This window comes from Somniosus microcephalus, unplaced genomic scaffold, assembly GCF_052327205.1.
Source record: "Somniosus microcephalus isolate GS21.2 unplaced genomic scaffold, FLI_Smic_1.0 unresolved_chr9, whole genome shotgun sequence".
NCBI classification, from domain to species: Eukaryota; Metazoa; Chordata; class Chondrichthyes; order Squaliformes; family Somniosidae; genus Somniosus; species Somniosus microcephalus.
In genome coordinates this window covers 39,558,543-39,630,631 of record NW_028225187.1, presented here as the reverse complement: position 1 = coordinate 39,630,631, position 72,089 = coordinate 39,558,543, and the positions used below count along the sequence as shown (strand labels likewise).

The 72,089-nt window shown below is 44.4% G+C and overlaps 1 protein-coding gene across 1 annotated transcript; it reads right to left on the bottom strand.

Annotated features, from left to right (window-relative positions):
• Positions 1–42,324: 42,324 nt before the first annotated feature.
• LOC147085100 (uncharacterized) lies at positions 42,325–66,186 on the bottom strand. Its single transcript, XM_085979434.1, has 5 exons — positions 66,111–66,186; positions 49,649–49,975; positions 48,173–48,471; positions 46,633–46,927; positions 42,325–42,401 (listed from the first exon to the last, which is right to left on the bottom strand). Exons 1-5 carry the CDS (start codon positions 66,184–66,186, stop codon positions 42,325–42,327), a joined length of 1,074 nt encoding a protein of 357 aa, XP_085835560.1.
• Positions 66,187–72,089: the final 5,903 nt, after the last annotated feature.

Below are 72,089 nucleotides of genomic sequence, written 5' to 3'. Positions count from 1 at the left end.
AGGCCAGAGGCTGGGAATTCTGCGGCGAGTGTCTCACCCCTTGACTCCCCAAAGATTTTCCACCATCTACAAGGCACAAGTCAGGAGTGTGATGGAATACTCTCCACTTGCCTGGATGAGTGCAGCTCCAACAACACTCAAGAAGCTCGACACCATTCAGGATAAAGCAGTCCGCTTGATTGGCACTCCATCCACCACCTTCAACATTCACTCCCTCTACCACCGGCGCACTGTGGCTCCAGTGTGTACCATCTACAAGATGCACTGCAGCAACTCGCCAAAGCTCCTTCAACAGCACCTTCCAAACCCGCGACCTCTAGCACTTAGAAGGACAAGGGCAGCAGACGCATGGGAACATCACCAGCGACAAGTTCCCCTCCAAGCCACACAGCATCCTGACTTGGACCTGTATCGCCGTTCCTTCACTGTCGCTGGGCAAAAATCCTGGAACTCCCTTCCTAACAGCATTGTGAGTGTACTTACACCACATGGGCTGCAGCGGTTCAAGAAGGCGGCTCACCACCATCTTCTCAAGGGCAATTAGGGATGGGCACTAAATGCAGGTCTAGCCAGCGACGCCCACATCCCATCAATGAATAAAAAAAGGTGATTATTAATGTTGCACACGATGATTGATTGGATGGGTTTCGTGTCTGCTGGAAGAGTGATGCAGCATCGTGTATCATTAGAACAATTGTTCCCATCAGAAGAGAAGCTGAATCACCTGGGCATGTTCAGTCTTCGTTTATTTTAATTTTAACAGTTAATAACAGGAAAACTTTTAACATAAGAATCACATCTGTGACGATACATAACACAGTGTATTATGGAGAATATATTACAGGAAGCATCGATTTGCAACTTTGCTTAAAATGTTGTACCAATATCGATGGATGCATAAAACATGTTGTGAGCTGTATTGCTTTCGCCGATAAATATTGTGTGGGAAACACTTCAGCTATTTCACTTATTTAAATAATTTTGCAATTGAATTCAGTGGATATTTTAACCCATTCTTTAACTCCTCTCTGAATTTATCCTGGGTCAACACATAAATACATGTGTTTGTGCAGCAATTGAGAACCTGAAGCATGAATCCCACCGATTCAATGTCATTAACATCATCATACACAATGACGGTAATACGGACAAATAGAAAATAAACAACCATGGTCGTCCATAACAAAATAAAACTGCCCGATATACTGAAGAGCAAAACGATGGATTTCCTGCGGTTCTCCATCTCGGGATCCTTGTGATTCTCTCCATTGCTGAGGCCCCGGAGTCCCCTGCGGACTCGACTGGACACTAAAATGTGTCTAGCGGTGAGAACATTGAGCAACAAAATCAGAACGAATGGGGCACAAGGGATTAAAGTAAGATTAAAGACGTCAAACGCTGCCCACACGGGTGAAGTAAGAAAGGTCGGTTTCCAGACACAACCCCGGGGTACATTCTCCATTATATATTCAGGGTCAAATACAAAGTACCAGGGAATGTTTATTAAACAGCCCAGCGCACTCACCACACCGATAACGACAGCCGCCGTTTTCTCGGTGCAATATTTTGTTTTCAGCTTCGGGCAACAAATGGCCACAAATCGATCGAAGGTGAAAACCACTGTGAACCAGACCGAGGCCGCTGTGGCTGCCCAAATGAGGACTATATTGAGACTGCACACGGGGGTAATGGTCAAGAATGAAACGGGGAAATAAATTTCAACAATGCAGCTTAATATTACATCCGTACAAACAACCAGGAGATCGGCCGTTGCCATGGCCACCAGGTAGCGAGTGATACATTTGGAGAGACCGCACTTTCCTTGGGACAGGATCACAATCGCCACCAAGTTAACTGCAAGAGAAACAAAGATTAGTGAGATTTGTTTCCACTCAGAGTCGCAGTAAAACCATCATTATTAAAGTTGTTTTGAGTGAACTTTCAAGTTATTATTGCACTGATTAATAGGAAATCATTCACGCACTGGTGGTTGCCATCTGCCATCTAATCTGAACTCGCATCGTTATCCAATTTCTCTCATAGCTCCCCTCATGCCCGCTACGAGCTCAACTTGCCTATGAGACCCACCTACTGCTCGCTCGATCCTATTCCAACCAAACTGCTGACCACCCAACTTCACTTCCTGGCCCCCATGTTAGCTGATATTGTTAACAGTTCTCTCTCCCCACATACTGTCCCCTCCCCTTCAAATCCGCCGTCATCAGCACCTGCTCAAAAAACAACCTTGAAGCCTCTGTCCTTGCCAACTACCGCCCAATCTCCAACCTCCCATTCCTTACCCCGTCCTTGATCGTGCTGTCTCCTCCCAAGACGCTGCCCATCTTTCACAGAATTCCATGTTTGAACCCCTGAAATCTGGTGTCACCCGCTGCCCCAGTACATAAACGGCCCTTAACAAAGTCACAAGTGGCATCCTATGCAACTGTGACTGTGGTAAGCTATCCCTCCTCTTCCTTCACGACCTGTCTGCATCCTTTGTCCAGACAATTCTCCTCCAATGCTTCTCCAGCCTCTGCCAGCTGCAGGGGACTGCACTCACTTGGTTCTAATCTTATCGATATAATCGGAGCCTGCAGCAGATTATCTGCCCACTCCCGCACCGTTACCTCTGGACTCCTCCTATTTATCATCTTCATGCTGCCCATCAGCGACATCATCCGATAACACAACGTCTGAATCAAAGGCATGCCGAAGACACCCAGCTCCATCTCAGCACCAGCTCACCCAACACGTCCCTTGCCCATAATTTTCACACTATTTGTCATGAACTATAATTTCCTCCAACTAAATATTGGGAAGACCGAAGCCATTGTATTCGGTCCCCGCTATAACCTTCATTCCCTCGCCACCGGCTCCATCCCTCCCTTGCAACTTTCTGAGGCTGGACCAGCCTTGCCCAAACTTGATGTTTTATTGAACCCGATATGAGCTTCCGACCAAATATCTGCTCCATCACAATGGCTGCCTGCTTCCACCTCTGTAACATCACCGACTCAGCCCCTGCCTCATCTCAACTGCTGGTGACCCCATCAACTCTGCCGCTGTGGCCTCTAGGATTGATTACCCCAACTCTCTTCTCTCCGGCCTACCATCTTCCAACCTTCATAAACTTGAGTCATCCAAATCTATGCTGCCCTTATCCCAACTCGCACCAAGTCCCGTTCACCCAGCACCCCCTGAGCTCGTGACCTTCATTGGCTTCCGGTCTGACAAAGCCTAAATTTTAATATTCTCATTCTTGTTTTCAAATCTCATCTGGACATTTAATGCCATCCCCAAACTTAGCATTACTGTTTGCGGGTCTGTATATAACTCCCACTAACTTTTTCTGTATCTTGGTATTTCTCAGCTCTACCTATACAGATTCCACATCACCAGAGCTAATATCCTTCCTAACAATTGTGTTAATCTCCTCTTTAACTAGCAATGCTGCCCCACATCCTTTTCCTTTTTGCCTGTCATTTCTGAATATTGAATATTGATGATGTTTTCCCTGCCTTGGTCAGCCTGGAACCATGTTTCTGTAATCCCATTCATATCATATCCGTTTACGTCTATTTGCGCAGCAAATTCATCCACCTGGTTACGAACGCTCCTCGCATTAAGACACAAAGCCTTCAGGCTTGTTTTTTAGCGCTCTTAGTCCTTTTAAAATTATCATTTACTGTGGCCATGTTTAATATAAACCCTTGATTTCTCTGATTGCCACTTTTGCTTTTCTCCTTCCTGTCTTTCGCCTTTGGTGCATTCCATGTTTCCCTTTCCTCTGTCTCCCTGCACTGGTTCCCAACCCCCTGCCCTTTTACTTTAAACCCTCCCCAACAGCACTAGCAAATACTCCCCCAAGGACATCGGTCCCGGTCCTGCCCATGTGCAAACCGTCCAGTTTGCCCTGGTCCCACCTCCGCAGAATCCATTCCAAAGTCCCAGGAATTTGAATCTCTCCCCCTTTCACCAGTCCTTTAGCCACGTATTCATCTGAAATATCCTTCTATTTCTACTTTGACTAGCACGTGGCACTGGTAGCAATCTTGAGATTACTACCTTTGAGGTCCTATTTTTAAATTTATCTCCTAACTGCCTGTATTAAACTTTTAGGACCTCATACCAGGTTTTAACCTATATCGTTGGTAACTTTATGCACCATGACAACTGGCTGCTCACCCCCCCCCACCCAGAATGCCCAGCAGCTGCTCCAAGGCATCCTTGACCCTTGCACCAGGGAGGCAACATACCATCCTGGAGTCTCATTTGCGGCCGCAGAAACGCCTATCTATTCCCCTTACAATAGAATCTTGAGATAAGGAGGAATTTCTTCACTCAGAGGGTTGTGAACCTTTGGAAATCTCTGCCGCAGTGGGCTGTGAATGCTGAGACTTTGAGTATATTCAAGGCTGTGATAGATAGATTTTTGGACTCTAGGGAGTCAAGGGATATGGAGGTCGGGCATGAAAGTAGAGTTGAGGTCGAAGATCAGCCATGATTTTTTTGATTGGCGGGGCAGGCAATAGGGGCAATGTGGCCTACACCTGATCTTATTTCTTATGTTCTTCTGTTCCTAAATGCATATAAACAATTAGGAAGTCAAAACAAAATACGAAATTAAATTAGCAACCAATATAGAAATAAATAGTTAAGTATTTGGTAAACACAGGAATAGGAAAATAGGGATATGGCTACCGAGGAATGCACAAGATAACCTCTAAAATAAAGGTAGTGAAATGAGAAATATTGAACAGTTATTTTACTGCAGTTTTTACCAGCGTCACAAACATGGTGCACGTGAAGTTAGCCAAAGAATTCAAAAAGGATACCACGGCTTCTAAGATAGACAGGAGCGAGATTTATAATGAACTAGACATTAATTAACTAGACGATAAAACCCGGGGTCTGCAAAGACAGTTACCACTCATACTCAAAGCTAAGGAAGAGATAGCAGAGGCACTATATATAGATATATTTATTTATTTATTTATTATATGTAAAACAAATTCTGTCATCCAGTTTGCTTAAAATCGGTGAGAGGAAAGGTATTGAAATCTTTGCTCAAACACAAAATAGAAAAAACTCTAAAATCCGAAAACATAATTGTCATAAATCGCAACTTCTACAAGAAGTAACTCAGGAAGTACTACTGAACGGCCAGCTGAGGGCGTCGCCCGAGGAGTATAAATACTAGGGTGTGAGCCCAGCTTGGCCAGAGACAGTCTGGAAACAGGAAGCTAATGGCTACTAACTAGACCTCCATGTTTTGTTACAAGTCGATTAAAGTGCATAGTGAGTCTTTATTACGTCAATAATAAAGACTTGTCGGCATGGATTTCAAAAGGGAAGGACAACTTTGACCAACATTATAGCATTATTTGACAAACTAGCAGAGAGAGTAGGTAAGGGTAAGTTAGTGAATGTAGTATACATAGACGTTCAAAGAGCTTCCACCGCCATAGTAGATTCGTGGCTAAGATCCGAGCATGTAGACTCAGTGGACAAGTAGCTGCATGGATAGCAAACTGGCTGCTAAATAGAAAACTGAGGGTAAAGATTAAAGGTAGTTGCTCAGATTGGCGGAAGGTGGGAAGTGTTGTTCCACAGGGGTCACGTTTGGTTACAATTTATAGTGGAGGTTTGGACTTGGGAATCAGAAGTATAACATCAAAATTTACGGATTACACCAAATTATGGTGTAAAGTTAACACTGAGGAAATCTGTGACAAAATTCAAGAAGATATTAACAGAATGGAATCAAGGAGAGTAAATGATAAATGGTTTTCAATAAATATATATGTGAGGTGGTGAATTTTGTTAGGTTGAATAAGGAGGCCACATGAGCCTTGGAAAATTAGAGTCCAAATGGGGGAGAGAAGAAAACGGATTTAGGGGGACAAATTCACAAATTATTAAAAGTAGCTAAGGAGGTTTAGGAAGCCATAAAACGTGCAGTCAAAGCAACGGAGTTTCTTTCTAGAGGAATGGGTTGCAATGACAGAGGAGGTATGTTAAACTTATATAGAACAGCGGAGAGACCACACTTAGAGTGCAGTGCACAGTCATGATCTGCTTAGTACAAGTATGCAGAAGCACTGGAGAAAGTGCAAAATGGGTTAGAATTTGAAACACGTTTGCATTCAATAAGATCATTGCTGATCTGATTTGGCCTCAACTCCACTTTTCTGCCTGCTCCTCATTACCCTTGACTCCTCCATATTTCAAAAATCAGTCTATCTCCATATTGAATATATTCAATGACACAGCCTCCACAGCTGTCTGAGATAGAGAATGTAAAAGATTCACGACCTGCTAAGAGAGAAGAAATTCCACCTCATCTCCGTTTTAAATCGGCGACCCCTTATTCTGAAACTATGACCGAGATCTGGATTCCACCCACGGGGAAATATCCTCTCCACATCAACCTAGTAAAGCAGCCTCAGAATCGTATATGTTACAATAAGTTTACATTTAATTCTTCTAAACTCCAATGAGTATTGGCACAACCTGCGCAACCTTTCTTCATAAAACAACCCCCAGGGGGAATGAGTCTGACTGGATTGCTCTACAGAGAGCCGGCATGGAGTCGGTGGGCCAATGGCCTCCTTCTGTGCCATTATGACGCTATGACTCTATGACATATTGGCCTAGAAATTCAGTTGGTTGCGCCAGCCGTTAGCACCTTAGGAGGAGTAGATTCCGGGTGCGAGGCGGCTTGCGCCCGGGAGAAGCGTGAACTGCGCCTCGCCCCAACTTCACTAGAGATTTAGCGGCGGCGCAAAGTCTTTGCGTGCGCTCAGCTGCGTGCGCAGATCATGACGTCATTTCCTCGTGCAACGCCCTTTGTGCGCACCCAACCAGAACTTCAGTCGCGCCGCCCCTTTGTGCACCTGGCGCCCCTAACGAATGTGAAGTGGAACGGTGCTCAGCCGATGCGGGGCGCGGGGGCGCAAATTAAAGGGCACTCATCCTGCAGTATAAAACACTGCCATTTTGCAGCACACCTTCTTGCGAAACGGATCTTTGGGGAGAGACCAAGGTAGATAGCTTTCTGCTTTGGCCCAACACTCGGACAGGTACTTCTGGCTTCAGGCCACAGCTTTCAAAAAGTTTTTGCCTTCATTGACATCTCATTGTTTGCCAGCATATTATGGGGGCTGCAATGGGTGTAAACGCTGGCTTTCTCAATTACATCCAAAGGGCTCAGAGAAGCCATGAGAGACTGGCAGCCCTGGCTAGACGGTAGAGGGGGCAACAGGCGTCGGCAAAGGAGGCCTTACCCACCCAGGGTATACCGCCAGCAGTTCTCCTATCTCCAGATGTCTGAGGAGCAGTGTGTTCAGAGGCTGCGATTCAGAAGGGAGGTGGTCACAGAGAACTGCCAGCTGCTTGCCGGTGATCTGCAGCCACAGCTGAGGTGCAGGACGTCTCTGTCGGTGGCAGTGAAGGCGACGGTGGCTCTCAACTTTTATGCCACCGGCCCCTTCCAAGCCGCTACTGGCGACATTGCCAACATCTCCCAATTCGCCGTGCATTGCTGCATCCGCCAGGTGACCAATGCCCTTTTCAAAAGGAGACGTCCGTTCAGCTCCTTCTCCATGGCCCTTGCCAAGCAGCAACAGCATGCAATGGGCTTTGCAGCATTCGCGGGCTTCCCCATGGTGCAGGGCACCATTGACTGTACGCATGTGGCTTTGCGGGTACCTCTGGAGAATGCCGAGGATTACCGCAACCGGAAGGGCTACCATTCGCTGAACGTACAGCTGGTGTGTGACCACAGGCAGCTCATCCTAGCTGTCAATGCCCGCTTTCCAGGCAGCAGCCACGATGCCTTCTTCCTCCGACAGACTTCTGTGGCAGACATGTTCCAGGCCCAGCCTCACCCACGAGGATGGCTTATCAGGGACAAAGGCTATCCTTTGTGTACCTGGCTGATGACCCCGCTCCGTGCGCCCAGCACCCCTGCTGAAGAGCGATATAACGAGAGCCATCAATCGACCAGGAACATCATCGAACAAACAATCGGCGTCCTGAAGCAATAGTTCCGCTGTCTCGATCATTCCGGGGGAGCACTGCAGTATTCGCCGGAGCGAGTCTCCCATTTCATCATCGTTTGCTGCATGCTGCACAACCTGGCTATCCGCAGGACTCAGCCACTGCCACCACACATTGGAGGACCACCTGAGGAGGAGGAGCAGGAGGAGGAGGAGGAGGACCAGCACAGGAGGGAGGCACAAAGTGCAAGGGCCGCCCGTCGCTGGCTTATTGAACGTCGGTTCTAGGCCCCCTCTCAGGGACCGGCTTGTGCCAATGTCAGCAGATGAATGTAGCCACTCCACAAGCCCTCAGCCGAGCAGGGCAACCAGGACTTAACCAAAAATCCATTCACACTGCAATTTAACAACAAAAATTTATTGAAAACCTCTGCCCTTCCCACATTACATGCTCATGTGGAGAAGCCCCCTCCAAAAACACAAAAATACCAGTCTCGGCCTTACAAAAAGAAAGAAAGACACCAGTCTCAGCCTTACACAAATAAAGAAAGACACCAGTCTCGGCCTTACACAAATAAAGATATACACCAGTCTCGGCCTTACACAAATAAAGATAGACATCAGTCTCGGCCTTACACAAATAAAGATAGACACCAGTCTCGGCCTTACACAAAAACAGATAGACACCAGTCTCGGCCTTACACCCAAACAACTGCACAAGTGTCGGCCTTCCAACAAGCACCAGGCATTTGTGCATACCTCTATTTTTTGCCCTGCGAGGGCGATGCCTTGCGCATCCTTGCCTGGCCCCTGCCCGCCCTGCTGCTCCTCCTCAATGGGAGCCCAGTGGCTGCAGCAAGGCTGGGGGAAGGCTGCTGAGGGGCAGGTGGCGAGACGGCAGATGCCCTTGGGGGTCGGCCTGCACCAGCTCTGGCCTTGGAGGGGCCGGCTGCTGACTGCTCCAACTGTGGCTGGGCGGCAGCAGTCTGTCCAGCAGCTCGTGGCAGCTGCAATGGTGGAGTGGCAGTGTCGGCTGCAGGGATGGTGGCAACCTGGCAGATCGCAGGTGCTCGCTGGTCACCTGACACATTGGCACTCGCACGGGCCAGCAGTGCAGCATGCGCAGCAACCAGATGAAGGACAGATTGCTGGGCTGCTGCTGCACGGCGAGTGCCCTGGCGAGGCCTCGCTGATCCAGCGAGGGTGGCAGCAGTTAGTGCCCGTGTGGCCCTGGTCTGTGTCCGCAATACACCAGCCAGTGAATGGACGGCACGACTGAGCACTTGCTAGAAGCCGACTGTGCTGCCGTGAAGCCCTGCAGACTCGTGGCCTGTGCTGCCGCGATGTCCTGCAGACTCCTGGCCTGTGCTGCATTGATGTCCTGCACACTCCTGGCCTGTGCTGCACTGAATTGTTGCAGACTCCTGGCCTGTGCTGACCCGAATTCCTGCACACTCCTTGCCAGTGACTCTATGGAGTCAGGCATGCGTGCCACTGCAGCCATGAGCTCAGTGTGCCTCCACTCAGCCTGGATGGCCATTTCCTCTAGGAGGCGCACCTCCTCTGCGCTGACCGTCGCAGGACTGGAGGCAGCACTCACCCTCTGGAGAGAAGTCCGCCGAGCTTCCCCACCCCTCCCGCATGGCTGCAGGCCGCTGGTCCCCGGAGCTTCACTCTCCTCCGACCCTTCCCCCGGCTCACCTCCAGGGAAGACGTGTCCCCTTCATCGGTATGGGCTGGCGCGGCTGAAGGTGGCACTGATGGGCCGGCTTCCTCTTCCTCCTCCTCGTCTTCTGAAGGGCTGACAGTGGCAGCTTGAGGGCCCGCCTCCTCACCTGGCGATTCACCATCTGAAAGCAGGAAGGCACAAGAGTAGCTTTAGAGTGAGGACAGGGCGGCAGCGAGGGAGGCATGAGTGGTGCCATTCACCACATTGGTCGGACAGTGGCAAAGGATGCTGATCTGATGCGCAAGTGGAATGAGAGAGGTCCAAAAGGTCATGCCCTTACCATTGGTGCCCAGAACAGGGTTGGCATCTCCAGTGGCGACGAGGCCAATCAGCCGGCCTCCCATAATGCGCTCCACACGCTGGTCGAGGTCGGAGAGCTCTTTGATGACAGGATGGCCTCCCCCGGTCTCAGTTTGGTTGCGCCGGTTGTGCGCAACCTTGGCCTGCAAGAGAAAGGATGGCCTCTAAGTACAGTGTGTAGGCCTGATCTTGTCTGCACTGCCTCCCATGGTCGAATAGCTTGTACAGTGTGTAGCCCTGATCTTGTCTGCACTGCCTCCCATGGTCGAATAGCTTGTACAGTGTGTAGCCCTGATCTTGTCTGCACTGCCTCCCATGGTCGAATAGCTTGTACAGTGTGTAGCCCTGATCTTGTCTGCACTGTCTCCCATGGTCGAATTGCTTGGACAGTGTGTAGGCCTGATCTTGTCTGCACTGCCTCCCATGGTCGAATAGCTTGTACAGCGTGTAGCCCTGATCTTGTCTGCACTGCCTCCCATGGTCGAATAGCTTGTACAGTGTGTAGCCCTGATCTTGTCTGCACTGTCTCCCATGGTCGAATTGCTTGGACAGTGTGTAGCCCTGATCTTGTCCGCACTGGCTCCCATGGTCGAATTGCTTGGACAGTGTGTAGGCCTGATCTTGTCTGCACTGCCTCCCATGGTCGAATAGCTTGGACAGTGTGTAGCCCTGATCTTGTCTGCACTGCCTCCCATGGTCGAATAGCTTGGACAGTTTGTAAAGTGCTGAATGTGCAAGTGATTTTCATGCCAGTCCCATAGCTGCTGGGTGAGGGCTGGCCATTAGGGCTTTCAGGTCCCTTTGCCCATAATGTGAGGTGCACATGCAAGGATGAGGAGGACACTGGAAAGGGTACTCACCCTGACAACCCGAGTGAGGTCATTGAACTTCTTCTGGCATTGCACAGCAGTCCTGGCAACCAAGCTGTGGGAAGAGACCCTGTTGGACACCTCCCTCCAGGCTTTCCGGTAGGCGCTGGGCAGCGGCCTCTTGCCACCTTCTGGGTACAAAACATGGCGCCTGCGCTCCACTCCGCCAACCAGCACCCTCAGGTCACCGTCGCTGAAGCGCTGCGCTCTCTCCCTGGCCTTCTCCATAGTCCTGGGCGTTGTACAGGTGAAGCTGAAGAGGTCAGGCCTAGGTTGAGGGCTGCAGTGTGCAGGGCGTGGCAGGTAAACAAATCGACCCTCCCCCTTTAAGAGCTGACCGGCGCCAGAGTGTCTGCCGTCAATCAAAAACTCGCCGCACCGGTGCTGCGCCCGGCCTCGGGGGTATCGCTCAGCACCGCTGGCTTAGCACCTAAAGATAGTCGTGCATCACCTGTTTTAGCGCAGCAGCAACCTCTTGGGGCGTTGCGACTGAATATCGGCGAAGGGGGCGCGTCTTTGCGCCGGGCGCAAACTTTCGCGGCCGCCCGACTTTACTGCCCCAAAAGTGGCTGTACTGAATTTCTAGGCCATAGAGGCTGCGGCGCTTAGCGTAGATGCACTTAAGTAGCAACTAGTTAAGTGCAGGAGGCAAACATGAATCGAAGGATATGTTGGTGGAGTGAGATGAAGAAAGGTGGGAGATGTCTCTCGTGGAACATAAACTCTGGCATAGATCAGTAGTGCAGAATGGCTGGTTTCTGTGATGTAAAATTGTTCATCATTCTATTCTATGTAATGGGAATCATGCGGGGTGAAGGTACAATGGAAACCGTGCAGGGCGAAAATGCAGAGGGGTTTGGGCAGGGGGAAGGTGCAGTGCGGTTTGAGCAGGGGGAAGGTGCAGTAGGGTTTGGGCAGGGGGAAGGTGCAGTGGGGTTTGGGCAGGGGGAAGGTGCAGTGAGGTTTGAGCAGGGGGAGGGTGCAGTGGGGTTTGTGCAGGGGGAAGGTGCAGTGGGGTTTGTGCAGGGAGAAGGTGTAGTGGGGTTTGGGCAGAGGGAAGGTGCAGTGGGGTTTGGGCAGGGTGAAGGTGGATTGGGGTTTGGGCAGGGTGAAGGTGCATTGGGGTTTGGGCAGGGAGAAGGTGCAGTGGGGTTTGGGCAGGGGGAAGGTGCATTGGGGTTTGGGCAGGGTGAAGGAGCAATGGTGTTTGGGCAGGCTGAAGGTGCAGTGGGGTTTGGGCAGGGGGAAGGTGCTGTGGGGTTTGGGCAGGGGGAAGGTGCAGTGGGGTTTGAGCAGGGGGAAGGTGCAGAGGGGTTTGGGCAGGGGGAAGGTGCAGTGGGATTTGAGCAGAGGGAAGGTGCAGTGGGGTTTGAGCAGGGGGAAGGTGCAGTGGGGTTTGGGCTAAGGGGAAGATGCATTGGGTTTTCCGCAGAGGCAAGGTGAAGTGGGGTTTGGGCAGGGGGAAGGTGCAGTGGGGATTGAGCAGGGTGAAGGTGCAGTGGGGTTTGAGCAGGGGGAAGGTGCAGTGGGGTTTGGGCAGGGGGAAGGCGCAGTGGGTTTTGGGCAAGGGGAAGGTGCAGTGGGGTTTGGGCAGTGGAAGGTGAAGTGGAGTTTGGGCAGGGGGAAGGTGCAGTGGGGTTTGAGCACGGGGAAGGTGCAGTGGGGTTTGAGCAGGGTGAAGGTGCAGTGGGTATTGGGCACAGGGATGGTGCAGTGGGGTTTGGGCAGAGGGAAGGTGCAGTGGGGTTTGGGCAGGGGGAAGGTGCAGTGGGGCTTTGGCAGGGGGAAGGTGCAGTGGGGTTTTAGCAGAGGGAAGGTGCAGCGGGGTTTGAGCATGGCAAAGGTGCAGTGGGGTTTGAGCAGGGGGAATGTGCAGTGGGGTTTGGGCAGGGAGAAGGTGCAGTGGTGTTTGGGCAGGGGGAAGGTGCAGTATGGTTTGGGCAGGGGGAAGGTGCAGTGGGGTTTGGGCAGGGGGAAGGTGCAGTGGGGTTTGGGCAGGGGGAAGGTGCAGTGGGATTTGGGCAGGGTGAAGGTGTAGTGGGGTTTCGGCAGGGTGAAGGTGCATTGGGGTTTGGGCAGGGTGAAGTTGCATTGGGGTTTGGGCAGGGTGAAGGTGCATTGGGGTTTTGGCAGGGTGAAGGTGCAGTGGGGTTTGGCCAGCGTGAAGGTGCATTGGGGTTTGGGAAGGGGGAAGGAGCAGTGGGGTTTGCGCAGGGGGAAGGTGCAGTGGGGTTTGGGCACGGGGAAGGTGCAGTGGTGTTTGGGCAGGGGGAAGGTGCAATGTGTTTTGGGCAGGGGGAAGGTGCAGTGGGGTTTGGGCAGGGGGAAGGTGCAGTGGGGTTTGAGCAGGGGGAAGGTGCAGTGGGGATTGGGCAAGGGGGAAGGTGCAGTGGGGTTTGGGCAGGGGGAAGGTGCAGTGGTGTTTGGGCAGGGGGAAGGTGCAGTGGGGTTTGAGCAGGGGGAAGGTGCAGTGGGGTTTGGGCAGGGGGAAGGTGCAGTGGGGTTTGTGCAGGGGGAAGGTGCAGTGGGGTATGGGCAGGGGGAAGGTGCAGTGGGGTTTGGGCAGGGGGAAGGTGCAGTGGGGTTTGGGCAGGGGGAAGGTGCAGTGGGGTATGGGCAGGGTGAAGGTGCAGTGGGGTTTGAGCAGGGGGAAGGTGCAGTGGGGTTTGGGCAGGGGGAAGGTGCAGTGGGGTTTGTGCAGGGGGAAGGTGCAGTGGGGTTTGAGCAGGGGGAAGGTGCAGTGGGGTTTGGGGAGGGGGAAGGTGTAGTGGGGTTTGGGCAGGGGGAAGGTGCAGCGGGGTTTGGGCAGGGGGAAGGTGCAGCAGGGTTTGGGCAGGGGGAAGGTGCAGTAGGGTTTGGGCAGGGGGAAGGTGCAGTGGGGTTTGGGCAGGGGGAAGGTGCAGTGGGGTTTGGGCAGGGGGAAGGTGCAGTGGGGTTTGGGCAGGGGGGAGGTGCAGTTGGGTTTGGGCAGGGTGAAGGTGCAGTGGGGTTTGGGCAGGGGAAAGGTGCAGGGGGGTTTGGGCAGGGTGAAGGTGCAGTGGGGTTTGGGCACGGGGGAAGGTGCAGCAGGGTTTGGGCAGGGGGAAGGTGCAGTGGGGTTTGAGCAGATGGAAGGTACAGTGGGGTTTGAGCAGGGGGAAGGTGCAGTGGTTTTTGGGCTGGTGGAAGGTGTAGTGGGATTTGGGCAGAGAGCAGTTGCAGTTGGGTGTGAGCAGCGGCAAGGTGCAGTGGTGTTTGGGCAGGGTGAAATTTCAATGGGGGCTCGGCCTGGTGATGGTTCAATGGGTACTGCGCCTGGCGAAGGAGAAATGGTGGGGATTGGAGCGGTTTAAACTGCAATGGGGACTTGGCAGGATGATAGAGAAGTGAAAAATAAGTAATGTGTTGTTGTAATTGCTGAAGCATTGCGATTTAGTTAGAGGTGGACCCATCCGTGATAGGAAGCCGCCAGAGCTCATGAATAGCGCCCTCTGGAGGGAAGCCAGGAGCAGATATTGGGCAGAAAGCGCAAGCACCGGATACGAGGATAGGTATATTTTCATACATAGATGCGGAGAAAGCTTCTACATTTACATGTTGGCAGCATCTGAAGATGGTTTGGGTGTAGGCTCCCCACTGCTGTCTGTCTGATATCAATTACGTTGCTGCTGTTGGCCACAGAGACTTTGCTTAGCAATGTTACAAACTGTGGATAAAACACTCGCTAATTCAAAGCAGAATTCCCTCCCTCCCCCCAGGCCTCGCCACTAGACCGAATGAAGAGATGAGTTTCATTTAATATGGATTAATTTGAAATATGAAAGTCAATATTATGATAATGAACAACAGATACATGGACAGAACTGTCATTGGATCTGCAATTTCGAGAAATTCATTCACATGGATTAAATATATATATAACCCATAAATTATACAATAATTATCCAAACACAAAAAACTGAAACAATCGAAGATTTGTCCTCTAAAACATCGACACAATTATCTACGAATTAAATACTAAAAAATCCAAAGAATTATCTAAACGATTATCAACGGAATTATCAAAATAATTATTTATTGAATTATTCAACGAATTTCAACAGAATTCCGAACTCAGTTATGCACTCAATTATCTAGTTAAAGAACTTGTGAAATATCCAAAGAATTATCCGCTCTATTATCAATCAAATTTAATACTGAAATATCCAGATAATTATCCTCTCAATTAACAATCAAATTAAACACTGAAATATCCAAAGAATTATCCTCTCAATTATCTGTAGAATTAGTAACTGAAAGATACGAAGAATTATCTTCACAATTATCTATAGAATTAAACACTGAAAAATACAAAGATTTATCCTCACAATTATATATCGTATTAAACACTGAAAAGAAGGAAGAGTTATCCTCTCAGTTATCCTTCGAATTAAACACTGAAATATCTGCACAATTATCCTCTCAATTAACCATCGAATTAAACTCTGAAATATACAAAGATTATCTTATCAATTATCCATCAAGTTAAACACTGAATTATTGTAATAATTATCCTCACAATTATCAACAGAATAAAACACAGAAATATACAAAGATGTATCCTCACAATTATCTATCGAATTAGACACTGAATATAAAAATAATAATCCTCTCAATTATCTATATAATTTATTATTGAAATATCCAAAGAATTAACCGCACTATTATCAATCAAATTAAACATTATAATATCCATCGAATTATTCTCTCAATTATATATAGAATTAAACACTGATATATACAATGAATTATCCACTCAATTATCTATAGAATTGAACATTGAAATATCCAAATATTTATACTCTCAATTATCCATCGAATTAAATACTGAAATATCCAAAGAAAGTTCCTCACAATTTTTTACAGAATTAAACACTGTTTTATTCAAAGAAATATCCTCACAGTTATCCACATAATGAAATACTGAAATATAGAGTCATAGTCATAGAGTTATACAGCACGGATAGAGGCCCTTCGGCCCATCGTGTCCACGCCGGCCATCAAGCCCTGTCTAATCTAATCCCATATTCCAGCATTTGGTCCGTAGCCTTGTATGCTATGGTATTTCAAGTGTTCATCCAAATGCTTCTTAAATGTTGTGAGGGTTTCTGCCTCCACAACCCTTTCAGGCAGTGAGTTCCAGACTCCAACCACCCTCTGGGTGAAAAAGTTCTTTCTCAAATCCCCTCTAAACCTCCCGCCCTTTACCTTGAATCTATGCCCCCTAGTTATTGACCCCTCTACTAAGGGAAAAAGCTCCTCAGCATCCATCCTATCTATGCCCCTCATAATTTTGTACACCTCAATCATGTCCCCCCTCAGCCTCCTCTGCTCCAAGGAAAACAAACCCAATCTGCCCAGTCTCTCTTCATAGCTGCAGTGCTCCAGCCCTGGTAACATCCTGGTGAACCTGCTCTGCACCCTCTCTAACGCGATCACATCCTTCCTGTAGTGTGGCGACCAGAACTGCACACAGTATTACAGCTGTGGCCTAACCAGTGTTTTATACAGCTCCATCATAACCTCCTTGCTCTTATATTCAATGCCTCGGCTAATGAAGGCAAGTATCCCATATGCCTTTTTTACCACATTTTCCACCTGTTCCGCCGCCTTCAGGGATCTGATCACTTGCATACCCAGATCCCTCTGACCCTCCGTCTTGCCTAGGGTCTTTCCATTCATTGTGTATTCCCTTGCCTTGTTAGTCCCCCCAAAGTGCATCACCTCGCACTTTTCCGGGTTGAATTCCATTTGCCACTGTTCCGCCCATCTGACCAACCCATCTATATCGTCCTGCAGACTGAGGCTACCCTCCTCGCTATTTACCACCCTACCAATTTTTGTATCATCCGCGAACTTACTGATCATACCTTTTACATTCATATCCAAGTCATTAATGTAGACCACAAACAGCAAGGGACCCAGCACCGATCCCTGTGGTACCCCACTGGCCACAGGCTTCCAGTCACAAAAACAACCTTCGACCATCACCCTCTGCCTTCTGCCACTAAGCCAGTTTTGTGTCCAATGTGCCAAGGCATCCTGGATTCCATGGGCTCTTACCTTCTTGACCAGTCTCCTGTGCGGGACTTTATCAAAGGCCTTACTGAAATCCATGTATACCACATCCACTGCGTTACCCTCATCCACACACCTAGTCACCCCCTCAAAAAATTCAATCAAATTAGTCAGACATGATCTTCCCTTGACAAAGCCATGTTGACTATCCCTGATTAATCCTTGCCTCTCCAAGTGGAGACAAATTTTGTCCCTCAGAATTTTTTCCAATAATTTTCCTACCACTGATGTTAGGCTGACTGGCCTGTAGTTCCCCGGTTTTTCCCTACTACCCTTCTTGAATAATGGTACTACATTAGCTGTTCTCCAGTCCTCTGGCACATCCCCTGTGGCTAGCGAGGTCCTGAATATATGTATTAGAGACCCCGCAATCTCTTCCTTTGCCTCACACAGCAGCCTGGGATACATTTCATCCAGGCCTGGGGATTTATCCATTTTTAGGCCAGCTAAAACCGCCAATACCTCCTCCCTCTCGATGTTAATATGTTCAAGCATATCACTGTCCCCCCGCCCTATTTCTATGTCTACATCGTCCTTCTCCATAGTGAAAACAGATGCAAAAAGTTAATTTAGAACCCCTCCTACATCTTCCGGCTCCACACACAGATTGCCACTTTTGTCCCTAATGGGCCCTATTTTTTCCCTAGTTATCCTCTTACCCTTAATATACTTATAAATCATCTTAGGATTTTCCTTTATTTTGCTCGCCAGTGTTATTTCATGGCCCCTCCTTGATCTTCTAATTTCTTTTTTAAGTATCCCCCTGCACTTTTTATACTCCTCTAGGGCTTCCTCCGTCTTTAGACTTTTGTATCTGCCAAAAGCCCTCCTTTTTTCCCTAATCCATTCTCGTATATCCCCTGACATCCAAGGTTCCCTGTGGTTTTTGGAACCACCCTTGACCTTTACGGGAACATGTTGCCATTGTACGATCTCAATCTCCCTTCTGAAAGCCTCCCATTGCTCCGATGCGGATTTTCCTACAAGTAGCTGATCCCAGTCCATTTTGGCCAGATCCTGCCTTATCCTATTAAAATCGGCCTTCCCCCCAATTTAGAACCTTTCTTTCCGGCCCATCCCTGTCCTTTTCCATGACCACCTTAAATCTTACCATATTATGGCCACTGTCACCAGAGTGCTCACCTACTAGCACTTTTTCCACTTGGCCGGTCACATTCCCTAGAATTAGGTCCAGTACCGCCCCCTCTCTTGTAGGACTTTCTACATGCTGGCTCAAAAAGCTCTCCTGGATGCACTTTAAGAATTCTGCACCCTCTGAGCCTTTCACATATCCAATTAATTATCCTCTCAATTATCCATCGAAGTAAACACTGAAATAAAGAAAGAATTATCCTCACAATTTTCTGTAGAATTATACACTGAAATATGCAAAGGTTTTTCCTCTCCATTATCCATCGAATTAAACACTGAAATACACAAATAATTATCCACTCAATTATCTAAACAATTAAACACTGAAATATACAAACATAGAGAAACATAGAAGTTAGGTGAAGGATTAGGCCATTCGGCCCCTCGAACATGGTCCGCCACTCAATGCGATCATGGCTGATCATACAAATTCAGTACCCGGTCCCTGCTTTCTCCCCATACCCCTTGATCCCTTTAGAATTAAAAAATATATCCAACTCCTTCTTGAATATATTTAATGAATTGGCCTCTATTGCCTTCTGTGGTAGAGAATTCCGCAGGTTCACCACTCTCTGGGTGAAGAAATTCCTCCTCATTTCTGTTCTAAATGGCCTACCCCTTATCCTTAGACTGTGACCCCTGGTTCTGGACTGCCTGACCATCGGGAACATCCTTCCTGCATCTAGTCTGTCCAATCCTGTCAGAATTGTATAAATTTCCATGAGATCCCCTTTCATTCTTCTAAACTCCAGTGAGTACAAGCCCAATCGACCCAATCTCTCCTCATACATCATTCCTGCCATCCCAGGTATCAGCCTGGTGAGTCTTCGCTGAACTCCTTCCATGGCAAGAACATCCTTCCTCAGATAAGGCGACTAAAACTGCACACAATACTCAACATGTGGTCTCATCAAGGCCCTGTACAACTGCAGCAAGACATCCTTATTCCTGTACTCAAACCCTCTCGCTACGAAGGCCAACATACCATTTGCCTTCTTAACCGCCTGCTGCACCTGCATGCTTACCTTCAGGTAAGGATGCAGGTGCAGCAGGCGGTTAAGAAGGACTATTATCTCAATAGTCGAAAGGATTATATCTCATTTTTCTATAGAATTAAAACCTGAAATATAAAAAGAATTATCCTCTCAATTATCCATCGAATAAAACACTGACATATCCAAAGAATTATCCTCTCAATTATCCATCAAGTTAAACACTGAAATATACAAAGAATTATCCTCTCAATTATCCATCGAATTAAACTTTGAAATATACAATGAATTATCCTCTTAATTATCTATCGAATTAAACTTTGAAATATACAAATAATAATCCTCTCAATTATCCTTCGTATTAAACATTGAAATTTCTTTTAAAAATATCCACACAACTATCGATATAATGGATCAATGAAATATCCAAAGAATTATTATTACAATATCTATAAATGTAGACATTGAAATATCGAAATAATTACCAACACAATTTTCCATCTAATTAAATACTGAATATCCAAATAATTATCCACTCAATTATCTATATAATTAAACACAAATATCTACAGAAATAAACACTGAAATGTACAAGGAATTATACTCTCAATTATGCACCGAATTAAACACTGAAGTATCCAAAGGATTATCTATGCAATTAACTATATAATTAAACACTGAAATATCCAAAGAATTATCCTCTCAATTTTTTATCGAAATGAACAGTGAAATATCCAAAGAATAATCCACGCAATTATTCATCGAATTTAATGCTGAAATCTACAAAGAAATATCCTCTCAATTATCTATAGAATTAAATACTGAAATATCTGAGGAATTATCCTCTCAATTATCTGTAGAAATAAACACTGAAATATCTGAGCAACTATCCTCTCAATTACCTATAGAATTAAACACTGAAATATCTGAAGAATTATCCTCACAATTATCGACAGAATTATGCACTGAAATATCTGAAGAATTATCCTCACAATTATCTACAGAATTATGCACTGAAATATCTGAAGCATTATCCTCTCAATTATCTATAGAATTAAACACTGAAATATCTGAAGAATTATCCTTTCAATTATATATAGAATTAATCACTGAAATATCTGAGGAATTATCCTCTCAATTATCTATAGAATTAAACACTGAAATATCTAAAGAATTACCAACACAAGTTTCCATCGAATTAGCACTGAATATCCAAATAATTATCCACTCAATTATCTATATAATTAAACATAATTCTCTGCAGAAATAAACACTGAAATGTACAATGAATTATACTCTCGATTCTGCATCGAATTAAACAGTGAAATATCCAAAGAATAATCCTCACAATATCTATATAATTAAACACTGAAATATACAAAGAATAATCCAAACAATTATACATCGAATTTAACACTGAAATCTACAAAGAATTATCCGCTCAATTATCCATCGAATTAAACTGAAATCTACAAAGAATTATCTTCACAATTGTCCGCAGATTAAATACTCAAATGTCCAAAGAATTATCCATACAATTATCTAAAGAATTAAACACTGTACTATGCAATGAATTATTATCTCAACTATCTATGGAATTAAACACTGAAATATCCATAGAATTATCCACTCAATTATCTATAGAATTAAACACTGAAACATGCAACGAATTATACTTTCAATTGTCCATCGAATTATTCACTGAAATATCTAAAGAATTATCCTTTCAATTGTCCATCGAATTAAACACTGAAATATCCAAAGAATTATCCTTTCAATTGTCCATCGAATTAAACACTGAAATATCCAAAGAATTATCCACACAATTATCTATAGAATTAAACACTGAAATATGCAAATAATTATCATCTCTATTATCCATTGAATTGAACACTGAAATATCCAAAGAATTATCCACACAATTATCAATCCAATTAAACACTGAAATATACAAAGAATTGTCCTCTCAAATATCCATCGAATTAAACACTGAAATATACAAAGAATAATCCACACAATTATACATTGAATTAAACACTAGAATCTACAAAGTATTCATCTCTCAATTACGTACAGAATTAAACACTGAATTAGCCAAAGAATTATCCTCACAATTATCTACCGAATCAAACACTGACTTACTCAAATTATTTTGTTCTGCATTATCCACTGATCTATCCAAATATAACTTCTTTCTGGGCTCCTATTCACTTACAGGATATTATTAAAATATTATCTTCAACAGACACATGGTTCGGTTCCCCTGCACTTCTTGCTGCAATGATCCTACTATAATGTAACCATTGAATGATTGGTATTTCTACAAACCTCTGACATTCAGCACTCCCTGAATGACATTTTAGTTTTGTTATAGTTTTAGGTACCAGAGAGATACTAGAACACACAACTTCCTGAAATAAATGCCGGAGCGCTGGCAACAAAGCCAAACCAACAAAAATATATATTGAAACGAAGCTTACTGGGAGAACCTGTAACTTCAGGGAGAGCCATTCCAATAAGCATTGAGCTTAATGTTAAAGGATTGAGTTATGCTCAATAATATGATGCACCACTTTCTAACTGGAGAGATATAGGAGTCCACCCAGAGCCGATTCTCATCTGTAATTAATGCGGTAACTTAGGTTTCCTAATGATACACAAGAACGTGACAATACATAATATCAAACAGCTCCACTTTCAAATGCATTTCGTTTATAGTTAGAAAAAAGATTTACAACAGAGCGCAACAACAGGAATGTAGGACAAAATTTGACTGAGCTGAATCATGAGATCAACGGAAGTGGTCAAGATGCAGACATGATTGAATCTTGCTTCCAAACATAAGTAAATTAGACATCGAAATTCCATTAACATTTACAACTTTGTCGTTTGGCCAACATTGCTGATGTGCTCACTGTGCACAGTTCAAAATAAATATCGCTGTAATAGAAAGTAAGTGATTAGTAGGACGTTCGTTGCAATACCGTAACACCCAGGAAACTCATTCAATTACATTGTTAATTATTTCAATGTGAATTTTGGAGAATGCGTCAAACCCGACATTAATCAGCTCTATGTAATTATTGCCATTTTACACACTTCACGTCCGGCGACACCATTTCACATTTGATGGAGTCCTTTGATCCGGAGCCCAGATTGCAAGACAATCAGTTCAGAAAAAGCACAATGATGTCACTAGAAACTAGAGCGTGAAAGAAGACACTGCATTAATTAAACAGGAACATTGAGGTTAAACTGACACTGCAGCTTACATAACTGCAAGAGAGGAACTCAGAAAAGCAGCTGCTTTGTCAGACACGCAGCACCAGAAGCCATGTACTTAACAGAGTTTATACGATTCGTATATTTTAATAACCTCTTACCAGGAACGCCAACAGCTGCGAGAATCGGGAAGTAAATGGCTCTTATCTGTTGAAGTATCGGGACTTCCATTTAATGTGAGAAGCGACTATTCCTGTTGTGATGGATACACCAGCCCCGGTGAAAACTGTGAAGTGATATATTGAAAGCAGCCCTCATTTATACAGCAGGGATATCTCCAGCGTACAGTTCTGTCCCCGGGCCACTGATATTAGTTACAGTCATTTGAACATACAGTTTGCATCAGCCACTTTACTCCCAGGTTAATACTGGATTGGGAATAAACCTTTCAATGTGACACGTCACACTTTGGAACTGGATAACAAAGACTTTGAAAGTTAGAAAACAATAGGTAAATGTTACAGGAGTTAGGGCACGGCAGGGCGGTGGAGAACTGTGTGGGCTTCGCGGGGATCGGTGTTGGGAAAAGTATTGTTGCTAATTTCCCTCTTTAAGAAAGTCTAGGAAACTCAATGTCAATTGATCAAATTTTACATATTGTCAAATCAGAGAGGGTGCTCTAGCTGAAGAACACAGCTCAGAAACAACACGACATTTTAGGCAAAATATTCAAGTGAGAACAATAATGGTCGGTGTAATTTAATGCGGGCCCATGTAAAATACTACACACAATTAGAGGAATTAGAATTCTATGCATTAAATGAAAAGTGCTCTTGGAGCTGAGGATAAGGTATAAAGAGCCCTGGGAATTTAAGTAGATTGGACAGTGAACAATCCAACAAAGGCAATGCAGCAATCAAAAATATCAATAAAATACTCATCTACAAACCCAAACAACAGAGTACAAGTCAGGGAAATCACCGTGCAACTGTGTGCGGCTCGGCTCCATCCAATGTTTAAGAAATCTGTTCACCTTTATTCACCGAAATACAGGGGAGACATTAAGTGCGGGGCACAGAGCAGGGAACGGCCAGGGGTCTGATCCCCAAAGCCAAAGCTCTGGTTTATGAGGAAAGAGTGGAGGAAATTTGACTTTTTAATCTCGAAAACAATCGACTGGGCTGATTTATTCTTTATTTGTTCATGGGATAAGGGCGTCGCTGGAAAGGCCAGCATTTATTTCCCATCCCTAGCCACCATTCAAGGCTGAATGTGGCAGGACTGCAGAGCTTTGATCTGATCCATTGTTTATGGGATCGGTTAGCTCTGTCAATTACACGATGCTTCCGCTGTTTCTGATGTATGGAGTCCAGACTTGTAGCTTCTCCAGATTGGCAGCTCATTATATCTAGGCCTGGTGAAGTTCATGGCATGTTCTTCCACGCTTCTCATTGAACAAGAGGTAGTCCGCTGGCTTGATAGTGCTAGTAGAGTGAGGGATATGCCGGCCATCCCATGAGGTTACAAGTTGTACAGATTACAGTTCTGCTGCTGCTGATGGCCCACAGCCCCTAATGGATACCCAGTTATAAAGGCTAGATTTGTTCTGAATCTACCCCATTTACCACGATGGTAGTGCCACACAACACGGAAAAGTGTGCCCTCAATGTGAAAACTGGATGTGGTCTCCACAAGGACTGTGTGGCGGTCAATTCTCCACAGTACTGTCATGGACAGATGCATCTGCGACAGGTGGATTGGCGTCGATGAGGTCAAGTTGTTTTCTTTTCTCCTCGTGTTCGTTGTATCATCACATGCGGCAAGCCTTTCCTGACTTTTATATCCTTCAGGACTCTGATAGCTTGGTCAGTACTGGTGCTGGCGAGTCACTCTTGGTGATGGACATTGAAGTCCCCCACCCAGAGTATATTTTGTACCGTTGCAACCTCAGTCCTTCTTCGAAGTTGTGTTAAACATGAAGGAATACAAATTCATCAGCTGAGGGAGGGCGATAGGTGACAATCAGCAGGAGGTTTCCTTGCCCATCTTTGACCTGTAGCCATGTGACTTCATGGGGTCCGGTGTCAATTTTGATGACTTAGAGTTGCATTCCCTCCTGACTATGCAGCAACCACTGGTGTGTCGGTTCTGCCGGTAAGACAGTACATATCCAGGGATGGTGATGGAGGATTCTGGGACGTTTGCTGAATGCTATGATGCTGAGAGTATGACTATGTCAGGCTATTGTTGACTAGTCTGTGGGACAAGTCTACCAATTTTGGGCAGATTCCCCAGGTTTTAGTGAGCAGCCATTTTCAAGGTCGACTGGGCTGGGTGTAACTTTGTCGTGTCCGAATCCAATGCCTTGTTCGATGCAGAGTTGTCCATTCAGTTTTATTCTTCTTAAAGTATGTCGTAGCAGTTTGGAACAACTGTGTGGCTTGCTCATCCAATTCTGAGGGGAGCTAAGATTCGACAACATTGCACGTGAGATATGGGCTCGTGAGGTTGGGGGTAATATAATAGCATGGCTATGGCATTGGCTAACAGACAGAAACAGATAGGGATAAACGGGGCATTTTCAGGTTGGCAGGCTGTAACTAGTGGGGTGTTGCAAGGATCATTGCTGGAGCCTCAGACATTTACAATCTATATTAATGAATTAGAAGAAGGAACAGCCATTTAAGTCTGAATGAGGATGAATTTCTTCACTCAGAAGGTTGTGAATCTTTGGAATTCTCTACCCCAAAGTACTGTGAATGCTGAGTCGTTGAATATATTCAAGGCTGAGATAGATTGATTTTTGGAGGAGACGTTAAACCAAGGACCCGTCTGCTGTCATGGTGGATGTAAAATCTCCCAGGACAATATTACAAAAAAGAGCAGGGGACTTATTCCCTGGGCCCAGGCCAATATTTATCCCACAATTAAGACAACTAAAAATATATTACCTGGTCATTATCACATTGTTGTTTGTAGGAGCTTATTTGCAAAAATTGGCTGCAGCGTTTCTGACAACACAATCAGTGATTTCAAAAGGCTGGATTTCGTAGTGGCAGAAAAATTAATTTTCTCTTTACTCAATTGGTCCCACAAATTGATCACAGATATTTCTTTAATTAGATTCAATATTATCAGAGAGACAATAATTTCAATATACTAATGAAGGAAATAACAACTGAAAATGCTGGAAACACTCAGGCCACATCCGTGGAGCGAGAAAGAGAATTAACTTTTCATTTCTGTGACACTTCGCCAGAACTGAATAAAGTTAGAGAGGTAGCAGTTTTTAAACAGGTGCAGAGGCAGAGAAAACAGGAGGCTCGGAAAGAACAAAAGGAAAGGTCTGTGATAGGGTGGAATCCAGGAGTGGTTGAATGCTGCAAATTGGGATGGCAGAATCATCAGAAATAGGGGCAGGGGTTATTGTCTGAAATTGTTGAACTTAATGTTGAGTCCAGAAAGCTTTAAAATGCCTTATCGAAAGACCAGGTGCAGTACCTCGAGCTTGCATTGAGTTTCTTTAAAACAGTGTAAGATGGTCAGAGTGGGAGTGGAGTGGAGAATTAAAGGGTAAAGCGACCAGAAGCTCCGGTTTACCCTTATGTACTGCACGGAGATGTTCCGCAAAGTGGTCACCCAATTTGCGTTTGGTCTACCAATGTAGAGGAGCCCGCATCGTGAGCAGCGAGTACAGTATACTAAATTGCAAGAAGTACAAGTAAATTGCCGTTTCACCTGGAAGAGGTGTTTGGGGCCCTAGACAGTGGGAATTAATGAGGTAAAAGGGCAGGTGCTGCATCTCCTGCTTGCAAGAGAAGGACCCGTGTGGAGGGGAGGGGATTATGTGGTGGTTGAGGAATGGACAAGGGTATTTCGGAGGGAGCAGTCCCTATGGAATGCTGAAAGCAGAGGGGAGGGGAAGATACCTTTGGTGGTGGGATCATGCTGGAGGAGGCGGAAATGGCAGGGGATGTTCAATTGACTGTGGAGTTGTGGGGTGAAAGGTGAGGTCATGAGGAACCCTATTATGGATTTGGGAGGGAGGGGAGCTGGCGAGATCAGAAGTGCGGGAGATAGAACGGACACGGTCCAGGGCCGTGTCAACCACACTAGAGGGGAATACTTATCTGAGATAAAAGGAAGACATATCAGAAGCACTTGTATAGAAGGGAGCATCGTCAGAGCAGATACCACGGAGAAACTGGGAGAATGGAATAGAGTCCTTACAGGAAGCGGTGTTGGAGGAAGTGTTGTCCAGGTAGCTGTGGGAGTCAGTGGGCTTATAATGGTTGTTTGTCGATAAATTTTCCCCAGAAATGGAGACAGAGAAGTCGAGGAAATAATGGGAAGAGTCGGAGATGGACCATGTGAAGGTGAGGGAAGGGTGGAAATTGAAAGCTAAGTGAATAAAATTTTCAAGTCCAGGGCGAGTACAGGAAATGGCACCAATGCAATCATCAATGTACCAGAATAATAGGTGAAGGAGGGGACCTGAGTAGAATTGGAACAAAGAATGTTCCATAATCCCACGGAAAGGTAGGTATAGCTACAACCCATCGGGTTCCCATATGAACAGCTTTAATTTGGAGGACGTGAGTCGAGTCAAAGGAAAAGTTGTTCCATGTGAGAACAAGTTCAGCCAGGCGGAGTATGGTGGTGATGGATGGGGGCTGGTTGGACCTCTGTTCAATGATGAAACATAGCGCCCTAAGGCAGTCCAGGTGTGGGATGGAGTTGTAGAGGGATTGTACATAAAGTCTGATTCAAAGTGGTGCTTCAAATGGCAATTGGCCAAATTGAGGCAATTCGACACCACGGACAGAATTCAAAACGGTTTTTCTCTTGTGTCCTGCTTTTTTTCCCATTTAGGCAGCAGTTTTCGATTCACAGAAAGTGGAAGAGAATAAATCTGCGGCTGCATTGCATTTCCTGCTGCGTGTCCACCCAGTTAAACATTGTTTTTTCTGTGGAGAAATGAAATCAGCACAATGTACAATGAAAGAATAGATAAATTCTTGCAGGGCTTGACAGGTCACATATTGAGAGGTCGTTTCCTTTGGCTGTGGAGTCCAGAACTAGGGATCAAAGATTCAGAATAAGCAGCCAGCCATGTCGGATTGAGAGGAAGAGAAGTTTCTTCAAAGTAATGGTTGTGAATCTTTGGAATTCTCTACCGCAGAGGCCTGTGAATGTTCAGTGTTTGAGTACATTCCTAACCAAGAAGGATTTGGACATTACCTAAAGGAAGGGATATGGGGCTAGGTCGGGAAGTTTCAGTTGAGGTAAAGGATCGGCCATGATCTTATTGAATGGCGGAGTAGGCTCGGCGGCCGCATGACCAAATCCTGCTCCTATTTCTTATGTTCTCATGTACCGATCTTGGATAAAGGAGAACTGGTGGATGTAGTTTATTTGGATTTCCAGTAGGCATTTGATAAAGTACCGCATAAATGGTTATTACACAATATTAGGGTTCACGGGGTTGGAGGTTATATAGTAGCATGGATAGAGGAATGGTTGATGAGCAGAAAACAGAGAGTAGTGCTAAACGGATCTTTTTCAGGTGGGCAGGCTGTAACTAGTGTGGTTCTGCAAGGATCAGTGTTGGGGCCTCAGCTATTTACAATCTATATTAATGACCTAGATGAAGGGAATGAGTGTCATGCATCCAAGTTTGCTGATGATACAATGCTAGGTGGGACAGTAAGCTGTGAGGAGAACACAAATAGTCTGCAAAGGGATATAGATAGACTAAGTGAGAGGGCAGTAAGGTGGCAGATGGAGTATAATGTAGGGAAATGTGAGGTTATTCACTTTGGTAGGAAGAATAGAAGAACAGAATTTTTTAAAACTTTGAGAATCTTTCAAATGTTGCTATTCAGAGAGAATTGCGTGTCATCGTGCAAGAAACACAGAAAGCTAGCATGCAGGTACAGCAAGCAGTAAAGAAGTCAAATGGTATCTTGGCTTTTATTGCAAGGGAGTTGGAATATAAGAGTAGGGAAGTCTTGCTACAATTGTACAGGGCCTTGTTGAGGCCACAACCAGAGTACTGTGCACAGATTTGATTTCCTTATCTAAGGAAGGATATACTTGTCTTGGAGGCGGTGCAACAAAGGGTCACTAGATTGATTCCTGGGATGAGAGGGCTGTCCTATGATGAGAGATTGAGTAGCATGCGCCAATACTCTCTGGAGTTTAGAAGAATGAGAGGTGATCTCATTGAAATATACAAGATTCTGAAGGGGATTGACTGGGTAGAGGCTGCATGTGTGTTTCCCCTGGCTGGAGTGTCTAGAACTAGGGGGCATCATCTCAGCATAAGGGGTAGGCAATTTAAGACTGAGATGAGTCAGAATTTCGTCACTCAGAGGGTTGTGAATCTTTGGGATTCTCTGCCCCAGAGGGCTGTACATGCTGAATCATTGAGTATATTCAAGACTGAGGTAGATAGATTTTTGGACTCTAGGGGAATCAAGGGGTATGCAGATCGGGCGGGAAAGTGGAGTTGAGGTCGATGATCAGCCATGATCTTATTGAATGGCGGAGCAGGCTCGAGGGGCCATATGCCCTAATCCTGCTCTAATTTCTTATGTTTTAAGAGTGTGCTGGCAGAAAGGGAATGGATGGCCGCCATACAGAATCGAAGGACCAGGCAGGTAGTGCAGGAGTCCCCTGAGTGCATCTCGCTCAATATTCAGTTCCGGATACTGGTTTGGGCGATGGTTCCTCTGGGATTGCAGCAAGAGCCAAGTTTGCGGCACCATGGGTGGCTCCACTGCCCAGGTTGGGAGGAGGAAGAGCGTAAGAGCAATAGTTGTAGGGTATTTAATAGTTAGGAGAAGAGACAGGCCTTTCTGCAGCTGCAGACGTGACTCCAGGATGATATGTTGCCTCCCTGCTGCCAGGGTCAAGGATGTCACTGAGCGGCTGCAGTGCATTCTGAGGGGGAAGGTGAAAATCCAGAGATCGTGGTCCCCATCGGTACCAACGACATAGGTAGAAAGAGAAATGAGGTCCTGCAGGCAGATTTCAGGGAGCTAGGAGAAAGATTAAAAAGCAGGACCTCAAAGGTAGTAATCTCCGGATTACCCCTGGTGCCACGTGCTAATGACTGCAGAAGCAGGAGGATAGAGCAGATGAATGCATGGCTGGAGTGATGGCGCATGCAGGAGGGATCTAGAATCCTGAGGCACTGGGACCGTTTCTGGGGGAGGTGGGACCTGTACAAGCCAGACTGGTAGGTTAAGAAGGCACATGGGATACGTGCATTTATTAGCCGAATCCTAGAATAAAAGAGCAGGGAGGTTATGCTTGGATAGAATAAAACACCAGTTAGGCCACAGGTAGAATATTGCATGCAGTTCTGGTCACCACATTAGAGGAAGGATGTGGTTGCACTAGAAGGAGTGCAGTGGAGATTTACGAGGATGTTGCTTGGGCTGGGGAACTTTAGCTATGAGGAAAAATTCGATAGGCTGGGGTTATTTTCTTTGCAATAGTGGAGGCTGAGGGGAGACCTAATTGAGGTGTATTAATTTATGAGGACCCAAGATAGAGTGGATAGGAATGACCAATTTCCCTTAGCGGTAGACTCAATAACCAGGGGGCATAGATTTAAAGGACTTGTTTGGAAGTTTAGAGGGGATTTGAGGAGAGTTTGTTTTCACCCAGAGGATGGTGGGGGTCTGGAACTCAGTGCCTGAAAGTGTAGTGGAGGCAGAGACCCTCAACACATTCAACATGTACTTGGATATACACTTGATGTGCCTTAAACTGCAAGGCTACAGACCAAGTGCTGGAAAGTGGGATTAGGCTGGAATAGCTCTTTGTTGTCCAGCATGGAAAAGATTGGCCGAAAGGACTCCTTCTGTGCTGTAAATTTCTATGATTCTGTGATAATTCTATGTAGCTTTGAATGTGCCTCTGCGCAGGAACTGAAAGGCAGCAGGAAAATTAAGTAAAACTGTATCACTTTGGATGACATCATCGACAGGATTCAAGGTTACGCGGGAAAATCCCAAAAGGTTTCGATTGACAATCGACTTAACCACTCGGTCACGACTACTCTGCCGTTCGCTCTGCCTCATGCAGCTTCTCATTTGCTGCAAAGCCGGTGCCTCCAGTCTGAACGCAGTTTCAGCCTTTTGTCCCATTAGTTTATCTTGTACATTTTCTCTAGTGACAGTGATTGTTTTAAGTCCCTCCCTTTTCCCACTTGATTTTCCACTAACATTGGGGGGCTTTTACATCTCTCTTGAAGCCAGATACAAAATATTTGTTGAAAGACTTTGCAATTTCCTTCTTTCCCATTATTAATTCCCCAGAATCATCCACTATGGACCAACGTTTCCTTTAGCTACTCTCTTCTTTTTTATACACTTGTAGAAGCTCTTACTGCCTGTTTTATATATTTCTTGCTTTTTTACTCTCATAATTTATTTTCATCCTCTTTATTTGTTTTCAATCATCCTTTGCAAGTTTCTAAATATTTCCCAATCTTCTGGCCTACCAATAATATCTGCAAAATTTCATGCCTTTTCGTTCAATTTGATACCATATTTAACTTCCTTAGTTAGCCATGGATTGTTCATCCTTCTCGTCGAGTCTTTCTTTCTCACTGGAATATACCTTTGTTCAGAGTTATGAAATATCTACTTAAAGTTCTGCCACTGCTTATTTACCATTTTACATTTCAATCTATTTTCCCAGTCCACTTTAGCCAACTCTGTCTTCATACCCTTGTAATTGCCTTTATTTAAGATTAAGACACTAGTTTCGCATCCAAGTTTCTCACCCTCAAACTGAATGGGAAATTCTATCATGTTATGATCACTCTTCCCTACAGGATCCTTTACTATGAGATATTTAATTAATTATGTCTCATTACAAAGTACCAGATCTAAAATAGCCTGTTCACTGCTTGGTTCCACAACGTATTGTTCTTTAGAAACTGTCCTGACTAAACTCTATAAACTCGTCCTCAAGGCTACCTTTGGCAATTTGATTTGTCTAATCTATATGAAGATATCGCCAACAAATATTGCAGTTCCTTTCTTGCAAGCCCCCATTAATTCCTGACTGATAATCTGTCCTAGAGTGTAACAAATGTTAGGGTGCCTATAGATTATTCCCACCAGTGACATAATTCCCTTATTATATCTTATCTCCGGCCAAACTGATTCTACATCTTGATTTCCCGTGCCAAGATAATTTCTCACTACTGTACTGATCACATCCTTTATTAAAAGAACAACCCCATCCTTTTCCTTTCTGGCTATCCTTATGAAATGACAAATATCACGGAATATTCAATTTCCAGCCTTGTTCACCTTACAACCACGTCTCTGTAATGGCTAGCATATCATAGAAACATATAAGATAGGAGCAGGAGTAGAATAAGAGGTAAGCCATTTAGGACAGAGCTGAGGATGATTTTCTTCACCCAGAGAGTGGTGAAGGTGTGGAATTCTCTACCACAGATGGCAGTTGAGGCCAATTCATTAAATATATTCAAGAAGGAGTTAGACATACTTCTTAAGGCTAAAGGGATCAAGGGATATGGGGAGAAGGCAGGGACAGAGTACTGAGTTTGGATGATCAGCCATGACCTCATTGAATGGCGGAGCAGCCTCGAGGGGCCGTATGGCCTATTTTTGCTCCTAATTGTATGTTCGTATGTTTGTGATTCCCTACAAATACTGATTTATTTCAGTTCCTCCCTCTCATTAGACCCTATGTTCCCCGACATCTCTGGGAGGTTATTTGTGTCCTCCTTTGTGAAGACAGAACCAAAGTATGTATTTTATTGGTCTGCCATCTCTTTGTTCCCATTATAAATTCATCTCATTCTGACTGCAAGGGACCTGCGCTTGAGTTCAACAATCGTTTTCTCTTCACATATCTATAAAACCTTTTACAGTCAGTTTTTATGTTCGCTACAAGCTTACTCTCATACTTTATTTTCCCCCTCTTAATAAATCCCTTTGTCCTCCTTTGTTGAATCCTAAACTGCTCCCAGTCCTCAGGTGTACTGCTTTTTCTGGCCAATTTATGTGTCCTCTTCTTGCATCTTATGATATCCCTAATTTCCCTTGTTAGCCACGGTTGAGTCAACATTTTTGTTCTATTTTTAATGCCAAGCAGAGATGAACAAATTTTATAGTTCATCCATGCGATCTTTAAATGTTTGCCATTGCCTATCCACCGTCAACCCTTTGAGTAACATTCCACAATCAATCCTACCCAGCTCGCACCTCATACCATCATAATTTCCTTTATTTAAGTTCAGGACCCTAGCCTGTGAGTCTAATATTTCACTCTCCATGTTAATGAAGAATTCTATCACATTATGATCGCTCCGCACCAAGCGGTCTCGAACAGCAAGATTGCTAATTAATCCTTTCTCATTACATAATACCCAGTCTAAGATGGCCTGATCTCTAGTTGGTTCCTCGACATATTGGTCCAGGAAACCATCCTGTATACACTCCAGGAATTCCTCCTACACATTATTGTTACGATCTTGGTTCGCCCAATCTATATGTAGATTAAAGACACCCATGATATCTATTGTGCCCTTATTGCACGCATCTTTATTTTCCCATTCAATGCCATCCCCAACCTCCACATGACTGTTGGGGGTCTGTATACAGCTCGCACTAACGTTTTCTGTCCCATGGTTTTTCTCAGCTATACCCATAGAGATTCTACATCATCAGAGCTAATTTCCTTCCTTACAATTATGTTAATCTCCTTTTACCCAGTAATGCTACCACACCTGCTTTTCCTTTTTGCCTGTCTTTCCTGAATATTGAATACCCCTCGATGTTGAGTTCCCAGCCCTGGTCACTCTGCAGCCATGTTTCCGTAATCCCAATCATATCTTATCTGTTTACATCTATTTGCACATCTAATTCATCCACCTTATTACGAATGCTCCTCACATTAAGACACAAAGCCTACATGCTTGTTTTTTAACATTCTCAGACCTAACTATTTATTTCTATTTCTGCTGTCAATTCATCTATCTTGTTCTGAATGTTGTGTGCATTCAGATAATGAGCCTTTAGTGTTGTCTTTTTGCTATTTTCCCTACTCTGACCCTGTTTGCTGGTGCGTTCTTATGTTTGTACCCTATGTCCCTTCCTGGCACACTCTGATTCTCATTACCCCTAAGCTACCTTGCAGTTTGGCCTTCTGCTTTCTATTTAACTTTCTAAGTTTCCTCTCACCTGAATGCCCCCCTCACCCCTGCCCCGCTATTTAGTTTAAAGCCCTATCTACATCACAGGTTATTCATTCGCCAGGACACTGGTCCCAGCATGGTTCAAGTGAAGTCCGTTACAAGGGAAGAAGCCCCTCGTTCCCCAGTACTGGTGCTTGTTCCCCATGAATCGAAACTCATTTCTCCCACACCAATCCTTGAGCCAGGCGTTCAAATCTCTGATCTGATTGACCCTATGCCAATTTGATCGTGTGTCAGGTAGTAATCCAGAGATAATTACCATTGTGGTTTTGCTTTTTAATTAGGATCCAGCTCCTGAAACTCACTTAGAAGAATCTCTTTCTTAGACCTACCTATGTCATTGGTACCTACGGGGCCACGGCAACTGGATCATTCCCCTCGCACTTCAAGTTCCTGTCCTGCCCCAATGAGATGTCCTTAAAATTGGCAACGGGCTTGCAACACAGCCTTCTGTAGTCACGCTCTCGGCTGCAGAGAACAGTGTCTATCCCCCTAACTATACTGTCCCCTACCACTACTTCATTCGTTTTTACTCCCCCAACATGAATATCCCCCTGTACAACCGTGCTGTGTTCAGTTTACTCAACCTTGCTGCAGTCCCTGCTCTCGTCCACACAGGCAGCAAGAACGTCGTACCGGTTCAACAACTGCAAGGGCTAAGACTTCTCCAATGCTATTCACAATCTATATTAATGATCTAGACAAGGGAACTAGATGTAATATCTCCAAATTTGCAGATGACACAAAACTGGTTGGGCGTGTGTGGATGCTGAGAAACTCCAGAATGATTTGTACAGGTTGGGAGATTGGGCAAAAGCATGGCAGATGCAATATAACGTGGATAAATGCGAGGTTATCCACTTTGGTGGCAAAAACAGGAAGGCAGATTATTATCTGAATGGCAATAGATTGGGAGAAGGGGAAGTGAAACGAGACCTGGGTGTCCTTGTGCGCCATTTGCTGAAGGTAAGCATGCAGATGCAGCAGGTGGTTAAGAAGGCAAATGGCATGGTTGCCTTTGCAGCGAGAGGGTTTGAGTAAAGGAACAAGGATGTCTTGCTGCAGTTGTACAGGGCCTTGGTGAGACCACATCTTGAGTACTGTGTTCAGTTTTCATCGCCTTATCTGAGGAAGGATGTTCTTGCCATGGAAGGAATTCAGCGAAGATTCACTAGGCTGATACCTGGGATGGCAGGAATGATGTATGAGGAGAGATTGGCTCGATTGGGCTTGTACTCGCTGGAGTTTAGAAGAGTGAGAGGGGATCTCATTGAAACTTATATAATTATGACAGGACTAGACAGGCTAGATGCTGGAAGGATGTTCCCGATCGTCGGGGAGCCCAGAACCAGGGGTCACAGTCTAAGGATAAGGGGTAGGCCATTTAGGACAGAATTGAGGAGGAATTTCTTCACCCAGAGAGTGGTGAACCTGTGGAATTCTCTACCAGAGAAGGCAGTTGAGGCCAATTCATTAAATATATTCAAGAAGGAGTTGTATATATTTCTTAAGGCTAAAGGGATCAAGGGGTATGGGGAGAAAGCAGGGACAGGGTACTGAATTTGGATGATCAGCCATGATCGCATTGAATGGCGGAGCTGGCTAGAGGGGCCAAATGGCCTACTCCTGCTCCTGTCTTCTATGTTTCTATGTTTCTATGTTTACCTTCTACATCCCTATACTTGCCTCAATCGTAGTCAGACCCTCCTGTCGTTGACCACGTACCAAATCTGAAATATTTAACATGAAGGTTGTGACTGCCTCCTGGAACAAAGCGTCCAAGTAACCTTCTCCGTCCCTGACGTATTGCAATGTCGAACGCTCGGACTCCAGCTCATCCATTCAGAGCTGAATTTCTTCGAGCTGCAGAAACTTACTGCAGACGTGGTTGCTCTGGCTCTCACTGGGGTCCACCATCTTCCACTTGCTACAGCTGCAACACCTCACCTGCCCTGCCAACTCTATTGTATTTTTTTAACAAATAAAATTGACAATTTTTTAAATACTCAGTTGAATATTAATATTTTCTAATGCAAGCAATAAACTTGGATGAGATAATGAGATATCTAGCTAGAACTGGTTACCTGGTAATTCCTGTCAGCAGGGGCTGAATCAGGGGTTGGAATTTCTGCTGGTATAATAACAATAGGCTTTTGCTAATGCCCGGAGGTAAGTAGCACCGAGTCCAGTTCTATGGATTACTGCTTCTACAGAGTAGTAAAGTCGGAAATTCATTAACTCATCCAAGGCTATTACTTGGATTAGAAAATATTAATATTCAATTGAGTATATTAAAATTAGTTATTTTTTAAAATTATTTTTATTCATTGATGAGATGTGGGCGTCGCTGGCTAGCCCTGCATTTAGTGCCCATCCATAATTGCCCTTGAGAAGATGGTGGTGAGCTGCCTTCTTGAACCGCTGCAGTCCATATGGTGTAGGTACACCCACAATGCTGTTAGGAAGGCAGTTCCAGGATTTTGGCCCAGCGACAGTGAAGGAACGGCAATACAGGTCCAAGTCAGGATGGTGTGTGGCTTGGAGGGGAACATGTAGGTGGTGATGTTCCCATGCGTCTGCTGCCCTTGTCCTTCTAAGTGGTATATGTCGCGGGTTTGGAAGGTGCTGTTGAAGGAGCGTTGGCGAGTTGCTGCAGTGCATCTTGTAGATGGTACACACTGCGTCGGTGCTGGAATGAGTGAATGTTGAAGGTGGTGGATTGAGTGCCAATCAAGCGGGCTGCTTTATCCTGAATGGTGTCGAGCTTCTTGAGTATTGTTGGAGCTGCACTCATCCAGGCAAGTGGAGAGTATTCCATCACACTCCTAACTAGTGCCTTGTAGATGGTGGAAAGGCTTTGGGGACTCAGGAGGTGAGACACTCGCCACAGAATTCCCAGTCTCTGGCCTGCTCTTGTAGCCACAGTATTTATATGGCTGGTCCAGTTCAGTTTCTGATCAATGGTAACCCCCAGGATGTTGATAGTGGATTAGGTCTTTACTGTAACTTAGCCCACAGTCATAATTTAACCTTGCTGTTTATTTTTGTTATGCATTAAGCAGAACCTTTAACCCCCACACCCCCAGCTCAGCTAATTCCCTCACTCAGCAAATTTCCGAGTTTATTACTCTGTAGAAGCAGTAATCCATAGACATGGACTGGGTGCTACTTACCTCCGTGCATTCTTACTCCAGCATAAATTCCAAACCCCTGATTCAGCCCCTGCTGACAGGAATTACCAGGTAACCAGTTCTAGCTAGATACCGCATTAACTGTGCAACTGGCACTAGCAGGCAATTTGTTTACCATTGTGAAATAAACTACAAGTTAAGATTAAAGTTAAGTTAAACACCAAATGTTAAATGCAAAATGTAATGACATTTTTCAAAGAGATCAACGCTTAACAACCCCTTCACTAGCCAAATTCCCGAGTATAGTACTCTGCAGATGTAGTACTCCGTAGAACTGTAATAAGTGCAACAAAAATAGTGCCTAACCCTGCTTAAAGCTGCACAATGTGTTCCTACACAACCATTACAATAGGTATGTGTATTGATTTCTTTGTGGGTTCAATGATGAGGCATTTATGAAAGAGAATGTCTTTTAATCTAAAGTATATTCAACTCAAAGTTAACAGCATTACAGGAGACATTAAGCTAGTGATGCATCTAGAACGAAACTGAAACTAAACTCAACTGCCTTGCTTTTCTCGGTCACATGACCTCTGCTGGTCAGGCATAAGTAATCAATACCTGCAATCATGCTGCTAAGGCATCATAATCAAACAGGCAAATAACATCACTATTTGCTGATATCATTACATTTCCTTTTTCTTAAAACAAAAGTATTTTACATTTAACTAACAACATGTTTTCTTTGTATTAATCTGCATTTTAACTGTAACACTTAATGAACTTACATTATCATTATCATGATCAAGGTTTTTTAACCTTGCTTTGTGTGTTCACATGAAATATGTAAATACACTAGAACTTGAAGAAAGAATAAGATAACATTACTTCCTTCTATAACAATAGTCCTTAAACTTGCTCAATGAGTCTCTCAGGAGGCTTCACGTGTCTTGAGGATTTTCTGATTGATTGTCCTTGAATCTGAGTTGTTGCCTCAGATGATTGGCTCTCAGCTGTGTGATCAGGTTGTTCAACAGTATCAGTCTCTTGACCTGCTGTGGCTGGTCCCATGAGAAGATCTCGACGATTTCTTCTCAGAACAGCACCCTCATCTGTCTGAATGGTGTATGATCTTGGTTGAACTTCACTCAGGACAGTTCCCTTCTGAGTCCGTGTGTTTGTTTTGTCTTTGAACCTTACTTGGTCACCAGTGTGGAGTTCAGGTAGGTTTTGTGTTCCTCTGTCATAGTAGTACTTTTGCTTTTCTTTCTGTTGCTCTTTGAACTTCCTCTCTTTCTCCCCCTCTTTTGTTTTCAGGAGGTTCTCCGGGATGGGTAGGTTTGACCTTAGCCGATGTCCCATCAGGAGTTGGGCTGGTGACATACCACACTCGAGCGGCGTTGTGCGGTATACAAGCATGATCTGGTAGAAGTCAGTTCCACTGTCTTTTGCCTTGTACATCAGTCTTTTCACTGTGTTTGCGGGCTCTCCTGGGTCAACAGCTCTGGACAACGTGTCTGCTGTATACATCAGCTTACCCAGTGTGTACGCAACATTCAGTTCATCATAGACTGTCTCTCCTTCGCTTTCCACAATGCGGACTCTCTTTACCAGGTTCAGTCTCTCACAGGCTTTTAAACCTAGTATGGCTTGCACATCCTTTGGCACCACGATTAATGCTAGAGTGTGCTCTCTGTTCTTGTGTGTTACTTTGACAATGCATCTTCCTTTCACTGGTATATCAGTACCTGTGTATCCTGTCACTTTCACTTTTATTCCATGTATCTTTGGTCTGGGCCTAATTTTCTTAAAATCAGTCTCTGATATCACATTAACTTGTGCTCCAGTATCCAATTTAAATGGAACATGTATGTCATTCACTTTTAGTGTGAACATCCAGTCTCTTTCTTCTTTGTTTTCAGACACAACGTCTACATTGAACTCCTCTATCTCGCTTTCATCTACTGCATGGACCTTGCTTTGTTGCATTTGCTTCTTACAGCAACGGGCATAATGGTTGTTCTTGTTGCAACTATTGCATTTTTTACCATATGCTGGACACTGTTTTGGTGTATGCTGTGTACCGCATCGACTACATGACTTTCGATTGTCCCTTTCATTTTCTTTTGCTGGCCACGCCTTTTTTTTCACATTGGCGCTCTTTTTGTTAAACGGTTTGTGTCCGTTCTTACTCACTGCATCCACGTTGCAGCTACTATCACTGAACAGCTCCTTTGCCTGCAACTTCACAGTCTCTGTAGCCCTACACAGTGCCATGGCTTTTCCCAGGTCTAGATCTTGCTCTCTTAGCAGTCTTTCCCTTAGACCATTATCTGGAATACCACACACCAGTCTGTCTTTAATCAGCGAGTCTGTCAGTCCCCCAAATGCACACGATTTGCTTCTGTTTCTCAGTTCAGTCACATACTGATCAATAGTCTCACCCGTTTTCTGTACACATCTGAAAAATCTGTGCCTCTCAAACGTCACGTTACGTTTAGGTATGCAGTAGGCCTCAAACTGTTCCATTATTTTATCTAGCTTCATTTTGTCTCCATCAACAGTGAATGTGAAGTTATTATACACCTCCAGCGCTTCATCACCCACGACATGTAAGAACAGTGACGATTTCCTTTTATTACTTTTCTCGTCAGCTCCGATTGCTGATAAATACAACCCCACACGTTGTTTGAATCTCCTCCAATTATCAGCCACATTACCTGTCAAATGAAGCATCGCCGGTGGGAGTAAACCTTCCATTTTTCACTTCATTAGCTATTCTCTAATGGTAAGCAACGATGTTCTCTTTTGGCTTGCTAATCTGTGGAGAGCTGATTTAACTTCAGAATTTTTCTCATCATCTCTTTCAGCCACTTCTGACACCATGTATTGATTTCTTTGTGGGTTCAATGATGAGACATTTATGAAAGAGAATGTATTTTAATCTAAAGTATATTCAACTCAAAGTTAACAGCATTACAGGAGACATTAAGCTAGTGATGCATCTAGAACGAAACTGAAACTAAACTCAAATGCCTTGCTTGTCTCGGTCACATGACCTCTGCTGGTCAGGCATAAGTAATCAATACCTGCAATCATGCTGCTAAGGCATCATAATCAAACAGGCAAATTACATCACTATTTGCTGATATCATTACAGTATGGACCTCAGATTGTCTGGATTTTATGCAGTCACCGCTGGCCTGGTGGCAGATGCGATTGTGCTTTTTCGCATATGAGTTGCCTGCAGCCCGCCCCCCGACTCCATTCCCCAAACCCGTGGTTGTGAGAGATGCGAAAAATATACATTCTGCATATAAAGCAATTCATGTGCGTGTGTGTGTGTCTTTATGTATATTTACAATCTATATTAATGATGTGACCGAGTGCAATATATCCAAGTTTGCTGATGATAAAAGCTAGGTGGGGAAGTAAGCTGTGAGGAGAACACAAAAAGCCTCCAAAGGGAAATAGAGAGGTTAAGTGAGTGGGCACTAATTTAGTAGATGGACTATAATGTGGAGAACTGTGAGTTTATCCACTTTAGTAGCAAGAATAGAAGAGCAGATTATTTTGAATGCTGAGAAATTTTTAAATGTTGGTGTTCAGAGAGATTTAGTTGCCCTCAGTCAGTAAACACAGAAAGTTAGCATGCAGGCACAGCAAGCAATGCAGAAGGCAAATGGCTTGTTGTCCTTTATTGTAACTGGGTTGGTGAATACGAGTATGGAAGTCTTACTACAATTGTACAGAGCTTTGGTGAGACCAAACCTGGAGTACTGAGCACAGCTTTGGCCTCCTTATCTAAAAAGGTGCATACATGCCTTAGAGGGAGTGCAGAGAAGGTTCACTAGAATGATTCCTTGGATGAGGGCTTTTTCCTATGCGAGTTTGAGTAGACTGAGCCTTTACTCTATGGAGTTAGAAAAATGAGAGGTGATCTCATTGAAACATGTAAGATTCTGAGAGGGATTAACAGGGTAGATGCTGAGAGGTTATTTCCCCTGGCTGGAGAGTAGAAACATAGGAGGCACAGTCTCAGGATAAGGGGTATAACACTGAGATGAGAAGGAATTTCTTCACTGAGAGGATTGTGAATCTTGGGAATTCTCTACTCCAGAGGGCTGTGGATGCTGATTCATTGATTGTATTCAAGGCGGAGAGCGAGAGATGTTTGGACTCTAGGAGAATCAAGGGATATGGAGATCGGACGGGGAAGTGGAGTTGCGGTCGATGATCAGTCATGTTGTTATTGAATGTCTGAGCAGGTTCGAAGGGCTGTGTGGCCGATTTCTGCTACTAATAATATATTTGTATATTTGTGATTGTGTGGGTGTGTGTGTGCTTATGTTTATTTGTGTGTGTGTGTTTTTGTGTGTGAATGCGTTGTATATGTGTATATATATATACATGTGTCTGTGGCCGTGTTTTGTGCGCATGTTTCGGTTTATGGGTATGCATTTGTGTCTGTGCACGACGTTATGTATAGGTGTATCTGTGTGTGTGTGTGCGTGTGTGCATGACATTATGTTTATCTGTTTGTGTGTGTATCTGTGTTTGTGTATCTCTGTGTGTGTGTCTTTGCATGGCGTTATGTGCATCTGAGTGTGTGTGTATCTCTGTGTGTCTGTGCATGACGTTATTTGTATCTGTGTGTGTATCTGTGTTTGTGTATCTGTGTGTGTCTGTGCATGACGTTATGCATATCTGTATCTGTGTGTGTGTGTATCTGTGTTTGTGTATCTGTGTGTGTGTCTGTGCATGACGTTATGTGTAGCTGTTTGTGTGTGTGTGTCTGTGTTTGTGTATCTGTGTGTGTCTGTGTGTCTGTGCATGCCATTATGTGTCTGTGTATCTGTGTGAGTGTGTGTGGTATCTTAAATCATGATGCTTTTGCATTGGCTGACAATCTTCAGCATTCTGAGTCATGACGAAATTTATACCAGTAATGGGATTTCAAAAATAAAGATTTATTAATCCAATACGTTAATCTCATATATTGATCACATCTATTAACCACATTTAACAAAAACAGAATGAAATCAGTTGATTGAAATTACAGAAGGAACACAAGTTGAATGCAACTGGACAACCTGCCAATTATTGCAAAAGTAACTTTGTTGATTCCGTTAGGAAGCCAGTAAAAATAACCATTAATATATTGTAATGAGTTAAGCACATTATATAAAACATGTTAAAACAATATTTGAATAAAACTTCATGTTACGTGTTTTGTCTTCTGTTTGATATTGTTGATAGAAGAGACTTCCATTCATATAAAAAAAGTGAGGGTGCTAATGATAGTCTGAAAATGCATTGTACAAAATAACGTCCCTGTTGCTATAAAGTCAAATAAACGATGGCTATTCCAAAAGCGAAATCGGAAACTTGGAGTTATCATTGATATGCGTTTTTCTCTGGGCCGAATTCATTATAAAAAACCTACACCAGGTTAGATGTGAGAGGAGAGAGGAATCCTTTATTATTATGGGGAGTGCTACCGATTTAGAAAGATAACCGTCTAAATAAGAAAACAGTATAAAGTATCACGTCATATGTTGCATCGTGGTGTCCTTATGTTCTCAAAACGTGGCCTCTGCGTTGAAGGTAGGATTCATTTCATTTAAGTTGGCGGCAGCTTTTACCAAACTGGCATGTCCTGCGAATTTCAGAACAAAAAGTGTTGTATTCCATGAGACAGGTTAGATAATGATGCTCAATTTACCAGTCTCTATCAGAGATTCATTTCAATGTAAGTTCTGTTAACCAATCATTACACAAACCGGGTACACAGAAGTCTCATTTGAGTCGAGGTTCAGCTTGGACGGTCGGCCTCCTGCTACACGCGCTGCTCAATATTCAATTCCATTAGTGTCAATGGAACTCAAAATCAGGCGGGGCATGGAATGAGCGACCAATCCAGTAACTCCCTCTACTGCTACCGTCCGGGACAGATTTCTACCCGGATAAACTTAGAATTCCACTTATTATGAATTTAGGATTCATCTTTATCTCTCTCCCTTTCTCTTTGTTTCATCCCTCTTTGTGATGCCGGATATGATTTTTTTGTATTCCTGATCTGAGGAAGGGTGATCTTGCCATGGAAGGAGTTCAGCGAAGTTTCACCAGGCTGATGCCTGGGATGGCAGGAATGCCATATGAGGAGAGATTAGATCGATTGAGCTTGTACTCGCTGGAGTTTAGAAGAATGAGAGGGGATCTCATCGAAACTTATAAAATTCTAACAGGACTAGACAGACTAAAAGCTGGAAGGATGTTCCCGATGGTCGGGGAGTCCAGAACCAGGGGTCACAGTCTAAGGATAAGGGGTAGTCCATTGAGGACAGAAATGAGGAGGAATTTCTTCACCCAGAAAGTGGTGAACCTGTGGAGTTCTCTACCACAGAAGGCAGTAGAGGCCAATTTATTAAATATTTCCAAGAAGGAGTTGGATATATTTCTTAAGGCTAAAGGGATCAAGGGATATGGGGAGATAGCAGGGACTGGGTACTGAATTTGGATGATCAGCCATAATCGCATCGAATGGCGGAGCAGGCTCGAGTGGCTGAATGTCCTACACCTGCTCCTATCTTCTATGTTTCTATGTTTGGGGCTTACTAGCAAGTTTACTGGAGTCGGCCGGGAGTTTATTATTCCCCATTGTAGTAATACATATATTCATGATTTAACTCAATGTGTGTATCAAACACATGTGGTTGTATCATCATAGCAATGAAACACTTGGTCCGTTTAAGTTGAAGATAGTTAAATGATGATAAATTCTTTATTTTACCTTTTCTTTTCTGGTTCCTAATGGCGGTCGCTACAGCGACTGCTCCAGCACCCCCACCGCAATCACACAGACATTGTGAACCATCATTTCAATCGTTGATTTGGCTGTGAAATAACAGGCAGCTGCATCAGGCAGATAGGTTCATGTCTGAATTTCACCACTAATTCATTTTACACTTAGTTTCTTTTCGCAATGCTTGAGATCTAACATGTCGTCGAAGATTGGTTGTGCAGTAAACGGCACTTAAAATAAACTCAACAGCAGCAAATTTGAAGCCCTCGAGTTTAAAGGGGATGGGCAGCATGGACTCGCTATTGGCTGAGAGGGAGGAGGCGGAGAGCAGTGGAGAACGGCTGTTTTTCAGAATGCAGGGATGTATAAATCGGTGTCCCCTGGAGTTGTCATTAGGACCATTGCTCTTTCTGATATATATTAATGAACTGCACGGTGTTTCGGCAGAATAATTGCCAAGTTCCCAAATGACACAAAGCATAGAAATATAGTGAGCAGTGAGGAGCATATTAGCAGACTTTAGGAGGAAAGAGAAAGAATGGTGAATTGGGCAGAACAATGGTAGATATATTTGATGGAGAGGTTTGTGAAGTGATGCATTTTGGCAGGGAAAAAAATGAGGAGCTGCAGAATAGACTCAATGGAAAACATTTACACAGGGTGCGGGAACAGAGAGAACTGTCGATTCACATATAAACATTTTTGATGGCCGCAGGACAAGTTGAGAAGGCTGCGAAAAATGAATCCGGGACACGTTGGTTTCAAAATAGAGGCAAAAACAAGGAAGTTATGGTAAGGCTTTATAAATCACTGCTTACGCCTCAGCTGGAGTCTTGTTTACTATTATGTTCACCACACTCTAGAGAGAATGTCACGGCCTTGGAGCAGGTACAGAAGAGATATACCAGAATTAGGGAATTCAGTCATGTGGAGAGACTAGAAAAGCTGGGATTGCTCTCCTTGGAGGAAAGATTAAGAAGAGATTTATTCAAAATTATGAGGGTTTTTTATACAGTACGTAGGGAGCAATTGTTTCCACTAGCAGGAGCGTTGTTAAGCAAAGGTCACAGATTTTAATTTATTTGTCAAAAAAACAGAGGAAGGGTGAGGGGATTTTTTTTTAACTCAGCGATTTATGATCTGGACTGCAATGCCTGAAAAAGTGTCGTAAGCATCTTCGACAGTAACTTGCAGGGCTAAGGGGAAGGAGTAGGGGAGTTGGACTATTTGGAGAGCTCATTCAGAGCGCTAGCACAGGCACCATGGGCCGAATAGCCTCCTTCTGGGCTGCATGATTCTATGAATATTAGCTGTGCTGAATTTTCTTCGATGTGAATAGTGTTTGTCAGAAACAACCTGATGGTTTTTATATTCTGTAATAGTTTTAAAAGGGCGTACAATGGTTCTTATTAATACACAAACCGCATTAGTCCAAAGATGTGCGGGTTAGGATGATTGGCTATGATAAATTGACCCTTAGTGTTAGGGGGATTAAATACGTGGGGTTACGGGGATAGGGTGGGATATGTGTTGGTGTAGGGATTACGGGGATCGGGTGGGATATGTGTCAGTGCAGGCTCGATGGGCCGAAATGGCCTCCACCTGCACTGTGGGGTTTCTGTGATTTCTGTGATTCTGTGATTAAACTATTTTTGGCTTTAACCAGCGCTCAGTTTTTGCGAATTCTTCACGGTCTATCAATATTTCCTCCTCGCAAGACGAAGGGTGAAAACCGAATTCATGAGATTTACCAAAAGGGGAGAGCGGATCGGCTGACCGTTATACACGCAGCTCATTTTATTTTCTATTTGGGATTAATTTGAACTCCAGGCACAGGTGAACAATGGGTGACATTGAATTATCCACTGAATGTGCAACTCTCCCGATTTTAAATTCCATCACCTTCAGTGGAAAGGGAAATCCGGTGTGGTTTATAATGGGGGTCTATGTCAATACTGCACATTCTGCGCCATCAGCCAACTGTAAGGTTCACCTATTAAATTCAATGGGAACTAAATTCGGGCTGGGTGTATAACAGGTGACATATCCGCACCTGCCCTCTTTTCACCCTTGCCATTGAATCCACCCTCTCCCAGTTGAGGCCTTGCTCAAATTGTTTACTGTCCAAGGAGCTCCCTCGTGTACTTCAAGAAATGTGTCTATTATTCTTGTTCCGGTTGTTAAAAGGGCAGTGACCAATGCTCAGTGCCTCATTGTTTGAACTCACTGAGCCACTGGGTAAAGAAGCACCCATTTGTGTTGTTCATTGTTTGATAACAATAAATTCCTGGACCTTACTCTTACCTTTTCTATATCAATGGTGGAATCACATTTGGGAAGTAAGAGCGAATATTAGACGTGCTGGGACAAACTTGCAACATAATTGTTTAGGAGGTAATTTGGTGTCACATATTGTCTGTACTTGAGAGAACCCATGGTGTGGAGATGCCGGTGTTGGACTGGGGAGGAAAAATGTAAGAAATAACACTACACCAGGTTATATCTGCAGAGAGATAATCACAGCAATCAAAGGTGTAAATGGTGTACAAACATGTCAGTCAGTCGAGGTGTGATAAATGGCAGTTAGAAAGATTACCTGTAAACATCTGACATTATTCTCTGACTATATAAGCTGTGTTTTTATGCATCTCTCCACTTCACCTGATGAAGGAGCAGCACTCCGAAAGCTTGTGATTTCAACTAAAGCTGTTGGACTATAACCTGGTGTTGTGTGATTTCTTACATTGATAGAGCCCAGCAACTTCCGTTCCAATGGGACTGAATTTCGAGAGGGTTTGTAACTGGAGGCAGATGCGATTCCACACATGTTCCATCCCCGCACAGGTGGGATTTCACCACCTCGAATCTAGGTCAAGGGTTACATTCAATGAAACTACATTTTACCCACAGATCTCTTGGGTCTAATGCAGCTTTCTTTCGTTCCATGTGTTATTTGTCTGTTTGTCAGGATGAATTGATTCATTTATACAGTGTGGCTCCAGAAATCTCACAATGCATTTACTGCCACGAGACCTGGAGTCATTCTTTACCTTTACCCACATGTCACTGTATAAATCGCACTCACCCTTTACAGTCACCTGCACAAGTTGACTGATAGCTGATGTTAACACTGTTCCATTGACCATTGCTTTACAGCGGCAGGAGTAGGCTCCTTCATCATCCTGAGTCACATTGGTGAAGGTGATGGTGACAGAATGATCCTCTGCTGACACAGTGCGGGAGGCAGAGAAATTGGCATCACTAGCGCTCTGCAAGAAGAATATGATGCTAGGATGGTCAGTCGATCTGGTGCAGGTAATAGAGACGTTTCCACCGATTTCAACATTTCCTGAATGTATTGTTATAACTGGTTTAAAAATCTCTGAAAAAAAAACGTATTGAGGGAAGTTGACTAAATTTCATATGCTGAAGCCATTGCCATCAATTCAGTGTAGAGTTGCGCTAAGTACAATTGAGCAAGTTGCTGATGATATGATGGAGTCCTTAGAAGTCAAAATTAATGGGCGAGAAATTGGACTCGGACGGTGGCGAAAACCGAACGGTGTCGGATCGGCCGCCCGCTCTATGTAGCAACTGATATTAAGTTCTATTGACAGCATATTACTCGGTGACTGAATTAAATATCGGGCACAGCATATACAAGGTCACTAATGTGCTACCGTCAGTTTTACAACCGCGCTCCCTACCCACTGCCCCGCCATGACCAATTCCACCACAATCATTCTTCACACTTTAACTTCACGTTTGTCTTTAATGTGCTAAATGTTAGATCCATTTCAGTTTCAGCGTGGTTCGGATCCTCATAGGTAGCAGATTCATTCCTGGACAATGAGCTTGTTGTTTATTTTGCTGGCTAAGTGTATTAATTGTCGTTAAGCATTGGCAGCTGGTAATAGAACCGTCTCCAGTTACATTTCCATTGTTTTCTGTAATGGCAACACTAGGGTTCTGCCCAAGCGGTAGGTAGAATATCTATCCCAATATGACTAATGTTTAACCAGATTGTTGTCACTATTCTTACTGCTGTGTCTTGCAGAACAGGAACACACTCTGAAATAGCACATTTAAAGTACTGGGGCTTCCACAGGGGAAGCTCTACAGATATGGAGAGACAGCCACATAATACCAGTTATGAGTAGAGTTACATGGCTTGTGCCAACATTGTTGAAGGTGAGCAGAGAAGTGGCAATGCAAAAGGTTTAAGAGGATAATTCACTAGAGCAGGAGTCAGTTATTCTAATGCTTTACCAATCACAACAATTGTCACGAATAGAAGTGAAAGACACTGGATATGATCGACCAGTAACTCCACAGAGTTTCTACCGCCAGGTGATTCACCGGCGGGTTCAGTCCCATTCATGTTAATTGGACTGAATATCCGGCGGGGCAAATAACACGCGGCCAATAAGATTCTGCCCGTTTGTCGCTTCTGCCAAAGATGAAATTCAGCTGTGTAACAGCCTCATCTCTTACCAGTTCAGAAAGAGTATGTTTTGCCAAAGGATGGGGGTGTATTGTTGTTGCACGAGTGAGGAAATCATAAACTCTTTCTAGGTGTAGGAATTGAGATTTTGTTAAGTAAAGCAAAAGGAGGAAGAGTTAACTTCTACAGTTAGTAACACAGAGTTACTGAGGTGTGATAATAATTGCCTTCCGAACACACTCATCTCGTACTTGCAGCTGTAAAATCCTGTGCATATATCGGAAAGGTTGCTGATAACGATCGAGGCAAAATGATGAGGGGAACCAATATCTAGGGAGCTCAGTAACAAATTGTCCCGATAGAAAGTGAAGTTGTTAACATTGTTCTGGTCGGAATCGGAACAGGTAATGGGAGCTGAATCTCCTTTCATATACACACCCGGCTGGTGGTATAAAGAAACACTGGTGATCATCTTTTGTCCTGGAACAGGAGATTAAAAATAATACATTTGAAAGAATTTATATTCGTATCACAACATAAATCACAGCTTTCTCTAAGGCGCGAGACTCTGAGGGTCAATTAAGTTTGCGATGTGGTATAAAATGGATGATAATCAATTGACATGTCATTATACATAAAGTCAATGGAGGGAAAAGCAGGCTTGCAAGTTTTACAGGTGGCCAATGGACATCACCCAATTTACACCACCGCAGAAATGTAAAACTAGCTCTGCTATCATGGGCCACAATTACAGAGATATGCGCCAGAACTCTCAACTTCCCTAGGGGCGTAAAACGAAGATTCCCAATCATCCTTCCGTCATACCCACCGCCCGCCCCACATTATTTTATATTCCATTGAAGACAATGCAAAGCAAAAGCGAGCGGGATATATAACGGGCCGCATTCCCATAATACCCATATTATCCAGCTGACGTTGAGGCAGCCACACACAGGCAGGCAACATCAGTAGAGACGCCAACGGCATCATTCAGATGCATTTCTATTGATTTCGTCAAGCAATTCCTTTATTACATTACTGGTTTTTAGCCTGCTGCCTTAGCTCGGGTTAATTCGTTATAAATTTCTTTCCTGAAGATGTTGCAGTATTAAATCATATTGGGCGTAACACAAAACGTGAGCAATGCAATCGGCCTCCAATTATACGCACCGGGCTGTGAAACAGGCAGAAGGAGCGATGCCGCCCATTATACCGTTGCTGCCCAGGAGGAAGTTCTACCCCATAAAGACGCAGCAGGAGAACAATTCTGGAGGTCGCTACAATTTAACATGGTAACTCAGTAAAAGCATATTTTTGCGGTGAAATGTGTGTTGTGCAGAAGCAACAAAATGCTGGGAATTAATCAGTCGCCCCTTTCGCATACTGCCCAGTTTCCGTTTCCACAGAGGGTTGAGCACACACAATGAGATTTTTACCAGTTATCAGAGACAAGTTTTATAGGTAGATATTCAGTTCCATTGCAGTCAATCGATGTCAACATCAGGCGGGACCAAAAACGTGCAGCAGATTGGATAGCGCCCATTTGTGCACCAGCCCAAGAGCAACATCTACTTTTCTTCAACTGAAGGTGTTGCTGATCTCTGGAAGCCTTTATACAAAATTGGAATGGCATAAAATATCAGAAAGTATAACTCACTTTGGACAGTCACAGCATCACTGGGAATAGAGTTAATCCGGCGTCCGGACACTTGTTTCTCATAAAGGCATTTGTAGCATCCGTCACTATTGTTATTTACAGTTATTATTGAGTTAGTAAACGATTGTTGTTCCTTGTATATTTCATTGGCTGTATTGCCAGCCGGCCACCTGAGTAACCAGTGAAGCTGACCAAAAGTGTAACCATTGGCAGCTTCGCAGATAATGATGAGTTCTTCTCTGGCCAGATATACCGGATAACTGGGCCCTGTTGGAGGAGATGGGGGACTGAAACGATAGAATTCATTGCTGATGTTACACTCAGGCTCTGAATGATGAATAAGCAAATTAACATTGCATTAACACATATGATCTGGTGCATGTTCAGTGTCACAATGTTGCTGCTGTGTTAGAACAAATGTACACTTCATTACATACAGGACCGAAAATAACAGGTTCCTGGCAAAGTTTTTTCTATAATAAACGGAGCAACACAATTATAATAATACACCAGTGAATATCACGCACTTATTGCACAAACGACCGTTGTATCCCGTGGTAGTTAGAAGATTAAGATGTGATTTTATCGAAGTTATCAAGATATTATGGGTAACATAGGGTCCTAAATTTAAATAAAGGAAACTATGATGGTCTGAGGCGCGAGATGGGTTGGATTGATTGGGGAATGTCACTCAAAGGATAGGCAATGGCAAACATTCAAAGACCACATTGATGAACTACAGAATTTGTTCATCACAGTTTGGCATTAAAAAAAAACAAAAAAAGTGACTCAACCGTGGCTAACAAGGGAAATTAGGGATTGCATAAGATCCAAGGAGAGCACATATAAATTGGCCAGAAAAAGCAGTAAACCTGAGGATTGGGAGCAGTTTAGGATTCAACAAAGGAGCACAAAGGGATTAATTAAGAAAGGGAAAATAGAATATGAGAGTAAGCTTGCAGGGAACATAAAAACTGACTGTAAAAGGTTTTATAGATATGTGAAGAGAAAAAGTTTGGTGAAGTCAAGCTAAGGTTCCTTGCAGTCAGAATCAGGGGAATTTATAATCGGGAACAAAGAAATGGGGTACCAATTAAATACATATTTTGGTTCGGTCTTCACAAAGGAGGACACAAATAACCTCCCAGAGATTTTGGGGAACATAGGGTCTGATGAAAGGGAGGAACTGAAATAAATCAGTATTTGTAGGGAAATGATGCTAGGGAAATTGATGGGATTGAAGGCTGATAAATCCCCAGTGCCTGATAATCTGCATCCTAGGGTACTTAAGGAAGTGGCCCTAGAAATAGTTGATGCTTTGCTGATCATCTTCCAGCATTTGGTGCAATCTGGAACAGTAGCCATGGTTTGGAGGGTTGCTAACGTTACCCCACTATTCAAAAAAGGTGGCAGGGAGAAAACGGGGAATTACAGACCAGTAAGCCTGACAGCGGTAGTCGGAAAAATGCTAGAGTCCATTACAAAAGATGTAATAGCAGAGTACTTGGAAAACAATGACAGGATCGGACAAAGTCAACATGGATTTACAAAAGGTAAATCGTGCTTGACCAATCTACTGGAATTTTGTGAGGATGTAACTGGTAAAATAGATCAGGGAGAATCAGTGGATGTGGTGTATTTGAACTTTCAGAAGGCTTTTGATAAGGTCCCGCATAAGCGATTAGCGTGTAAAGTAAAGGCACATGGGATTGGGGGCAAGGTATTGACTTGGATAGTGAACTGGTTGGCAGACAGAAAGCAAAGAGTTGGAATAAACGGGTCTTTTTCCGAGTGGCAGGCAGTGACTAGTGCGGAACCGCAGGGATCGGTCCGTGGACCCCAGCTATTCACAATATATATTAATGATCTAGACAAGTGAACTAGATGTAATATCTCCAAATTTGCAGACAACACAAAGCTGGGTGGGCGTGTGTGCTGTGAGGAGGATGCTGAGAAACTCCAGTATGATTTGGACTGGTTGGGTGATTGGGCAAAAGCATGGCAGGCGCAATATAACGTGGATAAATGCGAGTTTATCCAATTTGGTGGCAAAAACAGGAAGGCAGATTATTATCTGAATGGCAATAGATTGGGAGAAGGGGAAGTGCAACGAGATCTGGGTGTCCTTGTGCACCAGTCGCTGAAGATAAGCATGCAGGTGCAGCAGGCGGTTAAGAAGGCAAATGGCATGTTGGCCTTCGTAGCGAGAGGGTTTGAGTACAGGAACAAGGATGTCTTGCTGCAGTTGTACAGGGCCTTGGTCAGACCACATCTTGAATGACATATGAGTAGAGATTGGGTCGATTGGGCTTGTACTCGCTGGAGTTTAGAAGAATGAGAGGGGATCTCATTGAAACTTATAAAATTTGGACAGGACTGGACAGACTAGATGCAGGAAGGATGTTCCCGATGGTCGGGGAGTCCAGAACCACGGGTCACAGTCTAAGGATAAGGGGTAGGCCATTTAGGACAGAAATGAAGAGGAATTTCTACACCCAGAGAGTGGTGAACCTATGGAATTCTCTACCGCAGAAGGCAGTAGAGGCCAATATTTTAATTATATTCAAGAAGGAATTGGATATATTTCTTAAGGCTAAAGGGATCAAGGGGTATGGGGAGAAAGCAGGGACAGGGTACTGAATTTGGATGATCAGCCATGATCTCATTGAATGGCAGAGCATGCTCGAGGGGCCGAATGGCCTACTCCTGCTCCTATCTTCTATGTTTCTATATAAATAAACTATTTCACTAGTTGGGGAGTCCAGGACTAGGGGGCATAGCCTAGAAATTAGAGACAGACTTTTCAGGAATGAAATTAGGAAACACGTGTACACACAAAGAGTGGTAGAAATTTGGAACTCTCTTCAGCAAACGGCAATTGATGTTGGATCAATTGTTAGTTTTATATTCGAGATGTTATCTTTTTGTTACCCAATTGTATTAAGGGAAATGGGTGCATAAGTTAGGTCGCAGATCAGCTATGATCTCACTGAATGTGGGAACAGGCTCCAGGGGCTCAATGGCCTTTTCCTGCTCCTATGTTCCCATTGTAAATCTTATCGCAAAATTTCTGGAAGCTGAATCGATCCAGCTTCTTAAAAGCTCAAGTTCATACAGCGTTCTATTAAAACACTAATTGTGCAAATAAGGAATTAATGCTTTAGGTAGGGCCCTAACCCTCGCCCCATCTTAAACCGAAGAACTAAGTGACAAGAAAATTGAAACTGGCAGGAAGAACTGATTCTCTTAAGATATATGCTGGATCAACAAGCGTCAACAACATCAACAAACTGTATTTGTACAGATCCTCTAAACTTGAATGATGTCCCAAGGCGCTCCACAGGAGCGATTATCAATCAATATTTGACACCGAACCACTAAAGAGGATATTAGGACAGATAATCAAAAGCTTGATCAAAGAGACAGGTTCTAAGGAGCGTGTGAAAGAGTAGAGAGGTATACGGAGGTAATTCCAGAGAACAGGGCTTAGGCAGCTAAAGGCACGGCCGCCAATGTTGGAGCGTTTAAAATCAGGGTTGCAAAAGAGGCCAGAATTGGAGGAGCAGCGAGATCTCAGACGGTTGTAGATTTCTGAAGAGGTTACAGAGATCAGGAGGGGCGTGGGCAGAGGTGGTTATGAAAACAAGGATCAGAATTTTAAGATTAACCTGGAGCCAATGTAGGTCAACAATCACAAGGGTTGATAGGTGAAAGGGCCTTGGTGTGATTAACGATACGGGCAGCCGAGTATTGGCTGAGCGCAATTTATGTAGGTTGGAAGAGAGGAGGAATAGGAATGGTCAACCATAGAGCAATAGAGTCATAGTCATAGAGACATAAGGAGGCCATTCGGCCCATCGAGTCCATGCCGGCTCTCTGCAGAGCAATACAGTCAGTCCCATCTCCCCGCTCTATCCCCGTAGCCCTGCAAGTTTATTTCCCTCAAGTGCCTATCCAGGCTCCCCTTGAAAACATTGAGTGTGTCAGCTACCATCACTTCCGTCGGCAAAAAATTCCAGTTCATCACCACTCGCTGCGTAAAAAAGTTTTCCCTCATGTCCACCCTGCATCTCTTGCCCAGACCCTAAATCTGTATCACTTAGTCTTTGTACCATCAACTATTGGGAACAACCTTTCATCAGCGAGCCTATCCAACCCGTCATAAGCTTGTACACCTCTATCAATCACTCCTCAACCTCCTTTGCTCTAATGAAAACAAATCCAGCTTCTCCAACCTGTCCTTGTTGCTAATGTCCCCCATCCCCAGAACCATTCTGGTAAATCTCCTCTGCACCAGCTCAAGAGCTTTCACATCCTTCCTAAACTGTGGTGACCAGAACTGGATACAATACTCCAGTTGTGGGCTAACCAACCCTTTAAATCGGTTCAGCATAACCAAGGTAACAAAGGTATGGGTGAGTGTTTCAGCAAAAATATGCGTTGAGGTATGGGCAGCTGAGAGAGATGGGAATGGAGGAGGGTCGGCTGAAATGAACAAGCACATCATTAGTGAGGCAGAAAAGTATCTTCAAACACGGCTAAAAACAGTAATTTCAATCACTGGTTTGGATGCCATGACAATCTCGTCACCAATTATAAATTTATGGCAGTGCGATAAATATGGTATATTGTATTTGAGCTAAAATCTGTATATGTTACCATTCAATTCCCGTAGTATCTTTAGCTTTAAGAACAGCAGTGCTAAGCCAAGTATTTCAAGGAACACTGATTATTCATTATTGGAGATGGCCCTGAGATCTCGGAGGTGAGATGGAGGATAGAAGACTAGAACTATATCCAGATGTATGGGTGTCGAAGTACTTTGAAGGGGTTCCCATGTAGTAGAGCATGCAAGGGAATTCTTTGGGCATTGGTTGCAGAAGTCCTTGCGAGCACTGGGCGAATTCTGGGGTCTGGGATCACTGAAAGTGCAGCCACAATGTATGATATATGAGAGAGCGAGAGGGAGAGTGAGATTTCCCGGTCTGTCAGCATTGAGGATGTTCCTGGGATCAGGAAGAGTTAGTAATCAGGTTTTGTGGTTTCTGCAAACTGAGAACGAGGCTCACTATCGGAGATGGGTGAGGACTGATGAGTTTAGTAAAAATATAAAAGGACAATCTGCTTGGTGATTATTAGCAGGTTATTGCGAATTAGGATATTATAAATTTAATTGGTTGTTCTACACATCACATGTCCTTATGGAGCATTTCACTGTACATACTAAAGCCTTGGATTAGTAATAACTTGAATTAAAAATAATAATACGAAGTTCCCTTCGGAGCTCAGCGTTGTAAATGTTTACATGGAGAGTCTCAACCTTAAGTGTGGAGAAGCACCACTCAGAATAAATATAAAAACATAGAAGATAGGAGCAGTAGTAGGCCATTCGGCCTTTCGAGACTGCTCTGCCATTTAAAGAGATGATGGCTGATCATCCAAATTCAGTACCCTGTCCCTGCTTTCTCCACATATCCCTTGATCCCTTTAGCCTTAAGAAATATAACCAACTCCTTCTTGAATATATCTAATGCACTGTCCTCTAGTGCCTTCTGTGGTAGAGAATTCCACAGGATCACCACGCTCTGGGTGAAGATATTCCTCCTCATCTCTGTCCTAAATGGCTTACCCCTTATCTTTAGACTGTGACCCCTGGGTCTGGACTCCCCCGCCATCGGGAACATCCTTCCTGCATCCAGTCTGTCTGGTCCTGATAGAATTATATAACTTTCAATGAGATCCCCTCTCATTCTTCTAAACTGCAGCCCAATCGACCCAATGTCTCTTCATACTTCATTCCTGCCATCTCAGGTATCATTCTGTTGAATCTTCGCTGCACTCCCTCCATGGCAAGATCCTCCTTCCTCAGATAAGGCGACGAAAACTGCACACAATACTCAAGCTGATCTGATCAAGGCCCTGTACAACTGCAGCAAGACATCCTTTCTCCTGTACTCAAATCCTCTCGCTATGAAGCCCAACATACCCTTTGCCTTCTTAAGTGCCTGCTGCACCTGCATGCTTACCTTCAGTGACTGGTGCACAAGGACACCCAGGTCTCTTTGCACTACCCCTTTTTTTAATCTATTACTGTTCAAATAATAACCTGTCTTCCTGTTTTTGCCACCAAAGTGGATAACCTCGCACATATCCACATTATACTGCATCTGCCATGCATCTGCCCAATCACCCAAACTGTCCAAATCATACTGGATTGCCTCTGCATCCTCCTCACAGCACACACTCCCACCAGCTTTGTGTTGTCTGCAAACTTGGAGATATTACATCTAGTTCCCTCGTCTAGATCATTAATATATATTGTGAATAGCTTGGGTCCTAGCACTGATCCCTGCAGTAACCCACTAGTCTCTGCCTGCAACTAGGAAAAAGACCCATTTATTTCAACTCTTTGCTTCCTGTCTGCCGACCAGTTCTCTGTCCAAGTCAGTACCTTATCCCAATCCCATGTGCTTTGACTTTTCACATTAATCTCTTATGCGGGACCTTATCGAAAGCCTTCTGAAAGTCCAAATACACCACATCCACTGGTTCTCCCATATCTAGCCTACCAGCTACATCCTCAAAAAATTCCAGAAGATTATTCAAGCATGATTTACCTTTTGTAAATCCATGTTGAGTTTGTCTGATCCTGTCACTGTGTTCCAAGTGCTCTGCTATTACATCTTTTATAATGGACTCTAGCATTTTCCCCACTACCGATGTCAGGCTTACCAGTCTATAATTCCCTGTATTCTCTCTGCCACCTTTTTTTTAATAGTGGGATGACATTAGTTACCCTCCAATCCATGGGAACTGTTCCAGAATCTATAGAATGTTTTAATTTGACCAGCAATGCATCTACTATTTCTCGGGTCGCTTCCTTAAGTACACTAGGATGTAGATTATCAGGCCGTGGGGATTTATCAGCCTTTAATCCCGTCAATTTCCATAACACCATTTCCCTACAAATACTGATTTTATTCAATTCCTCCCTCTCCTTAAACCCAATGTTCCACAACATCCCTGGGAGGTTATTTGTGTCCTCCTTTGTGTAGACATAACCAAAGTATGTATTTAATTGGTCTGCCATTTCTTTGTTCCACATTATAAAATCTCCTGATACGGATTGCAAGGGACCTACGCTTGACTTCGCCAATCTTTTTCTCTTCAGATATATATATAGAAGTTTTTACAGTCAGTTTTATGTTCCCTGCAAGCTTACAATCATACTCTATTTTCCCCCTCTTAATTAATCCCTTTGTCCTTCTTTGCTGAACCCTAAACTGCTCCAAATCGTCAGGGTTGCTGCTTTTGCTGGCCAATTTATATGTCCACTCCTTGGATCTTATGCTATCCCTAATTTCCCTTGTTAACCACGGTTAAATCACTATTTTGTTTTATTTTTATGCCAAACAGGGAGGAACAAATTCTGTAATTCATCCATGCGATCTTTAAATGTTTGCCATTGCCTATCCACCATCAACCATTTAAGTAACGCTCCCCAATCCATCCTAGCCAACTCGCTCCTCATACCAGCATAGTCTCCTTTATTTAAATTCAGGAACATAGTCTCTGTGTCAACTACTTCACTCTCCACCTTAATGACGAATTCCATCATAATATGATCGCTCCTCCCTAAGGGATCTCACCCAAAATTTTGCTAATTAATCCTTTCTCATTACATAATACCAAGTCTAAGATGGCCTGATCTCTCGTTGGTTCCTCGACATATTGGTCCAGGAAACCATCCCGTATACACTCTAGGAATTCCTCCTCCAAAGTATTGTTACTAATTTGGTTTGCCAATCTACATGTAGATTAAAGTCACCCATGATAACTGCTGTGCCCTTATTGCACGCATCTCTAATTTCTAATTACTGTGATTCCCAACCTCAGCATTAATGTTTGGTGTCTGTATACAACACTCACTAACGTTTCCTGCCCCTTGGTATTTCTCAACCCTACCCATACATATTCCACTTTATTCAGAGCTAATATCCTTCCTTACTATTGTGTTAATCTCCTCTTTAACCAACAATTCTACCCCACCTCCTTTTCATTTTTGCCTGTCCTTCCTGAATATTGAATACCACTGGATGTTGAATCACAGAATCACAGGAACCCCACAGTGCAGATAGAGGCCATTTCGGCCCATCGAGCCTGCACCGACACATATTCACCCGATCCCCGTAACCCCTACATCAACACATATCCCTCCCTATCCTCGTAACCCCACGTATTTAATCCCCCTAACACTAAGGGTCAATTTATCATAGCCAATCAACCTAACCCGCACATCTTTGGACTCCCAGTCTTGGGCACCCTGGAGCCATATCTCCCTATTCCCAATGACATCATATCCATTTATACCTATTTGTGCAGCTAATTCATCATCCTTATTAAGAATGCTCCTTGTATTAAGACACAAAGCCTTCCGGCTTGATTTTTTAACACTCTTAATGCTTTTAGCATTATTATTTAACGTAGCCCTGCTTGATTTACACCCTTGATTTCTCTGCCTTCCACTTCTGCTTTTCTCCTTCCTGTCTTTCGTTTCTATCCTGGCTTCCCTTTCCACTGTCTCCCTGCACAGTTTCCCAACCTGCTGCTATTTTAGTTTAACCCTCCCCAATAGCACTAGCAACCACTCCCCCGAAGACATCGGTCCCAGTCCCGCCCAGGTGCAAACGGTCCAGTCTGTACTGGTCCCACCTCCTCCAGAACCCGTTCCAATGTCCCAGGAATTTGAATCCCTCCCCCTTGCACCATTCCTCTAGCCACATATTCATCTGAAATATCTATCCATTTCTACTCTGACTAGCATGTGGCACTGGTAGCAATCCTGAGATTACTACATTTGAGGTCTTATTTTTAAATTTAGCTCCTAACTCCCTATATTCAGCTTTTAGGACCTCATCGCAATTTTTACCTATATCTTTGGTACCTATATGCACCACGACAACTGGCTGTTCACCCTCCCCCTCCCCCTCCAGAATGCTTTGCAGCCGCCCTTGACCCCTGCATCAGGGAGGCAACATGCCATTCTGAAGTCTCATTTGCAGCCGCAGAAACGTCTATCTATTCCCCTTACAATGGAATCCCCATCCCTATAGCTCTCCCAATCATGTTCCTCCCGTCCTGTGCTGCAGAACTAGACATTGTGCCAGGAAGTTGGCTGCTGCTGCCTTCCCCCGATAAGCCATCTTCCTCCACAATATCCATAGTGGTATATCTGTTTGAGAGGGGGATGGCCACAGGGGACCACTGTACTACCTGCCTGTGCCTACTACTCTGCCTGGTGGACACCCCTTCGTTTCCTGCCTGTGCAGCCTTTACCTGCTGTGTGACCAAATCCCTAAATGTGCTATCCACGATGTCCTCTGCATCACGAATGCTCCAGTATGTACCCATTCGTAGCTCCAGTGCTGCAATTCGGTCTGCCAGTAGCTGCAGCTGGATACACTTCCCGCACACATGGTTGTCAGGGACACAGGAAGTGTCCCTGATTTCCCACATAATGCAGGAGGCGCATGCCACTGGGCCCAGCTGTGCTGCCATAACTTACCCTTTAATTAATTAAATTTAATTAAATCAAATCAATACCACTAATTACACTACAATTAAATGATATACTCAATTGCCCTTGTTTATTAGCACTCCCCACTACACAACAGAGACCTTAGAAACAATAACCACAAAAATTATGATCTTCTAACCTTTATAAACTATTAATCTTCACTGTCAAAATATAGAGTAGTATAAATACTCACCTGGCCGTACCCAACCAATCAGCTGCTTCCTCTTGGCCGCGTCACTTTTTGAATCGTGACGTGGCTCTGGAATGCTGCCACCGGCATTCTACATTAATGACTTGGATGAAGGGACCGAGTATAATGTAGCTAGGTTTGCGCATGATACAACGATGGGTGGGAAAGAAAGTTGTGCAGAGGACTCAACGGATCTGCAAAGGGATATAGACAGGCTATGTGAGTGGGCAAATGTTTGGCGCATGAAGTATAATGTGGGAAAGTGTGAGGTTGTCAACTTTGGCAGGAAAAATAAAAAAGCAAATTATTATTGAGATTACAAAATGCTACAGTTCAGAGTTTGCTTGGGGTCATTGTGCATGAAACACAAAAAGTTAGTCTGCAGGAAAAGCAAGTAATCAAAAAGGCAAATGGTATGTTGGCATTTATTTCAATGGGGGTTGGAGTATAAAAGCGGGGAAGTCCAGCTACTACTGGGGAGATTATTGGTGAGAACACACCTGGAGTACTGCGTACTGTTTCGCTCTCCTTATTTAAGGAAGGATATACTTGCATTGTAGGCAGTTCAGAGTCGATTCACTAGGTTAATTCCAGAGATGAGGAGTATGACTTATGAGGAAAGGTTTATAATTTTCGGCCTATAATTATTGGAATTTAGATGAATGGGAGGTGAACATATTGAAACATATAAGATGCTGGGGGGCTCGAGAAGTCAATGGGGAGTGGATGTTTCTCCTCGTGGGGAAATCTAGAAATCGGGGGCGTAGTTTCAGAATAAAGGGTCGCCCGTTTAGAACTGAGATGAGGAGGAATTTCTTCTCTCAGAGGGTCGTAAACCTGTGCAATTCCCTGTCCCAGAGAGCCGAGGAGGCTGGGTCATTAAATACATTTAAGGTGGAGATAGCCAGATTTCTGCAAGATATGGGAGTGAAGGGTTATGGGGAGCAGGCTGGGAAGTGGCTTTGAGCCCTAGATCAGCCATGATCTTATTGAATGGCAGGGAAGACTCGAGGGGCCCAGTGCCCTATTCCTGCTCCTATTTCTTATGTTCTTATGTACTTATGACTCAGGCAGCTGCTACACAGACCCAGAGAGCTTCTAAACAGACAAAGGCACCTCTACACAGACTCAGGCAGCCTCTACAAATAAATAGACAGCATCTAAACAGACCCAGAGAGCTTCTGAACAGACACAGACAGCTCCAACACAGGCCCAGACAGCATCTAGACCGTCATAGACAGCTTCTACACAGGCCCAGACACCTTCTAACCAGACCCAGACAGCTCATACACAGACCCAAACAGCTTCTAAGCAGACCCTGACATCTTCTTCACAGACCCAGACAGCAACTACACAGAACCAGACAGTTTCTACACAGACGCAGACAGCTACCAAACAAACACTGGCCGCTTCTAAACAGACACAGACAGCTCCTACATAGAACCAGACAGCTTCTAAACAGACACAGGCAGGTGCTAAATAGAACAGACAGCACCTGACAGAAGCAGATAACTTCTACGCAGACACGGACAGCTAGTACACAGGCACAGACAGCTTCTAAACAGACAAAGACAGCTTCTACACCGACCCATACAGCTTCTACACAGACCCAAACATCTTCATCACAGACACAGACAGCTTCTGCACAGACCTAGACAGCACGTACACAGACCCAGACAGATTACACACAGACACATACAGCTTCTAAACAGAAAAAGACAGCTCCTAAACAGAGACAGACAGCTGCTACATAGAACGAGACAGCGTCAACACAGACCCAAACAACTTCTAACAAGACCAAGACAACTCCTACACAGACCCAGACAGCTTCAAAACAGACACAAAGAAAGCTCCTAAATTGAACCAGAGAGCTCCTACGCAGACCAGGACAGCTTCTACAAAGGCCCAAACAGCTTCTACACTGACCCAGACAGCTCAAACACGGACCCAGCCCACTTCCAGACCGACACAGACCACTTCTTAACCTACATCGACCAAGACAGCTTCTACACAGTACGAGACAGGCTCAAAACAGAGCCAGACAACTACTACACAGACCAAGACAGCTTCTAAATTGACCGAGAGAGCTTCTACACAGAAGCAGATTGCTCCTACGGAGACACAGGCAGCTCCGAAACAGACCGATACAGTTTCCACACAGACAGCTCCTACACAGACAGAGACAGCTCCTACACAGACACACAGATCTTCTAAACAGACACAAAGAAAGCTCCTAAAATGAACCAGACAGCTCCTACACAGACATAGACGTATTCTGCACAGACACAGAGAGCTTCTACACAGACACAGACAGCTCTACACAGACCCAGACAGCATTTACAAATACATAGACAGCTTTTAAAGAGACCCAGAGAGCTTCTAAGCAGACCCAGACAGCTCCGACACAGGCCCAGACAACGTATATACAGTCATATACAGCTTCTACACGGAGACATACACCTTCTAACCAGACCCAGACAGCTCCTACACAGACCCAAACAACTTCTATGCAGAACCAGACATCGTCTTAACAGACACAGACTACCGCTACACAGACCCAGACTGCACCTACACAGACCCCGACAGATTCTACACACACTCAGACAGCTTCAAAACAGACACAGACAGCTTCTAAACAGGCACAGACAGCTCCTACATAGAACCAGACAGCTTCTGAACAGATATGAACAGGTCCTAAATAGAACAGTCAGCACCTAGAAAGGTGCACACAAAACATAGAAACATATAAGATAGGAGCAGGAGAAGGCCATTCGGCCCCTCGAGCCTGCTCCGCCATTCAATGTGATCATGGCTGATCATCCAAATTCAGAACCCTGTCCCTGCTTTCTCCCCATGTCCCTTGATCGCTTTAGCTTTAAGAAATATATCCAACACCTTCTTGAATATACTTAATGAATTGGCATCCATTGCCTTCTGTGGTAGAGTATTCCACAGGTTCACCACTCTCTAGGTGAAGAAATTCCTCCTCATCTCTGTGCTAAATGGCTTACCCCTTATCCTTAGATTGTGGCCCCTGGTTCTGGACTCCCCGGCCATCGGGAACATTCTTCCTGCATCCAGCCTGTCCAGTCCTGTTAGGATTGTATAGGTTTCAATGAGATCCCCTCTCATTCTACTAAACTCCAGCGAGTATAAGCCCAATCGACCCTATCTCTCCTCATACGTCATTGCTGCCATCCCAGGTATCAGCCTGGTGAATCCTCGCTGCACTCCTTCCATGGCAAGAACATCCTTCCTCAGGTAAGGTGACCAAACCTGCACACAATACTCAAGGTGTGGTCTCACCAAGGCCCTGTACAACTGCAGCAAGACATCCTTGATCTTGTACTCGAACCCTCTCGCTACGAAGGCCAACATACCATTTGCCTTTGTAACCGCCTGCTGCACCTGCATGCTTACCTTCAGCGACTGGTGCACAAGGACACCCAGGTCTCATTGCACTACCCTTTTCTCGATCTATTGCCGTTCAGATAATAATCTGTCCCCCTGTTTTTGCCACCAAGATGGATAACCTCGCAATTATCCACATTATACTGCATCTGCCATGCATCTGCCCAATCACCCAACCTGTCGAAATCATACTAGAGTTTCTCGGCATCCTCCTCACAGCACACTTGCCCACCCAGCTTTGTGTCGTCTGCAATCTTGGAGATATTACATCTAGTTCCCTCGTCCACATCATTTATATATATTGTGAATAGCTGGGGTCCTAGGACCGATCGCTGTGGTACCCCAGTAGTCACTGCCTGCCACTCGGGAAAAGAGCCGCTTATTCCAACTCTTTGCTTCCTGCCTGCCAAACAGTTCTCTATCCAATTCAATACCTTGCCCCCCAGTCCCATGTGCCTTAAATTTACACGGTAATCTCTTATGCAGGACCTTATCGAAAGCCTTCTTAAAGTCCAAATATGCCACATCCACTGGTTCGCCCTTATCTATTCTACCAGTTGCATCCTCAAAACATTCCAGTAGATTAGTCAATCAAGATTAACCTTTTGTAACTCCATGTTGACTTTGTCCGATCCTGTCATCGTTTTCCAAGTGCTCTACTCTTACATCTTTTATAATGGACTCTAGCATTTCCCCCACTGCCGATGTCAGACTTACCGGTTTATAATGTCCCGTTTTCACTCTACCACCTTTTTTGAATAGTGGGGTAACATTAGCTGCCCTCCAATCCATGGTAACTGTTCCAGAGTCTATCGAATTTTGGAAGATGACCAGTAATGCATCGACTATTTCTAGGGCCACTTCCTTAAGTACCCTAGGATGTAGATTATCAGGCCCTGGGGCTTTATCGGCCTTCAATCCCGTCAAATTCCCTGACACCATTTCCCTACAGATACTGATTTCTTTCAGCTCTTCCCTCTCATTAGACCCTATGTTCCCTGGCATCTCTGGGAGGCTATTTGTGCCCTCCTTTTTGAAGACAGAACCAAAGTATGTAGTTAATTTGTTAGCCATTTCTTTGTTCTCCGTTATAAATTCCCCAGATTCTAACTGCAAGGGACCTACACATCACTTCACCAATCTTTTCCTCTTCACATATCCATAAAAGCTATTACAGTCAGTTTTTATGTGCCCGGCAAGCTTACTCTCATATTCTATTGTCCCCCTTTTAATTAATACATTTGTTCTCCTTTGCTTAATCCTAAACTATTCCCATACCTCGGGTTTAATGCTTTTTCTGGCCAATTTATATGTCTTCTCCTTGGATCTTATGCTATCCATAATTTCCCTTGTTACCCACGGTTGAGTCACAATTTTTGTTTTATTTTTATGCCAAACAGGGATGAACAAACTCTCTAGTTCATCCATGTGATCCTTGAAAGTTTGCCATTGGCTATCCACCGTCAACACTTTGAGTAACATTCCCCAATCAATCCTACCCAACTCACGCCTCATACCATCGTAGTTTCCTTTATTTAAATTCAGGACCCTAGTCTCTGAGTCAACTACTTCACTCTCCATCTTAATGAAGAATTCTAACATATTATGATCGCTCCAAACCAAGGGGCCTCTCCCAACAAGTTTGCTAATTAATCCTTTCTCATTACATAATACCCAGTCTAAGATGGCCTGATCTCAAGTTGGTTCCTCGACATATTGGTCCAGGAAACCATCTCGTACACATTCCATGAATTCCTCCTCCACAGTATTGTTACTAATTTGGTTAGCCCCATTTATATGTAAATTAAAGTCACCCATGATAATTGTTGAGACGGTATTCCACGTGTCTCTAATTTCCCATTTGGCTGGAGTGATTAAGTTTCGTAACAGCCCGTATGTCCTTGCGCCCATTGGATTTAGAAGTGCCGCTGCCTTTTTATCATCCTCTATTCAATTCGCTGTGCAATATACCTCCACTCTTTCCACATATATGGTCCAATCCTCTACATCACTATCGAAAGCAGTAATATTGCCAGTCTTAGGCATCCTGAAAAAAAAATGGCGCCTCCCGCGCTTTCCTTTCTTCCCTGCCGAGAAAAAATGGCGCCTCCCGCACTTTCCCACCGCTGCCGCTGCTGACAATGCTGTTCTCCGTGGTTTATATTTATACAGATATTTTTAATAGTTGGAGACTCATTCCCGCCGGACTCTCTGGGACTTTTCCCTCCCTCTGCTTGGTCCGAACGCCGACCTGCTTTGCAGCGCTGGCCGTCTCCTGAGTGATCCACCCTCCGTCTCTGTCTGCCTCCGCCTTCGCTGCTCAGCCCCGCTGCAGAGCCAGCCGATTGAGCCTCAGCCCGCCGCCCAGGAAGGATTATTGCAGTACCTGCCAGCAGCCCGGCTAGCTGGTGAAACCAGAGTTTTTTCATTTCTTTTTCGTCGACCTTCGTCTGAGGAATCGATCTCCTTGAGGTGCTGCCGAATTGCAGGTAAGTCCGTTTCCAATTCGTCGCCACTGTTGTATCTGTGTGTTAATGGAGACACGTAATGCAGGAGTTGGTTTAACAGGTGTTTACTGAACAGCGTCTGGAGGTGAACTGACAGATACAAGACACTATACAGGCTTATATAGCCCGAGTGGCCACTACCGGCATTACAGTACACAGGGGCTCTTAAAGGCACATACACCACAGTGATCACCCATTCTCTTCTTCCCTGTGCAGCCTTTACCTGCTGTGCGACCAACTCCCTAAACGTGTTATCCACGATGTCCTCAGCATCGCGAATGCTACAGTATGTAGCCACTCACAGCTCCAGCACTGCAATGCGGTCTGTCAGTGGATGCAGCTGGATACACTTCCTGCACACATGGTCGTCAGGGACACAGGTAGTGTCCCTGATTTCCCACATTGCGCCGGAGGTGCATACCACGGGGCCGAGCTCTCCTGCCATGACTTACCCTTTAATTAATTCAAATTCAATTAAATCAAATCAATCCCACCAATTACACTACAATTAAATGATATAATCAAGGGCCCTGGTTTACCAGCAGTCCCTGCTAAACCACAGAAACCCTGTAAACTATAAACCACAAAATTTACGTTTGGAAAAAAGGAGAAAGAGAGAAATACTCACCAACCAACCACTTACCTGCTTTCTGGTGATGTCACACATCGATTACTTGTTACTTCTCGCTTTCCCTCCGTCTGAGCTCGGAGATTCGTACTCCTACCTGCTCCTCGCTTCACTACTCCAAACAATTCCGCTGCCACTGTGGGACCTACCTGCTCCTCGCCTCTTTGTATCACCGCTGCCACCTTGCTCCACACAGGTCCGCTGCCCCGAGTCTGGTGGCAGCATTTTCTGAGAATAGGGAATCCCGCCGCTGATCAATGTCTGTGTCTGAATGCTTCGGCTTTCTCAGTAACCAGATGTCAGTTTCCCCAGTCCCGGAAAACCCAACACCAACTCCGTCAGCCCCAGGATATCAGTTCACTCAACAACTCTGCAAGCAAAGAACATAAGAGAATTGGAACAAAATCACTGGGCAAGGCAAATCGGACAGTAATTCTGTTACTAGCAACAACCATGTACAGTAACGCCGGAAGTGCCATATAACACACTGGCCTAGAAATTCACTTGGGCGCGGGCAGCTCGCTCGCTCCCAAAAGTTAGCGCTGGGCGGGGAGACATTAGCGCACGCCGTATATTCGTCTTCTGCGCCCCAATTCGGAAGCGGGCGCTATACCAGGGTGTGCCCGCCTCTGTTTTGGGCGCTGCAACTGAATATCGGCGCGCTAGTTGCCGCAGCACCACCCGATGCGGTGCGGCAAGCTGCGGTACTGCAGGCCTCCTCCTTCTCTTAAGGGGGAGGTGCCTGCAACGACCGGAGCCCCGATTGCGAGTGCCGGCAAAAGAGCCCGGCACAACGGAGAAGTGATGGGCTCCACGGAAACCAGCTGGCAATGCTGCGGGGGGGGGGGGTGGAGGAGGCTGGGGAAGGAGGTGCGGGCAGGCGGCCGCCGAAAAAGCGGCCGGCCGCACCTTCCGCTTTAAAGCGCCCCACTATGGCAGCAGGACGGCCCCGTTTTCTGGTCGCTGTTTGCGCCCGCTTCGGAGGAGGTGGCCACAAAAAGATATGGGGATCGGCGCGGTTTCAGGGCGTTACGGGCCACCGCGCACACCGATGACGTCATCGGTCCCGGCGCAGCGCTAACGGCTACCGCCGCCAATACCGCTGCACTCAATTTCCGCGCTACCACCCCGCCGGTGCAAAAGACCTCTTTAGCCGCTAAGTGGGCGCAAGGCCCACTGAATTTCTAGGCCACTAGATTTAATTTAAAATAATGCACTTAATTTAATTTAATTTCATTTACTTCTATTTAATTAGTTTAATTTAATTTTGTTCAACTTAATTTAATGTTACTTTTTTTCAAACTGATTTCAGTCGCTATGGAATTTTGATGCTGCAATTTACATTGATAACAACACTGGATATTCCTGTGACATGTTGGAACTCCAGGGCGCTTCACCTGTCCATGATAATCAGGTGTCTATGAATTGCCTCCATCTGCTCGAACTTTAGCTCACAGTTTCTGAGCTTGAGGAGAGGCTGGAGTCACTGCAGGGCTGAGAATTTGCGGAATCACATGTTCCAGGAGGTGGTCACTCCGCAGCCACAATGAGTTCAGGAGGACAGTAAGCTGATGGCCATCGGCAGGGTGCGAAGAGGCAGGTGGTGCTGGGATCCTCCGGGAGTGTGGCACTCTGAATCATGGGGCCGATTACAGACCAAAAAGGCGATTTTCTTCTGCATGCAGGCGGCATGGCTTAGATATTGAATGAATATTTTGCATGTTTCTTCACTAAATAAAACGATGCTGTCAATGTTCCAGTAATGGAGGTGCTAGTAGAGAATTTGGGCAGGAAAAATATAAATAAAGGAGGTACTTGAAATTTTGGAAGCACTCAAAGTAGAAATGTCACCCGGCCCAAATGGACTTTATCCTAGGTAGCTGAGGGAAGTAAGGGTTGAATTTGCAGAGGCACTGGGGTCAAAAAAAAATTCCCATCCTCCTTAGGTATGGGAGAGCAGCCACAGTAGTGGTGGACTGAAAATATTACACCCCGTTCAAAAAAGGGCAGAGGGATAAACCTGGCAACTTCAGGCCAGTCAACCTAACGTGGTGCAGAAACATTTAGAGACAATAATGCAACAAAACATTTATTGGCACTTGGAAAATGTGGGTTAATCAATGAAAGCCAGCTCGGATTTTTTAACGGGGAATCATGTGTTACAAACTTGATTGAGTCCTTTCATGAAGTAACTGAGAGGGTTGATGAGGGTAGTACTGTTGATGTTGTGTATATGGCCTTTCAAAAGGCAAAGTAGTACATGATAGAGCTGTTAGAAAAATTGAAGCCAAATTTGAATTCAATATTGATAACAGAAAATAAGAAAGCTTCAGAGAAATGTTAGTTCAATAATTCAGGGGAGCACCGAGCTGAATATATTCTGAAAAGTTTTGATAAAGGAAATTCGGCGAAATTATTTCCAGGGGCAGACTGCTCGGTAACCAGAGGACACAGATTTAAGGTAATTGGCACAACAAACAGCTGGGACATGAGGTAAAATAAATGGAATAAAGAAGTAGCAGAGGAGTTGGACTAATTGATTATCTCTTTCAAACAGCCGGCACAGACACAATGGGCCAAATGGCGTCCTTCTGTGCTGGATCATTCTAGGATTCTATGATTGTATGATCTCTGTGCCATTGTTCATAGTAAGTCGCAGTTTAGGGTGCAAATTTAACAAATGTTGCACTAAGAAAGCGGAGAGACTGAGTGTGGGAAGTGCATGTGGGATCTTGGAGTAAATTTGCGAGATGTGTGTTCACAGTGAAGAGCTCAGACTGCAGAGAAAGACTCAAATCCATGTGAACCCTCCGCGATACCTTTCTCACCAATTAGCGCTGACATTTAAGTAAGGTTGAAAGGGTTTTTATTTCCTTTAAGAGAAATTGGAATCAATCAGTAAACTATAGAAATTATTTTATTAATGCTAGTGGTTCAACTGAAGTGCATCACGCACTATATCCAATCATTACCTTACATTAGTAAAGGTAATAAATTCATTAAATTGGATTTTAAACTAAATATTAGTGGTTTATCAGAAATTATCTGTGAGCAATCAGGTCCCCCCTCAGCCTTCTCTGCTCTAAGGAAATCAAGCCCAGCCTATCCACTCTCTCTTCATAGCTGAAGCGCTCCAGCCCAGGTAACATCCTGGTGAATCTCCTCTGCGCCCTCTCCAATGCAATCACATCATTCCTATAGTGTGGCAACCAGAACTGAATAGAGTATTCCAGCTGTGGCCTAACTAGTGTTTTGTACAGCTCCATCATAACCTCCCCGGTCTTATATTCTGTGCCTCAGCTAATGAAGGCAAGTACCCCATATGCCTTCTTAACTTTTGATAACATCGTTGTCAATTTCAGAAGCAGATAAATAGGTTTGTGCCGAATGAGCCTCCTGGTAATTCAGTAAATAACAAACAGAATACAGTTACCCAGCGAGCTGAAATGTTACACCCGGCTTCCCGTTTAACTCTTAATTTCAAATTTTGTACTGGTAGATATTTATGATTGAACTCCTTGCCACAGTGAAGAATTTGAGTAACTTGTGCATTCGCCTCGTAACATTAAAACGGACATTAGATCACCTGGAGTTTTCCTCTTTCCTAAAGATGAAAAGCAGGATTTTCTATAATTTCTTCCAAATTGGAATTGTGAATGCCTGCAATCTCTGGTACTGAGCTGTGTGACCTATAAAGTGCAGAAATATTCTGTCCATGATTAGCTTACCAGAACTGCCCTCAAAGCCCAAATGATGTAAATTCAACACTTTTTCCTGACAACAATAATATATTTTATTTGAACAGTATTCCTCTGATATTCGAGGGGCCATTCCAGAACAACGGGAGATCGGGAACTGGTAGAGTGCGGGAACCTGTGGGACTGGGATCCGGCTGAGGGTGGGATCCAACAGAAAGAAAGGGAAGCAGGCGAGTGGGGGCATGATGAGAAGGAGAGCGGGAAGAGTCGAACAGATCAATAGACGGATGAAGACTAATTTTGAGTTCATGGAATAACAATCTTATTTTGTTTTCAGCTTTTAAATACCGATCAGCGAAATTAGATGAAAAGGGATTCAAATAATCGTTAAAGAGATTGGATCCTTTCAAAAGGAAAATTTGTTAACGAATTTAAAATGTGCTTTGCTGATTCTTACGTTGTTGAGTATACGAAAAAATGAAAGAATATTCTTCTAAACTGAGCAAGGAAGCGATCAAGGTCAGACTGGAGGTACCCGGATGTGAGTTCGGCACCTCCGACAGTGCAGTATTCCCTCAGCACTGCATTCGAACGTCAACCTAGATTTTGTGTTCAAGTCTCTGGAACGGGACTTTAGCCCACTACCATCTGATGCTGAGGTGAGAGTGCTACCACAGAGCCACTGCTGACATCTTTGTAAAAATAGTAACTTTAAAATGGAATTGGGCATTAACTTGAAAATGCAAGGTTTGCTGGGCTGTGGGGAAAGATCAGAGGGGGGTTGGACTAATTGATTACCCATTTCAAAGTGCCTGGAGAGGCATGATAGGCCGCATGGTCTCCTTATGTGCTTTCTGATTCTGTGATTCAATGCCACTTGCATTGTCCGCCCATTAATGACAATGGAATTAAACTAAACTAAATGCTCTCCATGTAATTGAAGTTCCTCATCCTTTTTACCATTTCAGTAAATGTCCTCTGCATCCTCTCCAAGGCCTTGTCAGCCATCCTAATGTGCGGTGATAGAATTTGATACAATACTCCAGCTGACGCCAGTGATTGATGAATGTTGAGCCTAACTTCCTTGATTTTGTACTATTTGGGCAAAACTGTTGTGGATGGAGATCAAGGTGGGAAAGTGCGAGCTCCATCACTTTGGACCTGAAGAAGAGAGATTAGAGTATTTTCTAAATTGCGAGAAGCTAGGAACTGTTGTAAGAAATAGCTGTTAGATTCAAAGATTGTTTTTAATTCTTAGAACAGAGACTGACAACAAGCAACCGTGAACAGAGAGCATAAATGTCAGCAAGGTCGAATATCAAGCATCAAAAGACAAATAGAAGTGATAAGGGAATCGTAAAATGCAAAACATCACAGGGTGGTGGGATAATAGACAAAAATGGAGCCGAGAAGTCATAAAATTTCCTTAAAGAAACATAACAAAACATTCCTCAGAAAGATAAGAGGGAGGCTTCATCGGCCATGCAGAAAGGGGCGGTGAGGGATGCCTTCCCACTTCACAATTGGACAATAGGATGGGGGATCAAATGATTGACACCAGCCCACCGAAATAACTATAAATACAGATGACCGAGAGAGGAAATCAGCAGTCAGGGGCGAAGGCTTCCCCAAGGTGGCCTAACACCTTGGTCAAGTTTAGCCTCTGAGGTGGCTGATGGCCTAACAACTCCAGCAGCTTGAGAGATGACCCAACGGAAGTGACCACTGCAGCAGACTGCAGGAATCCACCCAATCTGAGACCACCCTACTGCCTCCCCATCCATCCGGCCGTGTCGTTCCGATTCGGGAATTGTAGATCGCTCCTACTGTCAAGGGTTGTATGTCTATTATACTCGTCTTAAACCATATGTAATATCTGATTATGCCTTAAAACTGTAGCTCTTTAGTAAAAGCCTTACAACTTCTAAAGCCCTGTTGGGTAATCTGTGTGAGCCTGTGATCCTGAATCTTACATTGGTGTCAGAAGTGGGATCACATAGTTAGGAGTTGTAAGGTTCCAGTTGGGATGACCGGAGGGACCAGTCAAACATGCGTGATCATTGCTTAGACTGTGTATGGTGCTTTATCTCTCTGAAAGAAGGGGGCAGTCCGGTCGAATGCACGTGATCTTTTGTTAGACTGTGTATAGTGTTTCTTTTCTCTCTGAAAGAAGGGAGCGGTAAAGAGCTTGTTGAAAGGTAAAACCAGACATACAATGGTGTTGGCATATCACCGGGAACAGTTGATAGGTAGCCTGAAGGAGGTACAGCATAAAGTGCAGGAGAGAGAGGGAGAGATAAAGAAGGAAAAATATCTAATTTGCAGGCTAACCAATCTGAAAACTCAGCAAAGGAAGGGAAAAAACAGGGATTTGGAAAGCCAGGAAAAGCTGCTGAGAAACAGATTTAAAAGGGGAAAAAAAGATAAATT

Excerpts from the sequence above, each read along its gene's own strand:
- LOC147085100 (XM_085979434.1), bottom strand. The coding sequence starts at position 66,186 with ATGCTGCCACCAGACTCGGGGCAGCGGACCTGTGTGGAGCAAGGTGGC. Across the intron at positions 48,472-49,648 it reads TGATGCTGTGACTGTCCAAA|GACAAAAGATGATCACCAGT; the intron begins GTGAGTTATACT and ends CTCCTGTTCCAG. Across the intron at positions 46,928-48,172 it reads CTGTGTTACTAACTGTAGAA|ATTTTTAAACCAGTTATAAC; the intron begins GTTAACTCTTCC and ends TTTTTTTCAGAG.